The following is a 72089-nucleotide window of genomic DNA, read 5'->3' on the forward strand; positions in this document are numbered from 1 at the left end:
GGAGGGAAAATGACAAGCAGTGCTCAATTTGGACATTTAGGGGTGTAGTCTCTTAGGGGTGTACTCACTTTTGTTGCCGGTGGTTTAGACATTAATGGCTGTATATTGAGTTATTTTGAGGGAAGAATAAATTTACACTGTTATATAAGCTGCACACAGACTACTTTTCATTGTGTCAAAGTGTCATTTTGTCAGTGTTGTTCCATGAAAAGATATACTTAAATATCTGCAGAAATGTGAGGGGTGTACTCACTTTTGTGATACACTGTATGTAATTTGTATTTGATGTTTAGTTATTGCAATTGCTCAACTAAGGAAAAACAGCAGCTCAACTCTCCCTTACAAATATGTTCTTAATAACAAAATAAAAGAGCTGAATTATAACATTTTACACAAATGCTACCCGGTAAATGCAATTTTGAGTACATTTTATGATGTGAGTGATGCATGTGTTTTCTGTAAAGGGGCTACAGAATCCATTGAACACTTATTTTTTGATTGTGTATTTTCCTATTCTTTCTGGGGTAGGGAAATTCCTCGGAAAGGCCAATATGTTTTATTTATTTTCAATGACCCTTTATTTAACCCCGAAGAGCACTTTGTAATGAACCTGTTCATAATTTTAGCCAAATTTTATATACATAAAATGAAATTTGCCAGAGAAACACCTACATACTGTATATGACCTTTGTTAGAACGGACCTGTGTAACTATATAGATACATTGGTGAATTTCCGACAGAAGCAAAATAAGAAGTGTTGTAGATCTATTTCATTGTTAAAGCTTTTCAATTTTATCTGAACCCCAAATGGTATTATTTTTTGTTTATTGTCTTTTGGGTTTTTTTTATTTCTCTGTTGAATAAATATTGAACATATATCTTACTTTTTACTGTTTGACTATGTTTGATTGTTATTTACATTTAATAAAAAAAAAATTGCAATTCAAGTTATGAGGCATGTTTGATGTGCGCATGCGTGAAGTGTTTTAGTTCCAGTCTGTCGCGTATTTTGAACGTCATCTAGCAGCGCGCGATACCTTGTGGCTGACAGTCAGCAGTAAGCCACACGGTTAGTTCATGCTTTATAGACAATCTGTAGCTTTTCTCATTTACTTACTGAATAAACATGTCTTCACTTCTAAAGGTGGACAATGAAATTAAATCAAAGGTAAGACTGGTTTAAAATCTGTTTTATTAGGATTCATGAGACTTTATTTCTAGGCCCGGCGTTAGCGACCGTTAGCTGCCATCATGTGAAGCCGGTGTGTGTGGAAAAACATACACAGCCAGGCTAAAGCTAACGTGCTAACTTTCCCGCGCTCATTCGCTTTACAAATCTCTCATTACAGTGTGTTTTTATCCATCCAGGGGTCTGTTCGTATTTACTCAGTCATATGTGTTGTGTTAGCTCACATGTGAGGTCATGTATGATCTTTATTACTGTTATGTAACAGCCATGTGGTGTTCATGTTTGCTCATCAGCTGCTAGCCGCTTTGTGTACTCTGTTCACTTGATCTTTTTAATTTGACTGTCACCGGGCCTACAGTGATGTTTTGTAATAACCCGCTTAGACCTGACGGGACGATTTGATATTATATAGGTAGTTGGACAACATGATCCATTCTCTCGGTATTATGGCTATACTCGAGCGTCAGTGATTTTAACATCGCTAGTACTTACTGTACTAACGTGTAAAAAGAAAGTGTTTAGTGAAATATTAACATCCAAAGTATTTTCTAAGCTATCCAATTATATAACGTTATGGAGATTAATGAAAAACACACGTCAGCTACACCCTGCCTTCCCAAGACTGCTTAAAACCAGCATCATTGTCAGAAAACGAAGACACTGAGAGGTCAGCCACCACTCCACTTTTTAATACCTTTAAATACACCGCTCAGTGGTAAAAACACACGCTGTTCACCAAAGCTGGGATCTCGAATACATTGTATCAAATCTCGACTGCCTGCCGGCTGAGCAACCACGTGAACAACGATTGGCCTGTTGTTCAGATAGGGGTGGGATTAAGCCAGATGGGTACTCTCTCTCAGACTAGTTCAATTACGACCTCTGCTGGCTGGTTGTGGCGCCTACACGGAGATGGGAAAGGAGTGCGGTAGAGGGTGTGGCTCTCCGTACACAGCGCTGAACTGCACTGCACTCGTCAAGTGTAGGAGATAAGATGTTCGATTGCTGTGCACGTGTCGGAGGGGACGTGGAGCAGCCTCGTCCTCCCCAATCAGGAGCAGGGACCGGCACTAGTGAGAGGATGATTGACGGGCAGAAATTGGATTCGCTAAAGTGGAAGAAAATGAGAAAAAAAAAAAAAGTTGAAATCCATCACTTAATTCCATCTTGTGCCTTGAATCTTTATCTCCATCAATTATCTGTTTGTGTGAGGACTGTCGGGCTCTTCTCTCCTATATGGTCTTGTCTGATATATGGATTTGATCTGGGGTCAGCTCTTACTTCTCAATTCCTGTACCTGAGAAATTTTGGAACGGACTTATTATTAGGGCTGGCACCGATCCGATACTCTATATCGGTATAGGTCTGATATTGGCCCAAATCACTGGATCGGATATCGGAAGAAAAAAACGTGTAATCCAATACTGTTGCTTAATGTAAATAACATTTGATGTAAATAAAGCCATTCAGAAATTAAAACACACTGATCTACTTAAACTTTTAGCATTTTAAAAAATCATCTACTACTGCCATATCTAAAAACACTTTTACGGCATGTCGAATAAAGTGTCTACAATTGGAAGATGTGGATGTCAATCAAACACGATGGACCAATTAGAATTGATGCAGTGTTTGGTTGAGATTTTCCTTTAAAGATCTCCAAGCCGGGACAAGATGGATACATTTGTTTGTTTTTTATTATTTAATTGTTTAATTTTTATTGTTTATAAATAATATTATTTTATTATTTGTTTTATATTTTTTTCGCTGCCTCTTCAAGGTGTAGACTTGAGAGTTGACAGATCTAGAATTTTATATTGAAATTATAATTTATTTGTTAAATACAGATAAATTTGCACTTTAAATTTTATTTTAAATGTTGCACGGTGCTGTTAAACAAGCCAAAAATGATGCTAAATGTTCTGTGTGTAAAAGTTAAAATTAAAACAGCATTTGTGCATAAGTGCAATGTTGTAGGTTCTGTATTTATTCCTTTAGAATATTTGTTTCACAGTCTGAGCATCGTTATTTAGATAGCTAGTTTAACCATGGTGCATTGAGACATCTATTACTGCTTTGGTGTTTGAGCGGTATCGGACATAAAAAAGTGGTATCGAGCCTGCCCTACTAATTATATTGATTCATGAATTGTATTTAAGAGCATGAACTACACAGGGGTAGTCTCATAAACAAATTAATTAATATTAATAAACATTATAATATGAATAAATAATAATTATTATTAAACACATGAGAAACCACATCAGAACTCAGGTTGACATGTTTATGTGCAAAATGTTTTTACTGCTTGTGCTTCAAAGGTTTAAACATTGGCATAATGACAAGAATAGGAGGCCAAGTGTAACGACATCAGTTTTGCGTGGTGGTAAGCACTGAAGTATACGGTTTGACCCAAAGGCTTTATCAACACATGACTGCTTTGCCTGTGTCCCAGATGTAGAAGTTTAAAGTGTTTGCCTATTACTACACGCATGCCTGATGCAATTATTACATAATAACCTAAACACAATTTTGTAAACTACTTTTAATGAAATGAAGATGCCAGATTTGCAGGTGCGTTATTAATTATGAAAAGTAATTTTATACGTTATTGTTCAAGCTTAATGTTGGTTCCTCCACAGCCACCACAATCATACATAACAATAATGTTGATATATATTTTACATTGAAGGTACATTGTTAATTGCAGTTATTTGTATGACAACCATCAACCAACTCCTATTCTTTGCATGTCTAGTGATATGTTAGAAAAACCTTAAAACTAAATATTTTGCTACATGCTATGTAAGGAAAGTTGTATTTTACCCCTTCTCAGTGTTTACAGCAAATAGCAGCACTATAATGTGAGCCATTCAGTTTATAGCCAAACAGCCCTTGTAACTAGGTTTATTGCATATTTTTTAAAAATGAATAATAAACATGCTTATTCATTATGTCATTATTAAATTAATGCTTTATCTTTTTCTGTACAGGTCGATGTTTTCAGGGAACGAATCACAGCAGAGGTAAGTTACACAACTTTATAACTAACATGGTAACATTTCTGTGGTTGCCTGTAATGTCCCTTTTTTACTTTTAGGCAGAAGATCTGGTTGCAAATTTTTTCCCGAAGAAATTATTAGAATTGGACCAGTTTCTAAAGGTAAAAGCTTTTCTTTACAAATATATGTACAGAATCCAAAGGCACACAAAACTGTTGCATAAATAATATCTATGGGTGTGGCTTTACACAAATTTCTACATGCGCTACAATAATCGGAGCAGATTCAGACTATGGAAACCAGCAGACATGAAACAAACGTGCAGACATGAGACATGTTTACATCTGAAAACTGTTTTGTGTTTCAAATCTGCCATCATGTTATGCACGTCATAGGGTCTTCCTAGCTGTATTCAGTTCACATCATGTATTGTCCCATTAAAAACCCTGAATATTAACATTCATATTTACAGTCCTAATAATACTAACAATTAAAGAGATATAATGACATAAACAGTTATTTATCTTGTTTAAACTTGATTTTATTCATGCTCTTACTAAAATTAATTTATTGTTTTCAGGATCCTGTAATAAATATCCGTGAACTGAAAGAAATCCATTCTGAAATTAACCTGGCAGTACCAGACCCAATTCTGCTTTCAGATATCCATGATGGGCTTGATGGGGTAAGTATTTCTGTTTTCCTAGTGTCTCTGTAAAGTATTTACACTTTACCAAGATTAATCTTACTCACTGTAGGTTTACACCTAATTAGGTGCGTCCTAAACCCATTGTGTTCACCAATTAACCATAAGTCATTCTATCAGCAGCAAAATTCTAAAAAGAGAAAAATTGAAGATGGTACTGGAGATGACAAAGGTGAGTTGTACAGCATGCAGGCCTTATGACCTTGTTGGAATATGTGGGTTTTTTTTGTTTTTTTTTGTCATACCGCTTTCTTTCTTGTTTGCAGTTAGCGGGACCAAGGTATACATCATGCCTGGTGGAATGATGAAAAGCAATGGCAAGCTGGTGGATCTGATCGAGAAAGTAAAGCCAGAGATCAGAACTCTTATAGAGAAATGCAATACTGTAGGTTTACGTTTCCTTTATCAGCAGATATGCCCACCATACCCTCCTACAATTCATATTTTCATTGACTGTATTTCTGTTTGCTTTTAGGTCAAGATGTGGGTTCAGTTGTTAATTCCCAGAATAGAAGATGGCAACAATTTTGGTGTTTCAATCCAGGTACAATAGTTCTAAACAAGCCTAAAGATATAGGTCATATTGAGAGTAGTTTTGTCACTGCTCACACTTTTTGATCAGTGTTGACTGTTGAAATTTAATGCCTGCAGGTCATTATGTCATTTGCTAAGTTAAATACACTAATATAGGCTAGATGTTCTTTAACTGATTGATTGTTGGCATTATTACTGATTACCCGACTTGCTTCACCACCTATAGGAGGAGACTGTGGCAGAGCTCAGAACAGTGGAAGGCGAGGCAGCTTCTTATCTGGACCAAATATCCAGGTACTGCCTTGTCTTCTATTTATAATGAAATTCTAAAATGCTATTGTTTATCATTATTTTAGTATTATAAAGTTAAATTAGATTCACTGTAACCTGGTACAAGCGCTAAAGTTCACTACATTACATTTACATAGTAAAACAACTAAGGGACATGGTACCGTACCTGGGGTGCACAAGGCTTTGTTGCTCTGAAGTGCTCTGTCAAAATACTGGCACATGTTCAATCAAATTAAAATAACTTACTCCCTACATAAACAAGCTGTATATCTAATTATTTAAGTAGCTAAGTTATTTTTGTTAAAAAAGAGTAGGCATGCCTCTGTGACCTGTGCTCTTACCTGTGACATCCTTATTTTTCCTGAATCACTATAAAGCATATCTAAGAAACATAAAAGGGATAAAGACTTATCTGTATCAAAAAAGTATGGCTATATCTTAATGCAGAATACACGTTCAGTAAGCAGAACTGTACCTGGTAATAAAAAAAAACATGCTTTTGCTTTTACTTAGCTTAAAGTTGAAATGCAGAAAAATGGCCCAGAAGCTACAGTACATGACTCATGTAAATATAATATAAATGTTTATTAAAGTGTAGCTGTTTAATTGGCAGCCAATATTACGCAATTATTTGTGCTGTAATCTACCTTTCCTGCATTTAAGTTGAATTAATTGTATTACTGAAAGCAGACGAGAGTTTAAGACTGTAACCAGAGTAATACCACCTTATATACAAGTGCAGTTTAACAGCCTGTCACTTTCTCCCTTCAATACATGCAGATACTATATCACAAGAGCAAAGCTGGTTTCCAAAATAGCAAAATACCCACATGTGGTAAGTAGATCTTTTAATCATTTATTTTTTATGTATGTTTAACAATCTGTGTAACTTATCTTACTTAGTGTAGTAACAACCCACATTTTTAAAATTTGTTCAGATAGTTTGAATGGTTAATTTATATGCACCATGGGTTGGGGTCGAAGTGGGATCCAGGAGCTTTTTAGCCCTCATACAATAGACTACCAAATTCTTAAGATGCATTTATATATTTGTTAAAGTATGCTATTTACAATTCATTCAGTTAGTGAGCTCCTAATTAATAATTGTAATGTTTACTCTAAAATGAACATAATTCCATTAAGGAATTTATTTATTTGGTGCTTAAAATCAATTAACTCGAATGTGTGAAATGTGTGGATTTTGTGACTCAAATGTGCACTATAAAATGACTAAAATACTTTTTCATAGGTTTAATAATGTAACAAATGGTTAAAGTTGCCTGCCTTCATTCATGAGCAAATCACATTACTGCATTTTTAAAAAGAACTTTGTTGCCTTTAAATGTGTCATTTAAACCCTGTTCTGATCTTAGATTGTCAGCTACATATCTGAGTAAATCATGTATTACTGGGCATGAAATTACTCATTAATGTCTAAATCCTTTTTGTTCTGCCTTGTACAGGAGGACTATCGGCGCACAGTAACAGAGATCGATGAAAAAGAGTACATCAGTCTCAAGATCATAGTGTCAGAACTGAGAAATCAATATGTAAGTGTTAATGATTCCACTTTATATGTTTCTAAAGAGATAGTTCCACCATACACTTTGTTACTTTCATTGTATCTTACACATCTGAAGTGCCACTAAGCTTTTGAAACTTTGTTTTACAGGTAACTTTGCACGACATGATTCTGAAGAACATTGAGAAGATAAAGCGGCCACGAAGCAGCAATACAGATGCACTCTACTAAGAACCTTCTTGTCTTGTCCCATCCTCTTTTTTTCATGGCACTAGCTAAAATCTTGGACTGGTTCTGCTGCAGTTAAGAAACACTTCAAATCAACTCAGACTGGTCTGGTACAAAATGCTGAAAATTATAGGATTGTGATATGATCACTATTTTAAAACCTTTAAAAATCCCTGTTGATTGGAGTGGACAGTGTTAGTGGATGAAGGCAGAGTCTGAGTGTACATCCTGATCAGGTGGCCTCAGTTATTTGTCTTATTTAATTAAAGAAAGATCTTAAAATTGGGGTTTCATTTATTATATATTTTTCACAGAACAGTATGCAGCGTGTTGCTGTTTTTAGGAGGTTCTAATGCATTTTACATGTTTTAGACTCAGATTGGTAACTGGTGTGAATGTAAAATACAAAAATGAAAATTAATTGAATCTAATTCTTAGTTTCTCTATTTGAGAGGCTATGAAGTTCTAAGCCATGCTGTATTTAACTTTATCGATTGACTGTGTCCATCTAATTTGAATGTAGTGCAAGATGAAATGCTGTACTTGTGAATCATTTTATGTTCATTCAGTAAGTTATTTCATATGAATGGAATTCAATATTTTAAGCTCTTATTTTTGTCATTGAGTCATCAAATTCCCTAAGCCTATGACTTATTTTTTTGTCAAGTTTCAAGAGTGATATGTTTTGCTGAATAAAAAGGTTTTTTTTTTCCAAAGTGTTGAAGTAATAAATTCACAGTAACCTGCTGTTCTGCAGTACTTAAAACACTTTTAGAAGTAAACTTAATACAATATGTTTTTCTATGTAGACAATTGTATGTAGCAGATTGATTTAATTTGAAGTGTTTTTACATAAGAGATTGTAGGAAACTAAAGGCAAAATTCAAAGTACTGAACTATACTATTACCATCATGGACATTGAGTGGGACCTTATAAAGAGCTAAATTGCAATTACAGTGGAACCTCGATTTAACAGACCTCCATTTAACGGATTTCGGATTTGGAAAACCAAATGTCCAGTCTGGTTGTTTCAAATTCCTGCGCAAAGCATACCAAGATGCACGTCTCTCTGTTTATATGAGTGATGGGTCTTATTTTGTTCTTTTTTTATGCTATGTTCTAGTGCTTAGTTATGCACCAGCACTGCTCCAGTAGCCACCAGCAGTGCTTTAGTCCCCACTTCTATCACAATTTCTGTCATGGCAAAAAAAAAAAAACCTCCTAGCATTACTATAAAATGTCCCTTTGTCCTAGTCCATACATTTCAAGATTTTTGTGGTCTGAACCACTCGTTACAGATATTCCCTCAGCATTTTAAGTGTTTAATTAGCATAGTATTTCTGTTTATTTTTCAAGTTTAAGGACAAATCATTGTTAACTTTTATATAAGTTTTTTAATTGTTTTAATTCAAAGTAATTTTAAGTCCTATTAAAGCAAAGCATGGTTAACTATTGGCATGATGTTTTTACTGTGAAGTATTTGCTTCTTGCCAGGCATTTGACTCTTTTGATTATAATGTTATCTCCATATATGTTCTTGCCAAAAGGCCTGAAGATTAGTTAGGTGTGTAATGTCAAACCAGCACTAATAATTCTATTGGTTAGCCTTTATTATCTATCTATTCTATTTTGCTTAGTCTTCTTCACATTGTTGAGTCATAAACAGTTCTTCATGGAGGATTTGTTGCTAATCCATTTGAGGAATTTGACCAACCTGGTCATTCTTAGAAAGATTGACCACTTCACAGTTTTTCCCATTGTAGAGTTTTAGACATTTAACTAAACCCTTACCAGGCAACTTTTTTCTCATCATGGTACATTGTTTTTGTAGAAAACGAGAAAAAAAAAGATAATTGACTGGGGTATAAAACACACTTACCATTTAGCAAGGGTGGCACTGAAATACAAAATGTGAAGAGCTTTTTGCATAAATTTACCTGGCTCCTGAAGACATCCTACAACATCAAAAGGCTCAGCAATGCCTGTACTTCCTCACGAGGCTGAGGGGAGCCAGGGTGAGTGCAAACTGTCCTTTCTTCCTACAGATGTGCAGTGGAAAACATCTTGAACTGCTGCATAGTGTGGATTTCCAGCTGTGGTGGTGCAGACAAGTAAGCTCTAAAATGGGTAGTGTTCTCTGTAATTAAATATACACACTGTTAATGGAATACACTAACTGTTCTCTGCTCAGGAATCTTTAAAGAAATGTTGTGCACAGTTTATTGCCACATTTCTAGTAAATTGTGTAAAAGCATCTCGTGTCTATATTTGCTTATCATTAAAATTACCATGTTCATATTTTATATACAGTCCCTCCCACACAATTATTGGCACATCCAATATGGTTAGAAAATAAGACCTTTAGTGTATGGCTATAAAAAACAATTGAGGAGAGATAAAATTAAATAGCTGGATTGGAAGAAAAAGGAAAAAATGCAGAAATAAAAAATTTTAAAATAAAGATTTCTACACTGAAAAGAACATGATGCTCACTGTTAAGTATGGTTGACTTTACCAGACATAGGGTCTTTGATATTGTGGGGCTAATTTTCTCCAAGGGCCATGTAAACCTTGTTAGGAGATACAGCATAGATTCAATGTGATACCAGAACATAAAAATCATAAATCGAATTAAATTACCCCTGCCTCTGCCAAGAAACTCAAAAATGGGTCATTGCTGGATCTTCCAGCAGGACAACGATCCAAAACATGCCCAGATGAACACAAAATCAAGCTTCTGCAATGTCCATCTCAGTTTCTGGAGGGTGTTCAGGAGAGTAATCTGGAGTGATTTTGAAAGGAGAAATAATCTCACATTTCCTACTCTGTATTCTCCAACACTATAAGATGTTACAGGAGAAGACCAAAATATATATATATATAATTGTCCAAATGCAAAGAACTTTACTAAACGAACCCTAAACAACACATACAAATGTAAAACCCATGCTGAATATGCAGTAGCCAAGTTGCTAAGGCAGCTTGCTAGTCCATTACGACAGAAAACTAATATTATACAGCAAAGCTAAAAACTTCTTAAAAACTACGTTGGTTAACACACTAGCTTTAAGAAGAGATGGTTCAATACAATAAGCAGTTTGGCTAATTAACAACAGTTCCTTTAAACGTGTCTGCCAGCATTTGAATACATTCGTCATATTTGTTTTTAAGTATTAATTAGAATAAATAACATTAAGAACTAAACTGTTTTCTTACTTTGGTTCTTTTACTACATCCAACATATCCGCTGTTTGACTGATTTAAGGTAGCATTCATGAACACTTCATACACAATAGTACTTTCACCACTGTTAATGCGCTTTACTGTTAATTAGTGACTACAATTAAGTGGACTAGTGTGAGATTTAGGACGCAGCCTCTTCCTAACATGCACAACAAGCAAAAACATTAGAATACTAAATAAGGTAGTAAGTAACGAATGTGTTTAGGGACATTTTTAATTTTCATTTTTTTTTATTAATTTTAGATCGATATTATGTAAAGGACTGTTGTCACTTTCTCACACTTGGTTCACTTTAAATGACTTTTATTTTTAATTATATTTAAGCTTTCTGTATTCTTTTACACTTTAGATTTTAAACATTTCTATTTTTTGTATAATATATAATTTTGTCTACTTTGTTTACTTTTTGTAACTACTGTGGCTGAGCAGTCACAAAAGCATTTCACTGCCAGTTGTACTGTGTATGACTATATATGTGACAAATAAACCTTGATTTAATTTGATTTTTAAAATTGTTTTAAACATGTAGTAAATTAAAAATCAATATGGCAGAAATTATTTTATTCTAGTATTATACAAACATTCCTACAATGTATCTAAATACAATAAACAAGTACTGCAAATTCTTAAAAGTGATTATGCACATCTGTTGGTCATTACAAGAACTCCGTCCTGTCATGGTAACAGTCGGCTAAAGTTGTATTAAGTTTCTCCAACTGCAGCACTTTTGCTTAAAACCAGTAGATGGCGCAAGTATCGCGGGACTGTTTAACAATACAGATAAACGTACTGGGCAATATGCTGCACACATTCTACATAGAAAATACACTATATATCATATTATAAATATAAGTGAAGTTATAGAGTGAACATTGCTGAAATGGGACACAAATATTGGCCTACATTTTTGTTAACATTTACCATTTCTCTTAATATATTCATCCACTTTTAGTTTACTCACATAGTCACTTGACTTTGTCCTTAGAAAAGTTAAAAATCTATGCAAAAACAAAAATATGATTTAAAAAATCAATAGTATAAAAAGTATCCGGAATAATAAATCTGCAAATGGAACGTTAATGGAACCACAAGTAAGCCTAATCGTCTTCAAAAAAGTGCATAGCACAGTATTTCACAACATGCTCCAAGACTAATGATAGAGAAGGCAGGCTAGAAGCCAGCAGTCACACAAGAAGATGTGCGTGATGGTCTAAAAGCAGCAGAAACAACAGCTATTAGCACAATAAATTCATAGAAACACAATGAATTCCCTGACTCTGTGCAAAACTTCTCTACCTAAGAGAAGCACCCAGATGCACATCCAAAAGGTAGTTGTTTGTTTGTTTATTAGGATTTTAACGTCATGTTTTACACTTTTTGGTTACATCAGTTCTCCAGGTTATATCGAACACAGTCTTGGACAGTTTCAATTTTGTGTCTCCAATTCACCTCACTTGCATGTCTTTGGACTGTGGGAGGAAACCGGAGCACCTGGAAGAAAACCCACGCGGACATGGGGAGAACATGCAGAAAGGACCCGGACCACCCCACCTTCTTGATCGAACCCTTCTTGCTGTGCCGTGTCCGAAGGGTGGACATAAGCATTTAGACAAAGCAGAGCACCTTGGAACAATGACAAAATAAACATATCTTGAGTGAAAAACAACATATCCAGATTCTTTTACTAACAGCTTCAAAAATTAAGTCAAAATACATACACAAAAAAAGAATGTAAAGTTTATTGCATGACGTAGATAATCTCCTGACCTAAATTACATTGACAATTTATGAAGGTTTTTGAAACTGTGAGTCAGAAGGACTTTGAATTGAATAAAATTAAAGAACATTGACTAGAATGGGTAACAATAAACTATGCTGGAAAAAGGTAATAATTATTTACAGCAGATTGATTGTCTTTATTTGTTATATATACGTGTACACATGTACAGTACAATGAAATGCTTTTTCTGTATACCCCAGCTTCTTTGGAAGGCCACCCCTGGCTGCCCTAAAACACACTGTTTTTTTATCTATTCGGATAAAATAAATATATGCACTAAAAGTATATTAAATAACAAATAAACGTGTTTGAATGAATACTGAATATATACATGAATAGTTTAACTGGAAATATTACGGACTGTAAAGCATTCATTCATTCTCTTGCAGTAAACTTATAAACCTCATACAGCCATCGGCAAAATACTAAGAATACAACTGTAAAACCTCCCTTACCTCATGTAATACATCTACAATTAAGTACTCCACTGTCATCATTTATGTGATTGTTCACATAAAAAATCCGTATCTACACATTTTTCCAATTTATTTACTTATTTATTTGCTCCTTTGTGTTACCACTTCATTCTAAAATTATACTTTAAGTATGAAATACCTAGTTTATTTGATCTAATTCAAATGTATCCAATGTATCATTTAGTCCAACCAAATAGGATGGGTCCTGCTGAGTCTGGTTCCTCTCGAGGTTTCCTCCTTGTAATGTTTGGGTAGTTTGCTGTGCCTCTGCTGCCCTCGGCTTGCTCAACAGGGTTTTTCTGTCCTGGAACCTCTAAAGATACTTTGAGACAATGTCCATTGTAAAAAAGGACTATACAACTTAACTTGTCTACAGTTGTACAAAAAATACTTTCAATACCTTAATTTTTTTTTCTGCTGCACTTTTACAACACACTTCCGTTTGTGTAAGATGATAAATATATAAATATAAAATGCTTAATATATTATTCTAAAAAAGATTTACAGATTTTAATTCAGTTTAACACAGTGTAATCAGTCTATGTGGGATTAACTGAAACTAGTTTGTTACAGACATTCATTAACCACAACAGTGATTTTTATTTATTTATTTTAAATGAACAGTTTTACATTATAATTATACACAAATAATTGACGACCATTTGTTTTTAGGAATGAAATTTAGCTGTTGTCAGTACAATTGCAGACGGTTTGATCCAAAACCAGCGTGAATTCTGTTCATCTCGGCCAGCAGATGTCAGTGTTGAGAGGCTGTAGGCTCCCTCTCCCTCTCTCCCTCTCTCCCTCTCTCTCCTTCTCTCTCTCTCTCTCACACACACACACACACACACACACACACACACACACACACACGCACGCACGCACGCACGCACGCACGCACGCACGCACGCACGCACGCACGCACATTATGATAATTTAAATGTTTTTTATTGTTATCTAGAATGTTGTCTGTAACTAATTTTAGATGTACAAAATCAAATATATGAATGTTGGTGACATGCATCAACAGCAATGAGTTTATCTGTTGACTTTGATGAGACTTGACTATTATCCAGAGACTGTCTATCAAAGCTGTATCTTTAAATACTTTACCAGATTAAATAATGTATGCAGGGTGCAAAAACTCTTTGGGAACAATGCCAATAGCACCATCCAGCTCTCCAACCCACCAGCCATGGATGTTGTACTCCTAGGATGAGAAACAACAAGATTCAGAACTATGAAGGACCATGTTTTACAAAGTATATGTCCTTCATGTTTCAGTCAATTATGAACGTCATTTGTTAACTGTGTTAATTACTGTAATATTTATAATGATTATTATAACAATTGCAATATATAGTGCAACATGGGTCAAAGTGAAAAAAAGCTAAAGTTATATAAAGCAGAAAGTTATAATTAAGCTTTAAGCTAAATTAGAGATTTTATAAAGTTATATATATATATATATATATATATATATATATATATATATATATATATATATATATATATATACAGTGTATCACAAAAGTGAGTACACCCCTCACATTTCTGCAAATATTTCATTATATCTTTTCATGGGACAACACTATAGACATGAAACTTGGATATAACTTAGAGTAGTCAGTGTACAGCTTGTATAGCAGTGTAGATTTACTGTCTTCTGAAAATAACTCAACACACAGCCATTAATGTCTAAATAGCTGGCAACATAAGTGAGTACACCCCACAGTGAACATGTCCAAATTGTGCCCAAATGTGTCGTTGTCCTTCCCTGGTGTCATGTGTCAAGGTCCCAGGTGTAAATGGGGAGCAGGGCTGTTAAATTTGGTGTTTTGGGTACAATTCTCTCATACTGGCCACTGGATATTCAACATGGCACCTCATGGCAAAGAACTCTCTGAGGATGTGAGAAATAGAATTGTTGCTCTCCACAAAGATGGCCTGGGCTATAAGAAGATTGCTAACACCCTGAAACTGAGCTACAGCATGGTGGCCAAGGTCATACAGCGGTTTTCCAGGACAGGTTCCACTCGGAACAGGCTTCGCCAGGGTCGACCAAAGAAGTTGAGTCCACGTGTTCGGCGTCATATCCAGAGGTTGGCTTTAAAAAATAGACACATGAGTGCTGCCAGCATTGCTGCAGAGGTTGAAGACGTGGGAGGTCAGCCTGTCAGTGCTCAGACCATACGCCGCACACTGCATCAACTCGGTCTGCATGGTCGTCATCCCAGAAGGAAGCTGACGCACAAGAAAGCCCACAAACAGTTTGCTGAAGACAAGCAGTCCAAGAACATGGATTACTGGAATGCCCTGTGGTCTGACGAGACCAAGATAAACTTGTTTGGCTCAGATGGTGTCCAGCATGTGTGGCGGCGCCCTGGTGAGAAGTACCAAGACAACTGTATCTTGCCTACAGTCAAGCATGGTGGTGGTAGCATCATGGTCTTGGGCTGCATAAGTGTTGCTGGCACTGGGGAGCTGCAGTTCATTGAGGGAAACATGAATTCCAACATGTACTGTGACATTCTGAAACAGAGCATGATCCCCTCCCTTCGAAAACTGGCAGTTTTCCAACAGGATAACGACCCCAAACACAACCTCCAAGATGACAACTGCCTTGCTGAGGCAGCTGAAGGTAAAGGTGATGGACTAAACCCAATTGAGCACCTGTGGCACATCCTCAAGTGGAAGGTGGAGGAGTTCAAGGTGTCTAACATCCACCAGCTCCGTGATGTCATCATGGAGGAGTGGAAGAGGATTCCAGTAGCAACCTGTGCAGCTCTGGTGAATTCCATGCCCAGGAGGGTTAAGGCAGTGCTGGATAATAATGGTGGTCACACAAAATATTGACACTTTGGGCACAATTTGGACATGTTCACTGTGGGGTGTACTCACTTATGTTGCCAGCCATTTAGACATTAATGGCTGTGTGTTGAGTTATTTTCAGAAGACAGTTAATCTACACTGCTATACAAGTTGTACACTGACTACTCTAAGTTATATCCAAGTTTTATTTCTATAGTGTTGTCCCATTAAAAGATATAATAAAATATTTGCAGAAATGTGAGTGGTGTACTCACTTTTGTGATACACTGTATATATACAGTATATACACACAATAATATGTCAACATATACTGGGCAGTGGTAGCTCAGTAATGAAAGTGCTGGACTAGTAATTAGAAAGCTACTTTGGGATTGGCATGCTTAATTTTAATCACTGCCCTGCGAAAACACCCAGTTGGGTCCTAGATGCACTCTATGTCTATAAACCCACACTGCTGTATGCAGAATAAGGTCTGGCATTGTCTTGCTAAAATGACCATGGACTTTCCAGAAACAGACCTCAAATTAGTGTTAGCATATCACTTTTTACAATCTAAGTTTATGCCTTCATGTCAATAAAAGTCATGAAAACAATTTACTAAGGTGCTCCCGAGTCCATTTTGTTATATTTATCACAGAAGCATGACAGTTTCATGCCATCTGAGGGCTTGAAGGTCACACTTAACAGTGCTTTTGCCCATGTCCCAACTTTTCCCAAGTGTGTCGCAGAGGTCAAATTTTAAATTAGTTTAGATTTACAAAACACAATCAAATTGTTTATCCTAAATCATTTCTTTGTACTTTTGTCAGCTAAATAAAGGTTCAAGAGGATGATCAAATCATAGATTCATGTTTTTATTGCATTTTACAAATGTCCCAGCTTTTCTGGAAGTAATGATTGTAACCCACACAAATCACAAACTAATTTGAATTTGTTAAATTTGTTGTGATTTGTGTGTTCCAATCGTTCAGTCAGTTGCAAAAACAGCTTCCTTACAAGTGTGAAAAAACACCTTAACGTGGTTAAAACGGTATATGGACTTTATATCAGCCACCGATCAGGAATAACATTATGACCACCTTTTTTCTACACTCACTGTCCATTTTATCAGCTCCACTTACCATATAGAAGCACTTTGTAGTTCTACAATTACTGATTGTAGTCCATTTATTTCTCTACATACTTTTTTAGCCTGCTTTCACCCTGTTCAGAGTAGGTATTATTTGGGTGGTGGATCATTCTCAGCACTGCAGTAACACTGACATGGTGGTGGTGTGTTAGTGTGTGTTGTGCTGGCAGGAGTGGATCAGACACAGCAGCGCTGCTGGAGTTTTTAAACACCTCACTGTCCCTGCTGGACTGAGAATAGTCCACCAACCAAAACTATATCCAGCCAACAGCGCCCCGTGGGCAGCGTCCTGTGACCACTGATGAAGGTCTAGAAGATGACCAACTCAAACAGCAGCAATAGGTGAGCGGTCATCTCTGACTTTACATCTACAAGGTGGACCAACTAGGTAGGAGTGTCTAATAGAGTGGACAGTGAGTGGACACGGTATTTAAAAACTCCAGCAGCCCTGCTGTGCCTGATCCACTCATACTAGCACAACACACACTAACACACCCCCACCATGTCAGTTTCACTGCAGTGCTGAGAATGATCCACCACCTAAATAATACCTTCTCTGGTGGTCCTGTGGGGGTCCTGACCATTGAAGAACAGAGTGAAAGCAGGCTATAAAAGTATGTAGAGAAACAGATGGACTACAGTCAGTAATTGTAGAACTTCAAATTGCTTCTATAAGGTAAGTGGAGCTGATAAAATGGACAATGTGTGTACAAACAAGGAGGTGATCATAATGTTATGCCTGATCAGTGTATATCAGCTTTATGTTAGCTGGTAATAATTTAGCAGAATATTAGTAAATATGAACCTCCTTAAAACATCTTGGTCAGCTGGAATATCACATTATTACGGTCACCCTAGCTGTTCTGTGCTGGTTATTATTTCGATGGTTAGGTGGTCTATGTTGATGGACCAGCATAATCAGCTTGACTGAGCTGTCAGTCCAGCATGACCGGCTTCACCCTGGAGGCCAACCAGTATAACCCGCTAATTCTTCTAAAACCCCTGACAAAACAAGGTAATATTTATTTCTAGCCCAATTTGAACAAAATCTTAATACTGATAAAGAAATACATCCATGACCTCTCTGACAACTAACTGAATGTATCACTTTCAGTGCATTAATGCAAAAATACATTTGTAAGCAGGTGTTTTAAGATAGGGTTATAAGCTTTTCAGTTTAGTGGCCTAAACATCTTTTGTGGTCAACATCTGAACAAAGCAGTCCTATCACCTAATTAGTTATTGGCTTAAATCTTCTCATTAGTCCAGCTGGGTAATTTGTTTTCTCTGGTTATTAATCAGACACCAGCAAAGCAATGGCTTTGGCACTTTTGAGCAACTAGTGGACAGAGTCCCAATTCCGGGTTTTGATAAATGGACACAGGGCAGGGTGGCATTATCAATGAGATGAAGTGATTGTAGCAGACTGAGACTGTGTACAGAGTGCTTTAGTATTCCACAAGCACACACAGTACATTTAGATGTGATGAGCCTGTCATCCATCCAGCGCTTGCAGAAGAGAGTGGGAACTAATTACCATCTCCTCGCACACAGCGCTGTAAGCCTAATGTAGTCTTCAGCCCATGCAGACGAGCTGCTCTAATGATGTCAGGAGAAATGAATTCCAAGCAGGGGAATAATCAAATGGCGCTACCAGCATCCACATTGTCATCACATATGAGAGTTGTGTGAAACCGAGAATTTGGTTCCAGAGTCTCTAGCCAAAGTAGATTGCCTGCGAGTGAAAAAGAGGGACAGACGGAGTCGAAAACTCAGCCTCTCCCTGAGGACCGCTGCAGGGCCGTTCTGCTTCAACACATGAATCAAAGTTAATTTCACCTCGTCTTAAATTTTTGATTATCGACTTAATGCAGGTCTAAATTACATTGAATGTTAATGAGTGTTGCTCAAGCTACACCAGCCACCCATTATGGAGGAACTACAGATTTAAAAAGCACATGAGAGGATAAGGCGAGGACTGACTGCATTCCCCTGAAAGGTGTCCCTTCTCAATCACTACACCTTTCTTTTCTGGCTCATTTTAGACTCTTCAAAACAAACAGGCACATACATCTGAGAAATAGTTTATTTGAGCAGATTATGGAGACTCATTTGAATGTGAATTTAGTAGCGCTAGCGGTGATATTGCTATGAGATTCTGGCTATCAGAGACTATGGATATTTCCTCCACAGTCTTTTCAATCAGAGCAAGGAGATTGTTAGGTGGAGGTGCGCACCACTTCGGGTCAGACCTCATCGAGGCTGTAAAATGCCAGTATGTGCCACTCAGGGTGGCTTACGTGAACTGAACGGTGTAGCACTGCCGCTGACCTCTGTGTGACTGCTATTTTGGAGACGGGTGGGGTTGGCACGAGTGTGCGTTGCCATAGCAACACCTGCAGTCTGCATCGTGCCGCTGATATCATTTATTTCTCACTCAGGGGGCTGGCGAACGCTGGTATTCAAATGGCTCCATCACTCTCAGGCAGCCGGGGAACAGACTGGCAGCTAATGATGCCTTCAAAAGCAGCGGCTTAACTGGAGAAATGTCATATGGCATATGACGGGTTGAGGAGTCGCCCATGTCTATAACACACCTCAGCAGTCAAGCAACCAAATACTGACATTGGCAGCTTTATGTTTGTACCCCCTATCTCTTGTCATTACTTCATTTTTATCGATACCTCTCTGTACCTGTTCCCAAATTTCCTTTTTTTTTTAGCCCCCTAAGTTTTAAACCTTTTTTCTCATGTTTTAATCATTCACCTTTTTGCCATCACCCTTATTTGCTCCTTGCTGATTTGTTTCCAAGTTGCTCTCAGCAGCAGCACACACACACACTTTCTGTGAAGCCAGGAGAGATGCTAATAAGAATGAGACATGAGGCCTGTGCCGCAGGCCACCAGCTGACTGAGGTACGCCTTGGGAGTGATGGAGCGCAGGAAGTCTCTCATTGCCCCGCCGCTGAACCCACCGCTCGGGCCTTGCTGCTCCCCCTCCCATCCTTCCAGCCCTCCCTCTCTTTTTTCTCTTGCTGTCATGCACTGGAGTGTATCAGCCGTACACACACCCAGTGCTGCTGAGCATCTCTAGCCGTCGCTACAAATGAGCAGGAACACGCTGGCCTGTTATTTGTCATTTAGAGCAAACAGGAACAAACAAAATATTAATGGCAGCATCCTGCTTTTCAGTCATTCAATACATCATTACTTCCTAATCAATCCATCAGAAATCAATGCATGTACTTCAGTTTTAATTGGGATTACTAGGCTATACCATTTTTACACATGTAGACACTTTAAAGCGTGTTTTAAGATAAATGCACACTTAATATAACCTCTATAATCTTGAAAATCCATCACACTGGTGGCTTTCCGGCTAAGAAGAGTGTGAGATGACGACCCAAAATGTGGACGAGCAAATAAACTAGCTGCCGTTGTAAAAGTACACTAGGGATTACTGATGGCTCCTTAACTTAATAGGCATTTAAAGTGGATTGTGTATGCTGCTGAGTGCCTGTAATGATGGCTGTTTACGTGGCCTCTCATTTATAATAATTAGCCAGAGCGGGAGGGGGCTGCCGCCATGCAGTTCTGGACTATTGGCTTAGGCTGAATAATGACCTACTGTAGTTGACCGGGAGATGACCGTTGCCTTCTTCATGACCCCAGAACCCCAGACTCACCCCCAGCTGATTCTGCTGGTAAATAGAAAGCCCAAAGTGTCTATATAGCGCCTTGGTGTCTATTGCAATAATGAAAGCAGGTTTTATTTGTGTGTGTGAAAGTTTGAAAGACCAAGTGAGGGGTGTGGATGCGTACAAAGCCATAATTCTATGTGTCTGCCTTTCTCTTTTTTAGCTTTTCCTTCCCTTTTATTGCACCCTTTTCCTTTTCTAAGGGCATTTTGTAGACGAGTAACCTGCTGTGTACTAGGGCAAAAGGAATTTTCATTTTTCTGCCACTTGTAAGGATGTGACCAACTTGGGAGTAGAAAATAGTAACACACATTGTCAATGTAAGCACTGTAACCACTCTCATGCATCATGCCGATGTTAGTCTATAACTGGAAATGACTTCTGCATTAAGGCTTAGGTGCTCAAACTGTCTGCTTCATACTTAACCACAAGTCTGAATATTATATCATGTCATAAATATAATAATGTAATGAGTAATAATATAATTAATAATATCTGCTACAAATTTTAAACTGGAACAGATGCAGTAAGCCTTATCTATTCAATCACATATTAGCTGCTACAAGTCACTGGGTGAAATTGAAGCTGGAAATTAATCCTACAGGTCTTGTAAAATAAATGTACAATGGGTAACCAGAAGGTGTCACTGGTGTACACTGGTCTGACCAACAGACATGGTGAGATTCGGGCAGCTAACACGGACGTTTGGTTTCTGTCTAGACTAACATCCAAGCCTAGTTTTATGACTCCTTTGGGTGAAGGGGTGGGGGTGTTGGTGTGAGAGTGCAGTGCATGCTCCAAAAGGCAAGAAGAACTGAAAGAAAGTGCTGTTGGTGGGCCTGCATGTTAAAAAGGTACTGGTGAAGTTTGGCCTACATCTTCGCAGTCGTAAATCTCTTCAACTCTCATTGCAGGATTTTTTTTTCGAACTGGGATTCCACTGGGAACTCAGGCATGTGTTGCGCCTGACCTCCAGAGTCTTGTACTTTGAGTCTGGGGGACATAAATTAGAATCCAGGAATGCAGGAAGATGGGATGGTTGAAGAAAGGATCTAGTCAGGAGGTAATGTCACTGAGGCCCCACTTATTCTAAGATTTGGATACCATGTTAAAAAATATTAAAAATTGCTTAAGGGTGTATCATTCTTAGTGTTAAACTAACTAAAAACGTAAATATTCTTAAATATTTTAAACTTCACATTTCAAAAGTTATGAGAAACTCCCGCATTAAGTCTGCTAAGATTTTATGAGCTCTACTCTCAATTTTTCAATTAATTAGACTTTTTTTTTTTTTTAGGAAAAAGGCATTTTTTTACAATTACATTTACAAAGTAGATTAAAATAAACGTATTTATAATGAATTTAATATTATTTTATATTTTAAAAAAGTATTTTACTAATACAAGATACAAATTGTATCAGTTTTAATGTCAAATATAAATGAATTCACACTCAGTTTTGAAAAAGGAATTTCTTTCCACTTTCTAAACAGAAATTTGTTTCAGCTCTTTCTGAGAATTTTTTAAATTAAATATATATAAGGATTATCTAAATTAAAAAAATTCAGCAAAACTGTATTTATCCTGGTATCAAAATACCACAAAATGAATGCATCACGCACTCAGTTGTTCTCCTCGGGTCAGTGTGGGTTTTTCCTTGGTTTTTCTAAACTCCCCTCAAATAAAAGTCAGTCAGTGTGACCGCAACCCTAACCAGGATATAGAGGTCAGTGAAACTATAGGAATAAATTAATAAATTTTAGCTGTACGATAATTTAATTTTCAAATGTCTCATTCAATTATAATCAGGTGATCAGGTAAGAATTGCCACCAGTAAGAAATTCTAAACAAGAAGCAAAATAGTTTAAATAACAGTTCTGGTTTAAAATGGCAAATCAATAAATTATGTTTGAACATACTTTGTATGCTGGTGTGTGTAATCTGGAGCTTTATTTTATTCTTTGTTAACAGTGTTAATACTCCACATTTTAGTACATGACATACAGTGAATTACATAAAAATAATACATGGATTTACTAAAAATACAGTTTATCTGCTATTTAAAGGGTAAAATGTATAGACACTAATTATAGAGGCTATACAATATTTTGGTATGTTTTATACATTATTAGCAAAGAGTATGCAATATTATCCATGCAATATACAACATTTGTTCAGGGAATTTTCTTAAATAAATTTTGCTTCCTGAAAAAGCAATATAAGCTACAACTTTCAAACCTTAGACTGAGTGGTAGTTTTTACGTATAGTTTGGCCCTGGCAACAGTATACATAAATTTTTTGTAATTGCTTATATAGCAATTCAGAAACCTACAGACAATTTCACCAGAGAATCCAGCCTGAATGCACCCTAACTAAAAATACATTTGGAAAATGTTTATAATGCTAGCAGTATATTCCTCACATTTAAAAAACTACTCATATTAAAAAAAAATTATAAAAAGTTTAAAAATTCAGACAAACTTAAATTTAGGCCGACAATAAGAAAAAAGTCTGGCACCAGGATGTGATGCAATTAGCAATATCTTTTTTATCAGCTATCAAGCTACCATTAAGCATAATTAACTGCAGCCACACAAGGACAAATAAAACTGTGTGTGGATTAGAACAGCGAGAGTGATGTGATTAGTGTGGGGAGAACAAAAGCTCTCACCATCCTGCTTTTTAGCCATCAGTGGCCATTCTCTCCAGCACTGAGGATCGGCAAGGCTGTGCTAACACTGCCAGATGAATGCTTCTTTCGGCCACTATTTCATGTGGTTCTGTAGCGAGGGAGCCGGTAAAGCCCCGGCTCAGGGGACTCTTACAGCCGAGCAGATCTGAGCAGAGTGCGGAGGCAGCGCAAAATTAACTTCGGCAAATTAATCAAAGCAAGATTGAAAACGGAACCCGGCTGCAGATGAGCGAACAGCTCGGCGTGTTTGTTTATTTTGCCACCACAGGATCCCCATGCTCGTATTCTTTATGACGCCGGAGGGCTAAACATACAGAGCCCCAATTTCAAACACATGCACACATATGCACACATACAGTACTTACATCCTTCTGATTATCACATTATGACAACACAAGTCACATGTGTTTTTGGTGCATGAGTTTCCTGTGAAAATATTGCATGCTTTTTGGTAAAACGGGTTGACTGGCACAGTTAAAACTCAACATCATAATTCACAATTACACATTACAATAACCATGTAAAATATTTCATTGAAGGGTTTATTTCTTACAATAGAAATAGGTTATTAATTAGTTAATGGTTATTATAATATAAAAGTTTATTTATGGTTATAAACATGGGGCTGTTAGCCACATGGTGTTAGTACTAATGGTGAACATCATTAGAAGTAAAAACAGAGATTTTAATTTAACCTGAGTTTATTTACAGCCATAAGCCTTTCTTTAAAACCTTTAGAATTTAAAAAAATACTAAATCTTACAAATAAATATGCTCACAATGCTTTAATTAATGTGTTGTTTCAGTAAACCAGAAATCCCCTGTCGTATAATGTTTAATATGACAAAACACCTTTAAATACTGCAGCTTTTTTAACTGAGCTCTCAATCAGAAAAATAATTCGGCATTTTATACACATAAAAATGAAACTGTTCACACAACCCAGAGAACTTTACGCTCATGTATCAACAACCTGACTCCAAACTGCTAATCTCTGCTAAGAGTTTACTCTCACTCTCAGTTAAAATCATAGTTTTGCACATTTCTGAACACCAACTACATCACTTAGCACACTGTGGTCACCTAGAAACGCCGGCCTTAATGCAACAACCTGATTACCAGTTAGTCTCACTCATACAGGTGTTAGGCAGGAAGATGCAGCAAGTACATAGAGGAAAGATCACATTTTGCATTTTTTTCCATTTCAGCTGAATACGTTGTATTGCAGTAACAAATAAATGTCTCTTTTGTTACCCTTTTGTATCTGTGCACTGATTTTCTTTGGAATTTGCTTAATTTTGCGACATACTTTTTGTGTTGCATATACATGTGGCTCTGTTTTGGGACAAAAACTTTTATGCATTTGAATATGTAACATGGACTCATGAAGCCAAAGCATACATGAACACTTTTAATGATGGTGTTTGGAATTCATCACGTTAGTGTTTATTTGATGCTCTGTAAGATATGATAGTATAATAGCTGTATTGTTTTGGTGGAAGGAATCAGTTTTGAGTGTTCAGTTTCATTTGTGGAGTTTTGACAAAGCGGTTAACTCTTTTTAGTTGGTGTTTAGAGTTTTGAAAAATTCAATTTTATTAATGTTCAGTTTAATTGCAATTTTATGTATCATTAAAAATTTATCTGCAATCTACTTGGTATATGGGTGTGCATAAGCTAAGCTGTATTTTGGGCTAAGTTTAATTTTTGGATTGACTAAATTAATACCAATTAATGTGTGTGTGTGTGTGTTTAAATGTATAATCTCTGGGTTTTCAGCCATAAAATTTATGTTAATAGTTTTAATAATTAAAAAAATAAGTATAAAATCAGCATATCAGCACATGTGGCAGCTTATCTAAGACATCTAAAACATATTAAGAGGATGTTCTATTTAATAATTTAACAATTTTACATACACATACACAATTATGGCAACATTTTTTAAAGAGCTGCAATTCATTCCTTAGTGTTTAATTTTATCCAATATATATTGTTCCAATGCTTTTCTCTTTCCAAAGGTTTAGGGACATATTTAAAAAATACTCATATACATATCTAATATTTAACTTTAGTTTGTTTTAAATGTGCTACATCACAAATGTTACAAATATATAATATAATATACTCGTACATACACGTCTAATCACGTAACCTAAACTGCCACAGAATATAACATAGCATGTCTTACTGACAATAGGCAGACTGACACATGTACCAATCTCCACCATTTACATCAAAATAAAAACCTATGAGTACTTCATGTAAGGCAGCTAGCTAGCTTTAAAGATGATTTCTGTTAGTTTAACAGAATATTTTTCTTTAAGATACTGACTAAGTAATTAGTTTAGGACAGAAAAACCTTAACAAAAATACAAAACCCATGAACTTGGATCAAGTATTCATGTATCAAGTATTGTAACATTACATTTTTGGGACTTTAAAAGAGTCAGAAAATAACTTTGTTTCATATATATATATATATGTAATTTTATTGCATTTATATTTGCAGGCTATGTGTCTATTCTAAATGTAACTAAATAATTTATTTTTTACTGTATTTTTTTCTGAATAAGGACTGATAATTTCTAATCTAACAAAAACTCATAATTACTTGTGGTTCCCTTTTGGACTTTAAATGTAAAGGAGATCTCCTATGCTGACATACAGCATGTATGACATTTACTGTGGAAATGCATTTATGTACGCTACTGTATGTGGTGGATCAATAATAGCTGATTAGAAGGCATGTATAATCCACTTGCTCTGTTAAACTGCAAGCCAAACTCAACTGTGGTCCTGCCTGCCTCTTTGATTTTCTGCTTCTTGGCATTCAGTCATAGCGCTGCTTTAAACCCCTTTTGGTTAGCGCAATTGATTTAGCACTTTCCACTGTCTTTACTACCTTGTAATTACACTCACCGTTGACACAAATACACCCAGCCTCCCTCTCTACACCTCTGGCCAACAAAATTTACGTGCTCTTATTTTATATGCTTTGTTTTATGAGTGTGACTGTTAGGGGTAGGCCTCAGTTCTAGCCAGTGGTCCATATTTCATCTGTTGAGGTCAATGGTGCAAGGAAACACTCGTAAAACAAAAACACCAGTAACCCTGCATGGTTTAAAACAATCCAGAGGAGCACTCGCATGATTAGGGTATTATAGCTCAGTCGTTTGGATCTTTTACCCTTTTACTGTCAATAAAAATTGCTGTAAACATGAAGAAGTGACTGTTGTTAAAAGTAGGCTGTAATAAATCTGTCTACTTGAATAAATGTACTTACAGACTCAACAAATGCAGGCATAATTTAACCATCTTGTGTTATAGTTACAGTCTAAACTAAACAGAAAATAAATTATTTTTGTATGGGCTGGCTATTAAATCAGTTGAATAAAGGGAGGAACCTGGCTTACCATTTACCCATGTTCTATTAAAAATACAGTTTTTATTTTTAGAAATATTTGTGACGTTTTAAGACACATTGTGCTTATGTGGCCATGTGGTTTATTTAGCTTTTATTAAATGAAGCATTTACTTGTAAGTAAATGTAGGTATATAAAATCCAAAAATGGAATGATTGAAGGAGGCTGGATATTTCACAGTCATGTTTTGTTAAAAATGATTCACTAAAAGTGATTAAAAAGAATAAAATGTTCTTATTGCAAAATGTTTTACTTCTGGTTCACATAACACAAAAAACTCTAGTTCTTTCAGCTCTTTCTAGGCACTACATGAGAGTCAAAGACAAAATTAAATCCCATTGATTTTCAGTTGACTGACAGCTAGTCTATGTGCATGCTGCTGAGACATTCTGCTTGTAAAACATGTGAGCTATAGATTTAAAGAAGGGACGAGATGCTGAATGCACTTGCTGCAGGAGGAACTAAATAAAGCGTTGTGCATGGCTGGACACTCGATTCTGTGTGATACAACCCAAGTAATGAATTAACAGCCCATTATAGAAGACCCAGCCATCAAGCATTGTACTCCAGTGGCAAAAAAAAGTGTTATCTCCTCATTACGTCAATATGGGCCAAGAGGTGAAATAAGCTGAATGTACAGTCTAGAGAGATCTACTTTCTGCTTCTTGAGTCTAATCTTGTAAAGTATTATTCTAGTTTTTTTTTTACCCTGTTGGTAAATTATTTTGTATTTTCAGGAAATTGTTGTGGGAATTTTCCTCATTTTGTTTATATTAAACTTTGTTCATTCCTTTTTGTAGGTTCATTTCCTTTTTGTAAAATCCTATTTAAACAGTAATGAAATCAATGAAATAATGAAATTAATTTTGCTTATTATCAATTAATTAAAAAAAGTAATTTAAAAAATGTTTACAAGAAAACTATTTAATGTTACATATTGGTCTTTATTTCATTTCATTTTCAGGGTCGCGGTGGGTCCAGCTTTCCTAGAATTACTGGGCACACACCCTGTACAAGATGCTAAGCCATCACGGGGCCTTAACCAACCACCCTCCCTCCCTTCCGATAGCCAATCATGTCTGTATATACCTCCTGGATTAAAGCCGTAGTGGGTTAGTGTAATTTACAGCTGCGCCCATGAGCACTGGCCTTTATACAAATTAATATCCTGTTTATTGCATTATAAAACAGTTTATTCTGGGTTTTTCATTGTAATCTAATCTAATAACCTGCATTGCATGTTTCAATGTTTCAATGAAATGCTTATGAGGTACATTTCATTTACATTTCATTTACTGTGAGTAATGAAATGTATATTAAACATCTATATGTGCTTAATAAATTATGTATAAATGTATAAATTATGTATAATGTGTGTGTGTGTGTGTGTGTGTATATATATATATATATATATATATATATATATACAGTATATAGATATAGATACACTGATCAGCCATAACATTACAACCACCTCCTTGTTTGTACACACATTGTTCATTTTATCAGCTCCACTTACCATATAGGAGCACTTTATAGTTCTACCATTACTGACTGTAGTTCCTGTTTCTCTGCATGCTTTGTTAGCCCCCTTTCATGCTGTTCTTCAATGGTCAGGACTCTCCCAGGGCCACCACAGAGCAGGTATTATTTGGGGGTGGTGTGTTAGTGTGTGTTGTGCTGGTATGAGTGGGTAAGACACAGCAGCGCTGCTGGAGTTTTTAAATACTGTGTCCACTCACTGTCCACTCTATTAGACACTCCTACCTAGTTGGTCCACCCTGTAGATTTAAAGTCAGAGACGATCGCTCATCTATTGCTGCTGTTTGAGTTGGTCTTCTTCTAGACCTTCATCAGTGGTCACAGGAAGCTGCCCACGGGGTGCTGTTGGCTGGATGTTTTTGGTTGGTGGACTGTTCTCAGTCCAGCAGGGACAGTGAGGTGTTTAAAAACTCCATCAGTGCTGCTGTGTCTGATCCACTCATACCAGCACAACACACACTAACACACCACCACCATGTCAGTGTCACTACAGTGCTGAGAATCATCCACCACCCAAATAATACCTACTTTGTAGTGGTCCTGAGAGAGTCCTGACCATTGAAGAACAGCATGAAAAGGGGGTAACAAAGCATGCAGAGAAACAGATGGACTACAGTCAGTAATTGTAGAACTACGAAGTGCTCCTATATGGTAAGTGAAGTCGATAAAATGGACTATGTGTGTAGAAACAAGGAGGTGGTTTTAATGTTATGGCTGATCGGTGTATATACATTTTAATTTCTAGAATTTTAGCATAACATAAGATATTCTCGTTAAACAAAACAGTAGGTGTGTGAAAACCACATTTCCTGGCTAAATTGATTGTTTGATATGGAAATATATGGAAAGAAAGCAAAAGTGAGGCAGAAAGAATGTTAGAATGTACATGCCTGAGTGCAGGTTTGTATGCTTCAATTCACTGACCTTGCTTAGAATGTAGATGAGGTCTCCTCTTTGAAACGAGAGCTCATCTGGCTTGTCTGCCTCACAGTCCCACAGGCTTTGATAGTAATTGGCATAATCTGTTGATGGATCTGACAAGGAAACACCCACAGACAATGTTTTTAATGTAAATAAAAATTAAAAATATCCTTTTTTAAACTAAAGAGACTCCACATCCAGTCAGACACAAAAAGCAGAATGACTGAAACTTTGCTTCTTACCTGCTTTTTGGCTTCTCGTGTTGCTTTGCTCAGAGCTGTCTGAGAACTCATCCTCTAAAAAGTGGAAAAATAAATAAGAAATGATGACTTTAACCTTACTTATAAAATAAGTCTCTTGACACTGTTTAAATGTAATGATCAAGGTTTTTTTTAGCATTTAGTCAAAAAGTCAGTTAATAATAAAAAAATTTACAAAATCACAAAGTCCACAGTAGACTTAAATCAACTGCTAAAGGCCACTGGTATCATATAACAGGTTAAATTATCAGCATAGTTAATTTGATGTATACAGGGAGGTGCCATTTTGGATTTGGCAGTTAGCGTGTCAGTGCAGTTAAGGCATTGATTTAGGGCGTGGCACCTCTTGGTCTGTGAAGTGACAATGATAGCCTCACTGTCCGTCTCCCACATCCATCTTCACCCTGTCAGCCTGCCGATAAAACCACCACATAGCAACCCTATACTTCCCACAGCACAAGCTGACCCTTCACTTCCAGTTATTGAGAAAAAAATAACATAAAAATCTACTGTAAACCTTTGGTTCTTTAACTAGGAGCCCACTTATGAAAGAGTTTAACAGTTTAACACCAAATCTATTTAGGTTAACATATTTGGTATGTACATTTATTGATTATTTTGCACCAACCATACAGATAAATGTTAAAGGTATACAATTACAATTACTATCTATAACCCATCTGTTGCTCTGTACACTCTGACACTCCCTATACCACATTTATCAATTGAAGGGGGAACCACTGAAGACCCTCAGAGCAGATGTTGATTGGGTGGTGGACCATTTCAGCAGTGCCATGATGCTAACGAGGTAAAGACATGGCAGTGTGTGAAGTATAAGTGTAGGAGACCAATGCTGCACAATAGCTGATGCAGTAGAAAGTACAAATCTGCAGCAATTAAGTGATGCAATTACTTTGTAAACATACACTTAAAGCAATGTTTTCAACACCTTGTGGAATCTGTGCCACAAAGAACCGTCAGTTACAACATCAAAACAACTGACAGTTAAAGTAAATGACACTGATTTTCTTTTTACAGTGTTACCTGTCAAAAGGTGAGATATATCAGGCAGCAAGTGATCGGTTAGTGTTTGTTGTGTTGGTTGTTTATTTATTAGGATTTTAACGTCATGTTTTACACTTTGGTTACATTCATGACAGAAATGGTAGTTATTCGTTACACAAGGTTCATCAGTTCACAAGGTTATATCAAACACAGTCATGGACAATTTAGTATCTTCAATTCACCTCCCTTGCATGTCTTTGGACTGTGGGAGGAAACCAGAGCACCCAGAGTAAACCCACGCAGACATGGGGAGAACATGCAAACTCCACACAGAAAAAACCCAGACTGCCCCACCTGGGGATCGAACACAGAACCTTCTTGCTGTGAGGCGACAGTGCTGCCCACTTAGCAACCATGCCAAATGTAACCAAAGTGTGTAAAACATGACGTTAAAATTCTAATAAATAAATAATTGTGATGGATAAACAGTTCAGTCATTAGAATCTCTAAAACGCCAGGTCATCTTGAGTGTTCTGGGTGTGCAGTGGTTAGTTCCTTACAAAATTGGTCCAGAGAAGGACAAACAATGAACTGGCAACAGGGTCATCACCACCCAAGGCTCACTGATGTGCATGGAGCCCATCTGGTTTCATACAGAAGAGCTACTTTAGCAAAAACCGAGTGAAGAAATGGCATCAGGATACAACATCGGAAAAAGGCATGCCAGTGGAGGCAGTGTAGGGTTTTTGTTTTTTTGGTTTTTTTTGGAAACTACAGTATAATTGTAATTACTGGAATTAAATTTACATTTGGAAATAACAATATGTTGCATTATTTATTTATAACTGCATTATTTTAAAACATTTTAGGCCTATTAAAGCAAATATGTTTAACTCTGAAAAAAACTTGGAAATGAACAGAGAGATGGATTAAGGGTCAGATTGAGAGAGATGGTCATCTGATCCACCATCTGTGGCCAGCTCAGTTCTTGAACACACATGGCCAAGAAAGGTAAAAATGACAGAATAAAGAACGGATGGGTTTCTTCTCTGGGTTTTTGTTAAGGACTCTTGGGAAGCTGCTCTCATCTTGGGGCACCAAATCTTGATAAATCTGTTTTGCATTACCTTGACTCTGAGAATGTCACTAATCTTAACTATTTACCTGTTTTTACTTGACATACCTTGTCAGTGTTTCTAGTGTGTTAACAGCATTACATTGTTAAGGAAACATCAAGAGCACCTAAAACCTAGGGAACCTATTAGCAGAATTTCTTCTTCTTCTTCTTCTTCTACAAAACAATGGACTACAAAAGTTAATCCATATGACTGCTTATTTAGGAGTGATGTTTTGGATTCGGGTTTGAATTGGATTTTGCAGATCTCCAGGAAATAGGTGAATGATCACTACTGCAAAGCATAAAATAAGGATGGCCAAAGAGCCCTGAGTAATAAACCATAGAAACTTAAACATGCTTCCGATGAGTAGATTAACAGCATGTGTGCTTCAAGGAAAAGGGAAAGATTTGTGATTTTGGTCTTTAACATAGTACTAATAAATCTGAACAAATTATGTTGTGTGGCATATATTTATACACTAAAGTGTGTTTAACAAACTAAATACAACTGTTAACATTTTTACAACTGTTAATAACCTTTCTTTAATTATTGTGGCTTTATAGTTGGGCTTGTTGTCTTGATAAAAGTACTGCTTTAGTTTCTTGGCCCATAAAATTAAATTCTCCCGCTAAAAGTTCCGATAGATGGGGCACCCAGGTGGCACAGCATGATATTTCAGTAGTGTACCAGTGCTCGGATTCTGATCTCTCCGAGTTCGGATCTTATCTGTGCTACCAGTCATCTGTGCGGCCCCTAGCAGGCACAATTAGCAGTGCCTGTAGTGTACAAAATTGCCCACTAGTCTGCTGAGTGGGAAAAGGCCGTACAAAAAAGGGGGCGGGGTCTTCTGCACTGTGTACAGAAGTGTAGGAACGCAGAAATCAACACTTGACTCTCCATGCGACGAGACTGGCCTGACTCACGAATCCACCAAAGTATAAGAATAAGAAGTGGGTTGGTGAACGGCACACGAAGGAGAGTGTGTGTCAGGCAAATACACCCTTCTCAAATGCCATTGGGGTCCCCAACAGCGGAAGACTGATTGACTATGCTAAAGTGGAAGAAAAAGGGAGAAAGTGCGGAAACAAGAGTACAAAAAAAAAAGTCCCAGTAGATAACTCTATTCATGTTCCCTTTCATGTTGTGTAATGCCCTCGTATTGTTCCAAGACAAGCATTCCCATATCATGATGCTCCCACTTGCATACTTCATAGTATTTATGGTATTTTTGGAATTATATGCACATTTATTTTCCTAACATGACAAGCTAAACCCTATTGTCTGACAAGAGTACACTGTTTTAAAAGTGTTCTATTTATTTTTTGCAGAGAAATGTTTGGGGTGTAGAAACAGAGTTGACTGAGGTGCAGTATTTGCTTATTGTTCTCTGTGTAGTTGATGTCCCATTGATTTTCAAAAAATTACTTTAAAAATCTCCAAATGATTTCTTATCTGATCCTGCAAGGTCTGTAAGAAATTGGCGGTTGAGGGTCTGTAGAGTGTAATTTTTTTTTTTTACCTGGCAGCACTTCATAAATGTCCTCCTCCTCCTCCTCCTCGTCTCTTGAAGCCCCCTTCTCTTCCTGACCAATGGGTGGCAGTGCTGGAGCTGGAGTAGCTGCAGAGACCTTACTGGGCCTTGGTAGTGGAGTGGCTGCCCCCTCAATATCATCATATGTCTCTTCTTGTACTTCCTCCTCCTCTTCCTCTTCTTCCTCATCATCATCAAATGGGATGAAGCTTGAGCTAAGGTCTGCATTTGGAAAAAGAAGCCAGGCACATTTATATCTTATAGAAAATTTTGTAGGATTTTGTAACAACAGCTAGTATAGAAATATTAAAATTGTAGGATTTTAACGTCATGTTTTACACACTTTGGTTACATTAATGACAGGACAGGTATTTACTGCTTACACAAGATTCATTAGTTCAAGTTTTATGTCAAACACAGTAATGGACAATTTTGTATCTCCAGTTCACCTCACTTGCACATCTTTGAACTGTGGAAGGAAACCGGAGCTCCCAGAGGAAACCCATGCAGACATGGGGAAAACATGCAAAATCCACAAAGAAAGGACCTGGACTGCTCCACCTGGGAATCGAACCCAGGACCTTCTTGCTGTGAGGTGACAGTGCTACAAAAGGAGCCACCGTGCCGCCCATGTTAAAAGCATGATGCATGATTAAGAAAATAATTTTAATATTTAAAAAAATACTGATGGAAAAATAGATGTTTATGTTTAAATGATTTCTAGAATTTATTCTAGTACTTATATTGTATACAACCACAGATTGGAGAAGTGGAAGGAGTGTAAACAATCTCAGGGCGCATTCATTACTTCCCGCAAGTCACAGCCTTACAGAGAGCCCATTTTAGAGCAGTGGCTGTGATCCAGATCTGTTTTAGATGAAGATGGGGCCTGATTGCAGGTGACTGGACTCTGTAACACAGGCTATCGCATCCTCACTGCCTAGATGCCAAGCAAGGCCAGATCAATGCCCATGAAGAATGACCATAGTGCAGCACAATCAATTTCCCGTAAGGAGCACTGCACTACGCGGAAAAGGAGGCAGTCTGAGACACGTGGGAGTCAGTAGCCCTGTGACATACTTTATGAGGAGGTCTACAGAGGGCCTGATTGGCTAAGACAAAAAAAATTTTATATATAAGAATCAGCAGTGAGCACCAAATATCCTTTTTTAGCTACTGACTTTGTAGAATTATATAGATCGGAAGTATACCTGCCATTGTGCCCAGCTAAACCTACAGTATATCCTTGTATGTAAAACAAAACAAAACAAAAAAAACAAAAAACAAAGAACCTACCTTTTAATACAAAATTTATTTGGTCCACCCATTCCCTAGCCTCCCGAGGACTGCTGGCCGTGAACTGGAAAAAAGGCATTTTAAGTTGGAAGCTATTCTCACTGCAATTTCTGCAAACACTTTTCACTGCACTGATGCAAGCAGACATGACTTTAAATAACTACAGCAATAAATTAAAAAGCATGGGTAAGGGTGTGTGAACCTGGTACGAACGCCTTCCAGGAGCACTCAGCTCAAAACAGGAGTTTTTCTTGGAGTCTTTGCGCAAGTTGGATGCCAACTCTGCACTATAGCCATTAATATAAAAAGAGCCTTTCTGCAGTTTGTCTGAAATTGAAATCACAGTAATCATCAGTATTAATAAATGTACTGTAAGCAACAACACACTAAAACTAAATTACATAAAATGAAATAAAATAAATCAAAATAAATTGAGGACAGTTTTACTCTAGAGTTGTACTCTATCAAACAACAGCTGGAAAGGTGAGGGCGAACACGTTTCCTTCGAGACCCTATAATTTACCATTAACTTTGGTCAGTGAATGTTTTTGTTGCACTTCTGTGGTAAATATTAAAATATATTATAGAAAAGTAGTAAGTAAAAGGAATATGACTAAACTTTTATACTTAAGCATGCTTGTAAACAAGTGTGAATAAAAAGATAGCCTAAGCTTATGTTAACTCTGATTTATTAGTCTCGTCAAACTAAACAAGCAAACTTAGTCATGCTGTAATAATTAGTTGTGCCGAGTCTAAAGCTACTCTCTGTAAAACTGACATTTTACTCTTAACAATTTCACATTGTAACTACACCTTCTGTTGTTTTACCCCGAGGTGGTTCTGACGGAAATCTGTTTACCCTCTCGAGGTTAAAGACTGCAAGTCGAGACTGCAGTGCCAACAATGCTGCTCCTACTAGATGGGATGGAAACCTGGCATGTTTGCATCAAAATGTCCAGAACTTACAACCAACTTTATCACAGACTGGACTGAACAATGAAGAACTCCAATTATTTTTTGCTAGTTACAACTTTCAGTTCAATTTAATTTTGTGTTTGTATGATTTGTGTAAGTCCTATTTATTTAAAGTCTCCTCCAGACAACCCAAAGAGGATGGGGGTCCCTGCTGAGTCTGGTTCCTCTCAAGGTTTCTTCCTGTAATTTTAAGGGAGCTTTTCTTTGCCACTGTCGCCCTCGGTTTACTCAATAGGGTTTTTTTTCTGTAGGTCCTGGATTCTGTAAAGTTGCTTTGGGACAATGTCCATTGTAAAAAGCACTATATAAATAAATTTGACTTCACTTGACTTGACAACAGCTGGAAAGGTGAGGACAAACACGTTATCTTTAAGACCCTATAACTTACCATAAACTTTGGTCAGTGAATGTTTTTTCACTTTTGTGGTAAATATACAGTAAATTATAATATAAAAAATAGCCTAAGCTAATGCTAACTCTGATCTATTTGTTTGCCAGCTAGCAATCAATCAAACCGTTTGCATTTTTAAATACAACATAAAGTAAAAACACAAAATAATTTTTTTTTGTATGTCAGCACCAATTTTAAATCTGTATATCCAGCAGCTGGATCAGAAACATTAATAGATGTACACCAATCAGCCATAACATTAAAACCACCTCCTTGTTTCTACACTCACTCCATTTTATCAGCTTCACTTACCATAAAGAAGCACTTTGTAGTTCTACAATTACTGACTGTAGTCCATCTGTTTCTCTGCATGCTTTGTTAGCCCCCTTTCATGATGTTCAATGGTCAGGACCACCACAGAGCAGGTATTATTTGGGTGGTGGATCATTCTCAGCACTGCAGTGACACTAACATGGTGGAGGTGTGTTAGTGTGTGTTGTGCTGGTATGAGTGGATAAGACACAGCAATGCTGATGGAGTTTTTAAACACCTCACTGTCCCTGCTGGATTGAGAACAGTCCACCAACCAAAAATATCCAGCCAACAGTGCACCGTGGGCAGTGTCCTGTGACCACTGATGAAGGTCTAGAAGATGAGCAACTCAAACAGCAGCAATAGATGAGTGATCGGCTCTGACTTTACATCTACAAGGTGGACCAACTAGGTAGGCGTGTCTAATAATAGTGTGTCTGATAAAATGAAGTGAGTATAGAAACAAGGAGGTGGTTTTAATGTTATGACTGATCAGTGTATATTTGCATTGTTTTTGTACAGTGTATAACTAACTAGCTGTTCAAATTTACTGTGATTTGTGACTTTTTTAATGTTTGTTATTGATCAAATTGGTGAATAAATAAATCACTGAACTACTTTAATAATAGTTTGGTTAAGGTAAAAGTGATATCTTTAAACTTAACATTTATGGTTAAAAAAGGTTTATTGTCAAAATATAAGCAACTTCTGACTGTTTCAAATATAATTGTAAAACGACTGTAAAACTAACAACTATAGCTTTTTAAATACTGTAACCACTGTGCTGCCTACCTCTATCATATTATTTACTATTAATTACATGTAAGTACTATATTGTAATTTATTATAGAGTATAAATCACTGAACTAGTGTATTTCAATTCATTATGCAGTATGTGAAACCTTTTACATTATAATTATAAAATACATGGAAACAAACCTTTTTCACTCCCAAAGTAGTAGAATATGGTATTGTTCAGGACACACCATCTTTTCTGCCATTCCATGCTAAAGAAACTATGATCTTTTAAAAAGGAAAGCAACAAAGTAAAATAAGGTACATTTGGCACAAATTTCTATAATTTTCTTTATGATTATGTGAATTTACCACGTCGCTTTTTCTCCAGATAACCCTGCTTCAGGATATTACTCAGATCTTGTGCTGATACTTTGGGAATCTCTCCAAAATCTAAATGTGGACAAACAAATAACAAAATTTAATAAACTTTATATTTAAAATTCACACTGTATTAATTACACTGTGTGTAAAAGAATGCATGAGAAGGTGTTGTGTCACATATTAAATACATTTACTCTGGTTAAAGGCCAGCAGAGGGCTGTGAAGCTGATCTCTGACAATATAAACTCAGGAAGGTAGCTATAGATTTTATTGTGGCTTTGGGAAGAACCATGAATCAATGTATTTGGCACAGTGCAGATTAGGCAGGCAATGCAACTATGTAAGAAATAAGGTTAGGTATTCATGAGGGGTCTTTAGAAATCCATTCCACATCAATCATTGGGTGACAGGTACAGTCTACAAGTGAATTGCTTTAAAAAAGATGATAGAGACAAAAACATATATTTGATGATAGTATTTAGAGTGTCCAAGCATCCAAAATTACAATAAATAATAAACTCTTCTTATAAGCTAATAAACTCTTGTTAAGGCATGCCAAAAAGGTATATTGCTACATCTAATCACAATCACAAACAGGCAACAAGCAGTGCTTCTGGTGTAAAAACAATGACTCCATCGACTCCAAAGTACGACTCCATTGAGTGAAATAAAAATATGGCTGCCGTATCAAAACGTAAATCTACTTGGATCTTACTAGACAATAATAATGCAAAACATACAGTACATCAATTTATACAAAAAAAATTTGATGACCAGAGTTTAATGACATTTTCTATTTTTATTTTTGCTATTGCTATTATTATTTTTAATATATCTGTAGGTTAAACCTTGATTTGAAAGGACATGCATGGTAGTGCAGCAGCTAGTCCATAACAGCTCCAGGGTCCAGCAGGTCTACTTTAAATTTGACCTAGGTGTAGGTGTGAATAAACACGTTTGTAAATGTGTTCCCTGTATAGACTTTAAATTCACTATGACAATTACCCTGCTGAGCAGTAATAAATGTAATAAAATAACAACATTAATGCTTTCCACCTTATACACCGATCAGCCATAACATTAAAACCACCTCCTTGTTTCTACACTCAATGTCCATTTTATCAGCTCCACTTACCATATAGAAGCACTTTGTAGTTCTACAATTACTGACTGTAGTCCATCTGTTTCTCTGCATACTTTTTTTTAGCCTTTCACCCTGTTCTTATTAGGTATTATTTAGGTGGTGTATCATTCTCAGCACTGCAGTGACACTGACATGGCAGTGGTGTGTTAGTGTGTGTTGTGCTGGTATGAGTGGATCAGACACAGCAGCGCTGCTGGAGTTTTTAAATACCATGTCCACTCACTGTCCATTCTATTAGACACACCTACCTAGTTGGTCCACCTTGTAGACATAAAGTCAGAGATGCGACATAAAGTCGCTCATCTATTGCTGCTGTTTGAGTTGGTCATCTTCCAGACCTTCATCAGTGGTCACAGGATGCTGCCCATGGGGTGCTGTTGGCTGGAAATCTTTGGTTGGTGAACTATTCTCAGTCCAGCAGGGACAGTGAGGTGTTTAAAACTCCATCAGCATTGCTGTGTCTTATCCACTCAAACCAGCACAACACACACTAACACACCACCACCATGTCAGTGTCACTGCAGTGCTGAGAATGATACACCACCCAAATAATACCTGCTCTGTAGTGGTCCTGGGAGAGTCCTGACCATTATAGAACAGCATGAAAGGGGGCTAACAAAGTATGTAGAGAAACAGATGGACTACAGCCAGTAATTGTAGAACTACAAAGTGCTTCTATATGGTAAGTGGAGCTGATAAAATGGACAGTGAGTGTAGAAACAAGGAGGTGGTTTTAATGTTATGGCTTATTGGTGTATATTAGATATTCATTTATAGTCCAAGTGATATTTTCTAAGACAGGCACAGCAGGAACACCTCTCCGTCAACAAGAGGAACACTAAACTGAAAGGCTGAAATTCCCCTTTTCTTTTGCTTTTATTAGCAGTAAGCCCCACCGGGCAAAGTTTTTGGAGACAAATGGACCTCTGAGTTGAGCACTAGAGTGATTTAAAACTCATTTATAAATGTTCAGGTGTCTTTTAGTGCCCCAGTGACAATGGATACTACTCTTTGAACTGAGGTTGTTATCTGACACCATGCTGAATGGCATCTTGAATGAAGCACTAAACTCCATAACGTAGGCAGTCTAAAAAGATTGCGCTTTTAAAGCTATCTGTAAGTGGTAACGTGAACTTTGTAACATCACCATAATAAATCCTTGTCATTGTGAAGATTACGTCAACCTAATAAGCTTTTGGTGATGGCAGGGTGCCAAGTGATATTCATTGCATCCTTTAACTCAAATAAATACTAAAGCAACAACTCTGCTTCTTTGAATGTTGCGTCGTCTGACCTTACCATATAGTTACATGACAAATGTCCTTACAGGCCCTGGTTTTAACACACAACAAATCCCTGACACTCAAACACACACGGACATGCACAGCAGTGTATAAGTCATCATAAATACAACTGCACTACATGTTGTTTGTCACAGAGAGCTTGATATATCAACACCAAAAAGAGCCCTTAGTCCACCAAATAATCCATTCACCACTCTGTTCATTTCTTTCCTCTTACTCATTCCTTCTGACACCTTTTAATCCCCTCATCCATCTACACCTCGCTCTCTTCATTTATCTAAGGGGTCAAGCCCTGTTAATAGTTCAGCGGAAATAGAATAAACAGAGGAAAGGTGAGAACGTCTAAAAATGAGCTGACAACGAGAACTCATCTTCACACACCCACCAACATGACAGCCAGAGTGATCTGCGCCTACAGTAGCACACTGCTTCCTAAGCAAGGAAGGAGAGGAATACAGTGCTCATATATCAGCTAAATCTGTTTAGTAGATACAAGCATGTGGTGATACTGGAGGCTACTATGTTCCATTTTTCTTCCACAGGGTAGCAGTGTAACCTAAAATTTCACTTTCAGACAAAAAGAAAGACACACTTGCATTCTTGAGCCCACCCTCCATGAAAGATTCTGATAGGTTAAATACAGTACCCAGTATCCCTCCATCTCATCTGCACAAACCAATCAGAACTGACACTTCTGTAAGTATCCTTCAACAAAGAACAACCAAAGACCACCATACAAGTCCTACTGAAGTTTTTTTTATTAGCATCATTATCAGATATACTACCACCGCCTAGTTCTTGGGACATACATTTAAAAATTACAAAAATGGCAGGTTTCCAAAAATGCTATTTAAAATACACATAAACCCTGGAGATTTAAGTAATAATCCCTTATAAAATATGCAAATGAAATTCATTATGGTGTCTCATGTATTCATTTTTAACTATAAATTGCTTTTTTAATCATTTAAAACAGTGTGGTTGTGTAATTTTCCCATTTTTTGTTAGCATCATGCAAATCATTTCTTCTAAAATGTACTAAGGGTGGCTATTAATATTTCAGCACTCCACATCACCATTGATCTTAGCAGCACTTTCCAGAGGCAGAGCCTGAACATTTCCCAATTCTATTATTTGAAACAATATCCATATTACAACTCATTAATGGAATTTTGAAAAAGACAATCAGTAGTAAATTTAAGCTGCAAATAGAAGCATTAAAACAAAATCCACACTGGATAACACATACCTACAGAGTGAGATTTTCAGTTGACCTTAAGGCAAATAAAAAAGGAAGGGTTTATCTAAGAACACAGTATCTCTCGACCAGATCAAGAGTAAGCTTGGTGGTTAAATTGACCCTTTTTGTTTGTTTGTCCATTGCATTATAAACAAAGCTCCACAGCAAGGAGAGAAGAGAGGTGAGAAAGGGAGCAAGACAAAGCTAATGACTTTCCCGCGGGCGCTCTCTGTTGCTGCCAGAGATGGCGGCATGATGCATGGCACCGCTGCTGCTTTGTGGCAGGGGAAGATTGGTGAGGGTGAGGCATCGAGTGGGCCATGCAGGGCCACGTTTATCAGTGCCACGGCGGCAGCAAAGGAGGTGCGCTGCTAGCTATCCAGGCTCTACCCTGCGGCTTGGCATTTCAGCTGCAGCACAGCTCTGGGTCACATTGTCCCTACCAAGCCATTTCATATCACCTGGCATTCACATCTGCATTGTGATGATTGCTATTTGAGAATTTATTCTGCAAGTCTTAACAGTGATTAATACAACACTGTTAGATGTTTTACTGCATTTTACTTAAAATGACAATATATTTGAAATGACCATTTAAAACTATTTCATTTCATTTTCATCATCCGCTTAATCCTGATCAGGGTGCAACGCAGGAATATCCAGGAGGGGGCACCAATCCACCTCTCCCCCCTCAGACATAGCCAGTCATGTCTGTGTATAGATGCCTGGCTAGCCGATAGAACCACTAAGAACTGAACACGGATTCAAGAAGTGGTGAGCTAGCAGAATAGACCACCTAAGCACCCAAAATATATAATAAATAACCATTTTAAAAGGTAAAACATTATAAAAGATTACATTTAACAGGCATTTTGCATAATAAATATTTGTAGTTGTAACTAAGGACCCTTATAGAATGATGTACTGCAATTTCAATTCAGTAGAAATGTAAGTAAACTCAATACAAATACGACTTTTATATAAATCTAGTAGATATTATAAGTCTAAAATATATTTACTTTTGGTATCATGTAACAAACGCTGGATTATACCACATTAAACAAAGTAGTACATAATGTTATAGTTACCAAATGGGTAACATAACATGTGGAGAATACTACAGCACATCTGTAGAGCTGAAGTTTAAAAATTAATGAATAAGTAGGGCAGAGGACTAGGTATCATTGTAAATATTTAGCCAACAGCAACAAGCTTTATACTAAAAACTTTGTCTATTTATTAAACATGATTTATGACTATTAAGTAAACAAGCAAATCAAAAATATGCTTCTTAAAGGCTTAGAAGGCTATCTTGATAATGCCAGGTGATTTACCAGACAGGCAGACAGACTGTTTTTCACAGAACAGTCAGTAGTGGCATTGCTAAATGTAACGTTTTTCTTATTTTTATGTTCTGGTAGTGGCAGGGGATGATATGTGTCTGTGCATCTTTTGTCATTATACTCATCAGGAAACAATACTTTACTTTACTCTGATTAATAGAGACAGCACTTAAAATTTCCATGAGATTTTACTATACAAAGATATTAGAGAATTTATTTATAGAGTTTATTTAAAGAGTTCTCTCCTTTACACAGTAAGATAATACACAAATTACTGTAAAGATGAGATGAGTAAAAAAGAAATGCATTCATTTTTATGATACTTAATTATTTAGTGTAGCAATGGTAAGCTCTAAAGAGCATTCATTCACTGGATTTAAGCTGTAAAATTGACAGTGTTCCCTCACCTAATTATTATGCTCTCAGCATGGTGTTACGAGCTGAGCTGTTAATTCTGCTATAAAAATATGATTGATGTTATTGAGGGACATAATATACTCTGCTATTATTTTTCACTTTTGTTTGGCTACAAGTCAGTCAGGAGTCAGGACCCTGCATAGAATCGAAAACAGGAAGATCCAAATTGTATTTTTGCATAAACTTGACAAAATCGACTAACAAACACCAACCAAACACATGCCACTAAGACCATTTAAAAAATGAGTCACTAGAAAATGGGAAAATATTGAGTTGACAGGGAGCTTATGGTACAGTGACAAAACACACAAGTTTGAATCTCAACTCTGCTATCAGCCGGTCGGGCACCTATACCGAAAATAAGTGACTTGTCTGAGGGAGGGAGGACCAGAGGGATTGCTCATAACTGCTGCAATTACAGCCTCTGCTGGCAGGTCAATGGCACCTGCACAAAGACGGGATAAATGAGATCAGCTTGGGACTTTCCATGTGTAATACGGATCTTCATATGAAACTGTCTGGTGTAGGTAAAAAGAGGCGGTAGGCTAGTGCACATGTGTTAGTTACAGCCGTCTTTGGTCAAAAGTAGAGGTCTAAAGCAGTAGAGGCGAAACACGATCAATTAGCAAGTATTATATTGACATACTGATATTCTTGACAGTACGGTTTGTGTTATATGAAACAAAAATAAATTAAACAACAAAAACAAAATAATTGTTTGAGTGCTCTTATGCTCTTTAAATGCATAGAATTAAAGAAGTTATTTTACAATGTTCTTTTTATATGTTTTTAATAATATGTTTACTTTATATAATAAGATAAGATAATACTTTATTGATCCCCTTGGGGAAATTAACTTGTTACAGCTGTACGAAAGAAAGAAAAAACCCCAGAAAAAATACAACTAAGTGAAAAAATTACACACATAGTGTGTAGTTATTTACACTAAAAATATTCCCTTTAAAAACAAGTGATGTACATATATTATTGTGAGAAAAGTATAATATATAAATGATAAAATATGAATAATATATTACATATAATATGCAATAATTGTGAACCTATCTGCTAAAAAAAAGAAAAAACAAACAAAAATAATAATAATTGTACAGTCATATAATAAAACACTAAGCACTATAACGCTATAAAAATAACTCAAAATTAACCAAGACATATTTGAGAAATAATTTAACAAAGTCAAAAAAATGACTCTACAGTATTCTCTACAGTTTTCACTCTATAGCTGTTCTCTGAAGCATTAAAGAGTGTTAATTAATTCCCAAAGTTTAGGCAAAATCATTTACAAAACTGGAAACTCAAATAAAAGTACAGTGAAAAAGACAGGCATTTGCACTGTAGCCACCAAACCGAAGTGATATTATATAAAATAATCCTCAGTGATAAACTGGACACATTTGAGAAACAAGTCAACAAAGCCATAAAAGCCACAATTCTCTGTGGGTTTGGCCTTATAGTTGTTTTTAAATCCTTTGAGGTTTTGTTATTGTCACAATTTTACAGGCTGTAATATATTTCTATTTGTGTCAGAAGCTTAACAGGGCTCTACTCAATAATGACAGCAAGAAAACCCAGTACAAACATCTGATCAAAGAACAGGCTAACGACTAAGGTCTTACTGTGTGTTCTAATATGTTATATTTTTGCTCATTTTTTCAGTTCTGGCAAACAGCTTGGAAAACATTTAACTGGTATTTCTAAATACTGCCAAAACAAGCAAGCATTTTATTAGATCTAGCTGGCAAAATTTTACCAGGTATTTGAAAGTGGTAAGTTTGCTATATCAGCCTTGTATCTTTTGCTGTGTGTTAGTCAAGCAAGGTCCCAGTGGCTGACCTCAGGTTGAACCCTGGTGATGAGGTGAAACAGAAGGCACTGGGGTCCCTGGGGACTTTAACAGAGGCTGGGTAGGAATGCTGATCAGAGAGAGAGTGAAGGGAATTGCCTGACTCTCCTGAACTGCACTTGATTAGGAAAAACGATCCACTCATGGCATCCTTACACCCCCCCCCCCCCCCCCACACACACACAACATACACACCCAAACACACCAATGCTCAAGCTGCATATAGCAAAGAGCAAACTGACACATTTTTTCTCATTAAAAGCAAGGCAGTAGCCCCTGTGCACTGGCAGCCCATAGCAAACATCAGCACTGACAGAAGATAAATGATATAGTACAGTGAGACAAAGGTATGCTTGAATGAAATCAAAAATAGAAACAATATTTTTCCTTAATTTTACACATTCAGTTAGTCACACAAGGAGATTATATGCTGCACGAACAATACAGTGTAAACTCACGCACAGAAGTGTGGAGTGCACCAAGAGTCGGATGAACTATAAAGACTAAAGGCTGTAGTGGTTTAATGTGAGCCTCATGTATAATATGAGCAAAGCACTTAAGAGTTTTAAGATGGTTTCCCTCCAGTGACTGTAGTCACATAAGTTTATGACTTTAGGACACTGGAAAGACTAAAAAGAAGAGTAAAAGAGGCATTTACACATTTTTTACATTCTTACATTGTTTCATTACATTAATAACACAAATGTGTACATAATGTAAGGCTGATTACATATGTTACATTACACACAACTGTGTGTTCTTATGTTAAATATTTTACCTGTGAAAATTGTGTATGGATTTGAATCAGGTATATTCAGTGTGCTCTATAATAGGAGAGAAAGTAGATCCAGGACCATTTACTACAAGGAAAAATGCCTCTCACATTCTGTAAATATATTAAGACTGTATTAATTAATGATAAAAGGTTAACTGCAATTCATATATTTTTAATAAACCAAATACCTACTTTTTATACATTTAAAGCTTCCAATATATTACTGATTAAATGTTAAATTGATCTAAGTAAAAGATGAAAATATTATATAACTTTTTTTATATATAGGATACTATATAATATGGTAAATCTTAAATAAAGATTATCACTAGTTTTTGTTCAATAATTCATTCAAATTAATATCTACAGCATGATAGGATGAAGTTTGATCCTTTGTATTTTTATAATGCCCGAAGTTTATTTGTATTATTTATAAATACTTGCTTTTGCAGAACTCTTATTAGTAAAAAAATTTTGAAATGCGACACAATCCAGTAAAATGTTAACTGGGAACAACACATTAAGACAACAAAATTAAATTAAATTAAATTAAATGCATTATATCTATTTTTGAATTATTATCCAAAATAGGCCAGATAATTTAGCCCATTTTAAAGTGCATGAGCTCTAGATCACAGGAGGGTAAGAATTCTGCAGACGGGGCTGGTTGTAAGATTTGTGAGTATGACCAGGCTTCGGGCATTTTCTCTAACAGAGCGTAAAACCTACAGACGCGTGTCGCTTGTCTAAAGAAGGTAAATAAAGACGCGTGATAATAGCCATTAATCTAGAGGGGAATGTGTGCAGGGGTCAGAGTGCCTGACGTGTCCCTTACCATCCCGCATTTCAGTGCGCCAAACTGGCATTCAGTCCCACTGAGAAAAAGCAGAAAGACTCTGCGGCCTAGACTCATTTAGCCGCTGATGACACAGTACGTGTGCCAAGAATTTTTATTTATTCGTTCATTTAATCATTTATTTATTCATTCATTGTCTGTTTTACCACCGCTTTAGCCTGATCAGGGTCACCGTAAGACTGGTTCATTGGGCGATAATATAATAATAATAATAATAATAATTATTATTATTATTATTATTATTATTATTATTATTATTGTTATTATTATTATTATTTGAACTATTTAAATTAAAGATTGTCACACAATTACTAATAGGTACGTAAACAATATAGAATTTCTCTTTTCTTCCAGTGTTTCTGGTTTATTCAGTTTTTAAAAACTCTAATTTACCTGAAATTTTCTGTCATTAAGTTTATATGGCAGTTATAATCAAGATAATGAGCCCATTGTCGTACAGAAAGTACACTGTACTGCAGTGTCTAATTTACTACAGTTTTATATCATTTTATTTAGCTCCGATAAAGATTTTAAAATAATAAATGTATTATATTTTAGTTATATTTTAGAAAACAACCGGTTTCTTAGAATATATTATTCATTTAATTGGCCACTGTATTTCTGCATCAATATACAAATTAGTCTGTATTTATTAGTCCATAATTAATGGATGTAACTACGAAATGTTTTGGTATTATTTTTATCTAGTCTATTGGGCCTATTGTATACTTTTTATTATAATTGTACTGAATTTACCTAATTCGAATGTGTACAACAATTACTAAACTACATCAGCTTTTGGTGTATGTATATATATACAGTATATATATATATATATATATATATACATACCAAAAGCTGATGTAGTTTAGTGTATGTGTATGTATATATATACAGTATATATATGTATATATATATATATATATATATATATATATATATATATATATATATATATATATATATATACATACCAAAAGCTGATGTAGTTTAGATATTGTTGTACACATTCGAATTAGGTAAATTCAGTACAATTATAATAAAAAGTATACAATAGGCCCAATAGACTAGATAAAAATAATACCAAAACATTTCGTAGTTACATCCATTAATTATGGACTAATAAATACAGACTAATTACAATTATAATAAAAAGTATACTAAACTACATCAGCTTTTGGTATTTATTATATATAGGTAATAAAATGCCCCTTTTTATTACTTTATCATTTAAACATAATTGTAGGACACTGAAACTCTGTAGCACTACTAGTCTAAATCCCTATGCTTATTCACGAACTGTGATTGAGCATCCATGCTTTCATTTCAGCTCGCCATGCTTACAGAACTCAGCACACAGCTAACTAGCTGGCTGATTTAGTCTTGTCAACACATATGTTATAATTAAACACACTATTTTTAAGACTGGTCGGATGAAAAAGCTGAATGATTTCTAATCTTCCACTAACGAGAATGCATTAGTTATATCTACACGTCTCATTGTGGTCAAATACACGTTAAGGGTTGCAGTTTGGTGAAGTTTTTTATACTTGCACCTATCTGTGAAATTGAAGGAAGATGGGGAAGTTCCAGTGTAGTATTTGTGTTGGCTATAGGCCTGGCTAATGGCCAGCAGCCAGCAGCTTTCTCAGCTTGAAGGATTGCTCCTTTGTAAAGTCTAAGACCAGATACCGCCATCACTTTTTCAACTTGGCCTCTCGCAGTTGTCTCGGTCTTCCTTTTCACATTAGTCCAAATCCGCAAAGGCATGGTAAAATAGTACCTTGCACTGTGTACCCAGTATAGGATAAATGTTGTGTTCCAAACAGTACTAAATACAGCTCTAAATTAACCCTTTAAGCTCCTGGCATCATTTAAACATTTTAAGATGTTTTCATAAACGCTTAATAGTAAATCTTAATGGGTTGTGATTATACAGTGAATGGTGTATAAGCAATTCCCCAGTAGTAACTGGTAACCGACAGAACTGCGAGAAAAAAATATAAGGAATGTTATTTGCACTTACAGACATCTACATTACAGTAAATGTGACCTGCTGAATTTGGTCTTTGCATTAGAAACGTGTGATGTCGGAAGTTTACTATCACTAAATCTAAAGTTAATTCCTCATAGTAATCTTAAACTACCTGGCAAATGACTATTCCCCTTCAAAAAAATATCACTGTGGAAAAAACAGTCAAAAAAATATTTGTTTATCAAAGAATATTTATGTACCATTTTCTTCATAAAATACGCTTTAAATTTCTGACATAAAAAGTTTAAACTAATGTTTAAATGTAAAAAAAGTTCTAAACTAAAGCTGCTTAAAGTCTGTTTACAGTTTTCACCTCGTTTAAATGTGACATTTTTGTACATTTGTTTGGCTTCACGACTTCATTGACATATTTTATAAACTTGAAGCACAATCTTGCCCGTTTCATCAAAATAGATAAATAAATAAATTGACCAATTTTAATTAACTGTAAATTACCTACAAAACTGTTACACTTCATACAAAACTAAAAATTAATGAAGAATAAAGAAATGTAAAGAAATGTTGTTGGGTAAGAATACAGCATGAGTTAAGCAGCAGTATGAAGATATAGTGCAAGAGTTCAGTGCTGTCACTGATCTGGTGGCATCTAAATATAAAATGTTGTTTGGGGCAGAATTAAAATATTTACTGCTTTTAGTTGTAATTGTAGTTATTTTATACTTTTTATTATAATTGTACTGAATTTACCTAATTCGAATGTGTACAACATTTACTAAACTACATTAGCTTTTGGTATATATAATTTTTATTTTTAATACTTTATCATTTAAACATAATTGTAACTCTGTAGCACTACTATAGTCTAAATGTCTAAATCCGTATGCTTAGTCTGTTATATGTTTATCTTAAGCAAAATACTGCTTAGGAATTTACATAAACACAGTTTTTAATACAATTAAAATATATAATGTGATTAAAATAAAGCACAAAATTGCTGATATGGTCAAAAGATATACGTTTACCTTTTTAAAACAGTAAATCTATATGTTAATTCCCCTATTTTATTTTTTTATTCTTTTTTTAACCGACCGTCGGGTATGTGCAGTTAAAACTTAAAATAACACAGTACAACGTAATTAGCACTGTGTAATAAATATATTATACAGCAAAATACAGCTCTAAATTATTTGTTGTCTATTTTACATGTGGTACAGCACTTATCTTTAGCCAACGTTTCATCTCGGATGAATTTCATCCTAAAAACAGGCACATCTCTGCAGTCTGCAATAAATCAAAAGCCACCACTATGTATTTTAACGAACCACCAAAATGTCTTACTTATTTTTTTCATTGTTTTAATCAATGTTTTAATTCACCCTGTATACTTTTAAACAGAAGTTAATTACACACATGCTACAATTTGAGAAAATACTGCCATAAATTAATAAACCACTGTAAATTACTTTAAAATGCATATTTAGATTCTTAAAAATGGATGTGAACGACTTCAGTTAATTTATTTATTCAAGAACCAGAACACTAAATTAGTCTGCACAGCAGAACCTAATGTAACTAGATTAACAACGAATAATCATAGACAAAACTATTGAACAGAAAGTTAAATTAGACAGAGGTCATTGGAAAAAAATGCCTTTTAGGTAGGTATATATGCTTACACACCCTCACCGTCCTTAGTTATTTCCCCCAAAAAGCATTAGACAACCTGGGCTTGCATGGATCATGGGCTTGCAATTCCCCAGTCTAAAAAAAAAATTAAATCCAGTGGAAAAAATAATCTAATTCTCATTTGCAAAATGTGGTAAGGGACACAGATGCTGATGGAACAAGGGGCAGTTTACAGTCTGTTTGCATTTTGAATGTTTAGACCTTAAATGATAAAAAAAAAGAAAAGAAAAAAAAAGAAAATGGATTTGAATTACTACAAAATACCATATTTGTACAAGGTGTCTTAAATACAACAACCTGGTATGCAATCAAAAAAGTCCTCCAGAAAGAGTACTAAGGTTGTTGGTAGATGTGTGAAGGGGAGAGGGAGAGAGATAGAAATGAGGGGGGAAGTAAAAGAGAAATTTCCACTTTCTTGTAGAGGGTTGAACTTTTGAACCTATGTGGCAGTGGCGATAATGTACATTAGATATTTGAGTCTACAAATGTCTTTCAATTTCAAATTCATTAACGTGTAGGGAAAAGAAATATATTCTGCCAATACAAAGCATTCAGCTCTTTGTACAGCCAACATGAAAATAGGAACAACAGAACACCACTTTTTACTAAGTACAAGTAAATAAACAAATAGCAAATAAATATGTGATTAATGGCAGAAATTAAAATTATATTGTCTTGTAAATTCCTCTTTATCAAATTCCAGGAAACTTTATTTGACCTTTGCTGTTGCTATAGAAGTGCAGGTCAATAATGCAGCCACAGACAGAGTTCAGACAGGTCATGAAGTGACCTGCAGAAGAACCAGGGTTCAAAAGTTCACAGGAGGAAGGAAACCCAACTCAAAGTCTAGGTACTCAAATGGTGGCTTAAATGATATGGCTTTAAGGTAGATATAGGGGGCTAAATGCCTGAGCACCATCAGACCAAATCTCCCAGCCAACTTGTACAGTTCCTAAGTACATGCTGAGGTCATTTGAAATGCTTAATGTCTTTTGATCGATTTTCACCTTCCCAAATTTGTGCAGCTGGATCAGAGAGACAGAAAATGTTTCTCGTTTTATTGGTGGGGTTAAAGCCTAATTGATAAAGCTTATTGTCAACTCTCCAGGGATTAAGCACAATAATAAATTTACCAAGCAATACCTGCATTAATTTAGGTCCTGTAATCTTCTGACAAAATCAAATTTACATCTTGATCTAATTCATGATATTCAACAAAACTGAGATTCCTTTTTTTACATCCTGATTGGTTTCTCCCACGTTGCTGTTGGGCCACTGTGGGCAGAGATAACAGCAAAGGCAGGAGCTTTTGTTTCAAAACATAAATCAGTCAGAGCACACAATGGGCCCTGGCCATGTGCAGTGTCTGATACCACCCAGCCGCTTCTACACAGCGGCAGCAACCTGCCTTACTGTACCCACTTATACTGTCATATATATGCTATTAAAAGGAGCACACCAAACAAAATCAGATTTTAAGAGAGTACCAATATGAAAAAAACCTGATTCATCTCAGATGATTATTATAATTGCAACAATTGTTTTTTTATTGGACTAAAAAAGCATCTTAAAAATGTCCCTTTTTTTTACACCTGGCCTGACTAAAATCACACTGTATTTCAGAGCTCCTAAATGCCTGCAGGACTGCTGACATCCAGACAGTGGCTGCAGAGAGGCTGCAGGCATGGCCGGGTCAACCATGCGGTCTGCGGGTGAAACTTAGTTCACATTACCATACAGACAGGCGCTCCGACAATGGAGTGCCCATCTGTTCCTGTCAGCCATAACAAATCTGGTGTCAGGATTCTCTCTGGAGATGAGGAGGCAGTCCTTGCTAAATGAAATAACACGGACTCCTCTTGCTAGCCAATCAAGTGCCTTCCTTCTTCCTTCTTCCCTCTGCATGATTCACTCTGCTTCCTCTTTATACAAATGGTACAGTGACATTACAGTGGCAGGAGCAAACTATATTTCCCCTTATTTATGATTGAATACTCTACTTGCAAGACATTTGATTCTTTATGTTAGCCAAGTAGTTTATAAATGCAATTTACTCTTCTATTTTGCATGAGAAATGTTTTTTTTTACCTTTTAATTAGGGGACTTTGGTATTTTTGTCATGATAGCAAATAGGAAAGAAAATTCATTTGAATATTTAAAAGTCACAGAAGGCCCATATTAAAGCGATTTAGTCATTCATAAATGTTTCCTCAAAGGTCTAAATGTGAGAGTCCCTGTTGGTGAACTAAACATGAACCCTGAACTGCACTTGCCCCCTTTGGTCATTATCTTTATTAAGTGACATGATGTGAATCCCCTCAGAAGCTACTCCCCTTTGACTTACACTTCTCTTTTTATTGCAGTTATATCAAAAGCGCACACATCGTATTCACCCTTTTGTTCCAAAATTATAAAAGTAGCAAATAAATGTGCTTGTTAAAATAAAAGGATTCTACATGTGACTAGTCTCATGCTAGTTCACGGAGCAATATATTTATGTACAGATTAGCATGACACTGATTTCTTTTAGTTGACATCAAGCCAGCGATTATATTTCCTCATGTTGCTTTTCTTCTGAATTCAAATTGTTTGAATGTGGTTAACAATAGTTGACAATTTTGAAAGAGCTTAAACAGTCAAATAATAACCTAATAAGAGGCACATAATCAAATGTTTTATGAAACGTATCATTGAAAATGGGGCAGTAGCAGGTGAGTGATAAGGAGAAAAAGAAAAAAAAGCACAGCCCCTCAGGTACAGGGTTGTGTTTCAGGCCCAGCTGGTAAGAGAGAAACTAGGGATGACTATCAGTCATGGCTCTGGCCTGAAGGAACAGCTAGTGCAGCCTCTGTATAAACTGGTTTCTGGTGAAATAAAGCAGCCAGTGCACAAATCAGTAGGCAAATGAAACAACCTGGCCATTTACACACTTGTTTGTATCATGTATCTTACCTTGCTAACTGGTGCCTTTTCCTTTTTCACTTTGGATTTTGTATTTATAGGTTTATTACTACCATGTACCATGCATTAGAGCCAGCAAGATGGTAAATAATCATTTAAAAACACGCTATCCAAACACTATAGCTAAGTTTAGCCTGTAGCCAAACGCTAGCCATTCCATAACATTCAGAGAGACAAGCAGATTCAGGTTGAGTGACAGTTCTGTTATTCTATCACTAGAGGGCGCATCTCATCCCTTTTCGATAATAGTAAGCCCAACCAACAGTGACAGCTAGCCTCTTCCCCACCCCCCATGTCTTCTTTTTTTGCTAAACTGGAACATGGTAAAGGCGTGATAATCCGCTAGAGGGTGATCTGTTACCAAACACACCTCCACCACAATGTAATTTATCATCCCATACCCAATAAAACATGACATCTTTTAAAAAATATTGTTCCCTAAAGTTCTGAAAGACACCAGTTAAATATCGCATACTATTGTAAGCTCATAGGTCCATATAAAAAACTTAACATTTTAGCCCATGAACTATACAGGTTTTAGGTAACATATAAGGTCAATATAAGGTCAATATAAGGGCAAGCCATAGCCTAGTGGTTAGGGCACTGGACTAGTAATCAAAAGGTTGCTGGTTCAAGCCTCACCACTGTCAGGTTGCAGCTGGTGGGCCCTTGAGCAAGGCCCTTAACCCTCAATTGCTCAGATTGTATACTGTAACTGTAATGTAAATAGCTTTGGATAAAAGCGTCTGCTAAATGCTGAAAATGTAAATATAACAAAACCCCACTTTAAAAAAGAAGCTTGTATTTAAAGTTACAACTACACAGACAACAAAGCTGCAAGCTGAGTATTATTAGAGTTGGTTGTAAATTAACAGCACATTTCCAAAGCAACATTTAAAACAGGGTTCCACAGAACACAAATTTTGAGCTCCCATGTTGCTGGTGCATCAATCAGCAGTATAAAATTGTAAACATGGCACTGTTTCTCAAACTGCATCTACAAACTGGTCGCAAATTAAAGCTCACTAACAAAGATGGACTGACACTTAATGGCATTGCTGTTAAATGCCTGGTCAGAGTCTGGCACCATTCAAAAACACTTAATGCCAATCCATATCACAAAGTCAAACACGAACTGCATTACTTACGTCCAGGGACAAGTTAGACCAGCTAATCTAACTGCTGCATGCTTTAGAGAGGTTGGAGGAAATGTACAAAAAGTACCCAAAGAAAACCCGTGCAGATAACACTGGCAAACACTTCTCAACAATGACCAGAGACAACAAACCAGGTCATCATGACCATTGTTGGTGTAAAAGCATTTACTCCAACAGTTTTGCTACCATGACACCATTCTCCAGTGTTGTAACTAGGAGCTCATGGGCCCCAGTGCAAAATCAACAAATTTCATATATACATATATATATATATATATATATATATATATATATATATATATATATATATACACTGCCTGGCCTAAAAAAAGGTCAGGTCGCACACTAATATTTTGTTGGACCGCCTTTAGCTTTGATTACGGCATTCGCTGTGGCATCATTTCCACAAGCTTCTGCAATGTCACAACTTTTATTTCTGTCCAGAGTTGCATTAATTTTTCCCCAAGATCTTGTATTGATGATGGGAGATTTGGACCACTGCGCAAAGTCTTTTCCAGCACATCCAAAAGATTCTCAATGGGGTTCAGGTCTGGACTCTGTGTGTTCAGTATATTCAGGTAGTCAGCTGACCTCATTCTTTGGGCACATAACGTTGCTGAACCTAGACCTGACCAACTGCAGCAACCCCAGATCATAGCACTGCCCCCACAGGCTTGTACGGTAGGCACTAGGCATGATGGGTGCATCACTTCAGCCGCCTCTCTTCTTACCCTGATGTGCTCATCACTCTGGAACAGGGTAAATCTGGACTCATCAGACCACATGACCTTCTTCCATTGCTCCAGAGTCCAATCTTTATGCTCCCGAGCAAATTGAATCCATTTTTGGGTAACTCAGTGACCTCACAGTAAGGAGGGCTGTTTGCCCAGCCTGGTGACCAGGGTCCTTTCTGTGTGGAGTTTGTATGTTCTCCATTTGGGTTTCCTCCAGGTGCTCCAGTTTCCTCACACAAGTCCAAAGACATGCAGTCAGACCAACTGGAGCTACTACAAATTGCCCTAATTGTATGTGTGTCTGTGTCTGTGTGTGTCTGCCTTCTAATGGACTGGTGACCTGTTTATGATGTTCTCTGATTTGTTACTAATAATTCAGCACTTCCATCACATCTAAAAGAAAAAAGCATGAACTTACATTCAGGCGCAGTGTCCTCCTGGTAATCAGAGGCCATAGACAGATTATCAGAAGGAGCAGAGCGTCCCAGACTGGAACTGCGATTATCATCTGACTCATCCTCAGCTGGAAGATAGATAAACAAATAATATGTATCTATTTAAAAGCTTAGATTAACAAGTACAATTTTATAAATGAAATTAATAAAACTACAGATGTGGAATATGTTGTAAAGATGCTGTGGGTGCTTTTTTAAACTATACTGCTTGATTCTATGAACAACATTGTTGTCGGGTTTAACTTGTTTGATCAGGTAGCTGGACTGGTCTAATAACCAGTAACCAGAACATTGGTAACTACTCTAGTAACTAAAATTACTAGATTTTAGTTTTACACAATTGTACAAGAGCATCATGATATGGGGCCTAGCTCTAAAAATGATGTTCTGACTTGATTTAAATTAATCAGACAAATCCTTATAGCCATGGGGAATTGAAGATGGTTTACTAAAAATGGCCTAAATTATAACATAATGCAACATTAAAAACAGGGTTCCACAGAACATCAATATTGAGCTTTCATGTTGCAAAATGCCCCAAATTATATAAATTAACAAACGAAATTGGTTAAATAAAAAGTTACTACTGACCTTCTCTGTAGGGGAATATCTCAGGATTTCTGCAGGACAAATAGAATAAAACAGAAATGAGACTACACAATATGTTATGAGGGGCTATTTATGGTAAGCAGAATAGGCAATTGCACCACCTGGCCAATAGTATAAGGACATTTGACTTTCTATTTGTTTGAGGTACAACATCTGTTCAAAAAGATGTGGACACCCCTTTGAAATACTGAGCACCCCAATTGCTAACAGATGTATAAAAATCAATAACATAAACTATATGATTTTAACTTTGTGTCAACAGTACATGATCCTAAATAAATATGCACCTGTGCAAGTCCATAAAGACATTATTTGATATGGTTGCTGTGCTAAAACTCCAGCAGCTTGCCAAACATGTGACCTCTTTCTATTAAAAATAGAATAGAATTGTTTTAGTGTGGTGCATCTTGCATTTAAATCAAACCTGGAAAAATTTAATTAATACACATTTTTATTACACAATGTTACTGTAGATTAGATTTATTAAAACAACAAAAGATTTAATGTAATGCAATATGAGCGTAGTTTTTGCATGGACCTTTTGGCAAATGTGGCACAATTTCTCTACATTCATTCTTTTAAAAATGTAGTTAAACAGCAGCAATACTGCAGTAAAAATGACTCTTTTTTTACTTTAAATGCTGCAATGTACGTATAACTTTTTTCAAACTGCCTCTGTACTGTGTATGCCACTATAGAGATTTTGGAAGTAAGTTAGTTATTTCCCTGTTTTAAACAGACACTGTGACATCACTGGTCTCTTTTGTTTTATTAATGAAAATGGCTTTAAAACAATTTATTTTACAAGATGTAATATTATACTACATTTCTGCTATTGCTTTCTTACACGTTACTTGACTGTAACAATGTCCACTTGCACTTAACAAATTTGATCGTTTTTATTCTAAAAGTTACATTTGTAATGTTTGCAGTGACACTGATGTGGTAATGTGGTAATAGTGTGTATGGTTATGGTATAACAGGTGCAGCACACTTTTTTCCCTTCCTATAGTCTCATGGGCCCTTCCTGATCACAGAGAGCTAGCTGTTGGCTTTATATTTTTTGATTGGCGCAATATAGTGCTCCCAGCATTGACCCAGCATTGACACTGAGATTTAAAAAACAACACTGCTGCACCAAGTACACACACTTTCATGTAATTACCACAGTAGTGTCATTGTAGTTCTGACAATGATACACCACAAAAAAAACATCTGGTCAGTGAGGGTTCCTTGGGGGTTTCTTTTCAATCAATAAACGGTGTATGGGGGTGACAATGTGTACAGAACAGTAGATGGGCTAAAGTCAGTGACTAAATACCCACAAAGTTAATCTGTATGGTAGGTTATAAAATAATAAATGAATTTATGTACCAGGTAAGCATACAGTGGACTCAGTGAAATAAAAATAGTCAAATATTACTGCTTACTTTAATTATTTTATTTTTTGATGTAGCCCTATTAATAACATGAACTTTTAGAAATAACACTAAAAGGACAGTTACAAATATTTGTAATTTAAAGCTATAATCGTTTTTGCTAAATTATCAATGTTTAATTTGTTGTAATATTGTAAGTATTTCATGTATTTCCTTTAAATTAGCCATGTGTGTATCAGTCACTCTCGAATCTTCAGTTGTATTGATTTTTGTCTTTTTCCATTGTTGTAAACTTCTCTTTTACAGCATGTTGTATGTTACTAAACTGCCAGAACAATGCAGAAGTGCTGCATGAAATGCTTAACAATTCATACCACAAACCACAAGGGAAGCTGAAGCAAGTGCAAGTGCACTCATAACATTAAAGGTGAGCATGAAAACATTTACTTCCTGTCTCATTGTTTAACACGTGTTATTTTTCATCACTGGAAAACTTAAACATAGTTACAGAAATTACTTTAAACACTAGATATAACATAGAGTTAAAGTATGTCCAAGTAATTAATTTATTATTTTTACAATAAATACACAGCTGATGGTTTATTTTAATGTAATTAATCTTTTTAACAAATTAAAAAAATATCCACCACCAACTGGACCTGTTTGAAAACATTATTGTTCTCTTTTTTTAAATCAAACAATTAATAAAATTTAACTGATTTTTGCCAACCAAAAACACAAAGATTTGTCCAATTTGCCAAAAATGTAAATACTCCCAAAAATGTTGGGATAATATTCTATAGACTGAGGGGTTAAAGGTGATTTGAATCCCATTGAGATGCTGTGGGTAGGTCATGCTTGAAAACCCTTTAATGTAGCCTAATGAAAACAATTTAGCAAATAAGAGTAGGTATAAACAGTGTACAGTGATGTAAAAGGCCCATCAGAAGTTATAAAAAAAAATTTCATTGCAGTTATTACAGCAGTTATCTACTGTGGGTAGGTCATGCTCGAAAACCCTTTAATGTACCCGAATGAAAACAATTTAGCAAATAAGAGTAGGTAAAAACAGTGTACAGTGATATAAAAGGCCTATCAGAAGTTATCAAATTTTTTTAATTGCAGTTATTACTGCCAAGGGTGGTGAGCACCAGTTAACCACCAGTTATTAGGTTTAGAGTGCAATTACTTTTTTACATGGGTGCTGTAGGTTTTGAATACATTTTATCTTCAAATAATGGAAATATCATTTGGAAGCTCCATTTGCTTTTATTCATGTTGTCTTTATGCAAAAATAAATAAAATACTACATTATATCAGAATCATATTAACACATATAATATTGCTTTATAATAATGTTGATGTGCTTTTTAGTAGTTTTGCCAGTTTTGACAAAGCCAGAACAGAGGGTGTTCAAGTATTTTTGTCATGCTGGATGATAGTCAGCATTATAGAATTAGAATAGAATAGAATTTAGCCAGAACTGCCTTTAAATAAATAATTGTGGGGGGAAACATGTATACATCAGTTTCTATCTCTTACAAATCTAATAAACTATCAATTTGCTAACCAATGCTAATATGCCATACAAGGAGGATATATGACATTGAATTGCATATTTATGCATATCTGCAGTATTCTGGGGGTGTTTCAGATCATTTTATACTACAAAATTTTTTTTTTAAATATTGGGAAAAAAAACTTACTTGTTGTGGACGACTCGAAAGTTGTTTAGTAATATTTCTCTGGTTTCTTGGGCATGCCTACTAAGGTTTTCATCCTGCAAAATGCTTGAGACAAACAACTCACAATCTAAAACACACGTGCACACACACACACCCACACACACACACACACACACACTGAACTAGTTTTGGCACTAAAAAGTAAATTCATGTTGTTACTGATTTCTATGAACAAATATTGTCTTCTGTAAATATGCAAAACTCATGTTGCAAATGCAGCTTAATGCAAATAATGTAGCGTTTATCAGCCACAGGCCAATATGTGTGAGTGACAATGGCCTACTGTTGCAGGACAGCCGGTAGGTGGTCGAAAAACTGATTCAGGACAAGGAAACTGTCATGCTGGGATGGTGTTTTATTTTATTCTTAAATACCACTGAGGCAGAATGTCAGTCACCTCAGTGCATCTGCTTAAGTCTCAGTATATATTTCATAGTTCTTTAAAAGTATTTCCTTAACCTTCCTCAACATCAAAGTGTCAACACCACACATAGGCCATGCCAGGATATTATATGGCTTGATGTAAACAGGCCATGGATTTTAAATAGGGATGTCCAAAACTTTACATGAAGTGTGCAATATTTAAAAAGAATTTAACATTCAAACAAAATAAACAATTGAAGATAAAAGAACAACAATTTAATTTTCATCTATAGCCAGCCTCCCTCAAAATGACTGAAAAGCTCTTAATACATGATCAAGATTCAAATAGTTTATGACTAAACAGTGTAAAGGTAAATTCATGGTGCAACACTTTAGCAATCAATGTACTCTGCAACACATTGTCAGTGGATGACATAAGCATATGTAAAGGAGCTATCAGTTATCCCACTCAACATTAGTTTTGTTAAAACTAAATAAAATTGACTGCCAACATGCTAGATGAGACATGTAAGTACAATCCACACAACACCCTTTTCCAGGTTATTACAGTTTAAATGACTCAATGACAATGTTAAACAATGACTTTTTAAATTTGGCCAATGGTGGAACAATTAGGCAGTTTGAATTTGTTTTTAAAGGTCATGGAGCAGCAGTGTTTGCAGCAGTTAGAAGTCGCTACGGGGGTACTGGAGTTGTAATAAAAACTTTTTAAAACCATGACAATGTCCCTGATCATCATTTTAAAAGGTTTGTAGCCTGGAACGGATGTAAGCGCCATTACACTTCCTTTTTGTTTGGTTGAATGAGATGTTAACCTAGAGGTGGGATCCCTCATGAAAGATCACCAGAATTTGTAGTTAGTGCTACTCAAACTAAAGTACTTGATTTTTTTGTTTATGTTTAATAAGTTTTACCATTAATTTAACGCAAGAGGTGATGGACTTAAATAAAACAGTCAAACTGTCAAAAAACTCAAAAAGTAGTTACAGTAATTACTTTTTAGATTACATTAAAAAATTTAATTATCTTATGTTTTGTAATTAATGCCAAAAACTGTCAATGTCAAACGTATATGTTAATAAAAAGGCAATATATGGTCATTGATTAGCAGTAATTTAGAGGAAATTTTTTTCCTGTTAAAGTGACAAAAGCACATAATGAAACACTGATATTAGCTGAACCCGTACCTTCAAGCAGTCTTCTGATGTCACCAGAAATAGTCCCCATTGGTCTTCTAAATGTAAGCCTGCAGTGTAAACTTTAGCTGCTTCTGTCCTCCAATATTTCTTTATGTAATTTAATAGCTGTACAAAATCTTATGATGAATATGCTGTCTCCACAGTGTACCAACAGACTCTACCAGTAAGGTGACATCGACATCTGTTTAAGAGGAAGAGTGCAGCGATTCATCTGTGTTGTGAAACTGATACTAGTTTGTTTAAACAAATGTGGAGGGCTGGTTGAAGGTGCGTGAACAGAACTAAGGTCTATTATAAAAAGAGTTATTTACAGGGACTTAAAATGTGATTTATTATTTACTGCTATGCCATTATACTATACCCTACATAATGGTTATTATCTAATTGGTTATCTAAAAAACAAGTTTGGGTTACTGTATTTGTGTTTATTTTCAGTGAAGTAGAATTATTTTTATGTTTTAGGAAAGCACAAGTTGAGAAATATTGGGGTAAAGCAAAACTAAATAGTGGTAGCATTCCAAGAAAAGGACATGACCGTTTGACCCCTTCCTCTCTGTCCCTGTAGCTACAGCCTCTGGTGAAGGTAAAAAGAGGAATGAGCAAGGCCTCCCAGCCCTCCATGAGCACTGCCTCCTGCCTGCTGGGCATGGCCATATGAAAGGAAGAAGCCATTGTAATCCACCCAGGATTACACCGCCCAACAATACACAGCTGAAAGGGCTACAAAGACCCAGTATCAAACACAGTGCTTGGCTGATGAGAGGAACCTGCTATGATCTCCCACCACCAACACTGCCATCAGCACCTCTCATCTCCCCAAGAGAGCTCTTTTGCCATTCGCTGGCTCCTTTCTTCTCCTTCCTTATCTGGAGACGTGAGCTTTTTCATCTTGGCATTCCTTTTCATTTGCGTTTTACTTGGGGGAGGGGCACAGTTCTCTCATCTGAGAAAATCACCCTCCTCCACAAAAATCACACTGTAATACAGCAATGCACCCCTCTGGAGAGCTGAGGTCAGTTTCGAGCCACTGGAACTGTTGCAGATTTTAGTAGTGCTTGTCAATAAAAAGGTTCAGTTTTTATCATAAAAAACATTTAAAATGTATTTTTTTTCTTTAACAGACCTAAATAGTAGATACACCCCACAGTAGTCAATGCATCCAAAGCTCTGGGCTCATTCTTGCTTCTAGCTTGACCTTCTGAACCTTAAAATGTTGTTTGCTGCTAATTAACCTCCTCTACCACACTTTAAGATAAATCTACAGACACCACTAAGAATGTTTGAGGTACGCTTTAAGAAGCTTTGTGGTAAATATTCCCTAAAGGAGAGAAAGCATGACAGTTTGTTCAAGGGATTTAGAAGGTATTAGTACATCACCACCTAAATCTTAAATGGGGAAAACTAAGGAAAAGGTGAAATGTGATATGTAATGAAATATGATAAAAACAATGATTAACATGTAAAATAAATTTTTATCACGTGTTTTGTGTTTTATTTGAATATAAACATAAAATAGTGTAAAAAAAAGTATTCAGCCCTAAAATATGAGTAAAATATGTAAAATACACTGACTCGTGTTCTATCTTTTCAAGTGATTTTTACAAGCATGTGTATTTTATAAAATATCATATTCATTTAAAAAAAATGTAAAATTCAAAATGTTCCACCAAACAAGTCTTTTAGAAGAGCTGCAACCAAGAAGCCTTAACCAAAATCATTTTCCAGGCATCACTTAAAAGACTCACCAACAATTGAACTAAGAGCTTTGTTGTTTGACTGAAGCATAACATTTCTGGGCATTGTGTCTAAGAAGGCAAATATTTCAGGCTACATAATTCCTGCTACAAAAATGGTGTTCGTGTCAGCCAGGCTACTGAAAACCCCATTAAACATCTAGGGCAAAAACACAAAATTGCTGTGCGCCATCACTGCCTAGGGAAACAGAAACATTTTCTAAGAACAAATTGACCAAAATTGCTTTATAACATTGTTTATGTCTAAAAAGGTTTTGTACAACCCCAAATCAGAAAAAGTTGGGACAGAATGAAAGATGCAAATAATAAAAAAACACTTTTATTTGATTGCAGACAGGATGAATCTGAGATATTTCATTTGTCTGGTCAACTTCATTTCATTTATTAATAAACATCCATTCCTGCATTTGAGGTCTGCAACACATTCCAAAAAAGTTGGGAAAGTAAAGCATTTACCACTTTGTAATGTTGCCATTCCTTTTTACCACACTTAAAAGACATTTTGGCACAGAGGATACCAAGGGATTTCGTGTTTCAGCTTTCATTTAGTCCCATTCTTCCCTCAAACACGTCTTAAGATGTGCAACAGTACGGGGTTGTCGTATTTTTTATTTTAAAATTCTCCACACATTCTCTATTAGGGACAGGTCAGGACTGTAGGCAGGCCAGTCCAGTAGCCCTACCCTCGTCTTCCGCAGCCATGCCTTTGTATGTGTGCAGCATGTGGTGTTGCATTGTCTTGTTGAAAAATGCATGGACGTTTCTGGAAAAGATGACGTCTTGAAGGCAGCACATGTTGCTCTAAGATCTCAATGTACTTTTCTGCATTAATGCTGCCATCACAAAAGTGTAAATGACCTTTGCCAAGGACACTGACACAGACCCATACCATGACAGACCCTGGCTTTTGGACTTGTTGCAGTCTGGATGGTCCTTTTTGTTTTTGGTCCGGAGCAAATTTTAAGATGAAAGATTTAGGATTTTATTTTTAGTTAAACACACTTGATGTAACTTGTTAAGTACCAGGATTAGTCTTATCAGGAAAATAACCAAACTCTGAACAATGTCACTTAGGACTAAAATTGTGATCCCTTGTCATTAAACATGACACTAAAATATAATATACACACAGTTCCCTTTACACATATTGTGGAAAAACATAACAGTAAAGTCTTTTGCTATAATGCTTAAAAAGATTGTAGAATACATGGCGATAGATGTGAGACCATTCCTCCAAACATAATCTCTTCAGATTCTTCACATTCCCAGGTCTACATGGACTGGACCTTAGCCTTACCTTTAGCTCTTCCCACAGATCTTTATAGTGTTTAAGTCAGGGCACAGAGACAGTCAAAACCTTGGGAAAAAAACAACATCATTCATTTACAATAAATCACATTGGTGATGTGTCTCTGCCAAATCTGGCAAACTGTAGATGCCCAAATTTGTTGTTTTTTTTATTTAAAAAAAACTTGATCATGTAGGTGGCATCTGATTATAGTTAGTTAGGGAGACATTCTGCCCATAAGACCTATCTTATATTCCCAGCTGTAAATGTTGGAGTTTTTGGCCACTGGAATCATCCTCCTAGCTGTGCATGCATGCAGGCAATATAAAGATGTCCTTCTCCAGGCACACTATTACCATCTCCAGCTGCTTTAAAATTCTTTATTATTGTCCTGATGGTGAGAATGGGCATATCTAACTTTTTAGCTATATTTCTGATGCCACTCCCTGAGTGCAGCTCAATAACCTTTTATTGTGATTACTAAGTATAGAGAACTGCACCTGTGTGTCTCCTCATATTTATATCCTAGTGAAATAGGAATTTGTTAAAAATCATATAGGTGTTTTAATTACTAAGGGGAATCTAACTTTAACTTTGCTATCAGGTAGCATAGATGAGACAATGAATGGCTTAGCCAGTCAAATATCTGATTTACTGTTGTCTTTTATTTGCCACCCCACACCACACAGAAAGCCTTTTATACACAATTTTACTAATACGGTAGTGGTTGTACAACGTTGTTATCATATTCTTTTAATAATTAAATGTACCAGTACCTACATTTATATCTGGATCACATTTAGTAACTGATTAATGTAATTTAAGTCTTTAGAAGCATTCCCAGTAATATAGTAAATCCAAGTTTAAAGTTAGTCTTACTTCAAAGTCTACATGAAAAGCTAGTGCATTAACTGAAGTACAAAATAACATGGGTCTGAATAATCAGCAGGGGAAGGTGAACAATGTACAGGAGGAAGTCTTCCTGTTATGCCTGTCTCCACCAGGAGATGAGTGCTATTTGCATGTATTTGCTCTGTCCTTACTTAGCAGTGTGTCTGTCAAAAGCAAGTAGACATACAGTACAAAATGTCCCTTTGACCCCCTCTTTCAAGTCAGTGAATACTGTATACTGTGGTCTTTTTATCCTTTTGAGGTCAGGTACCCCTGTGGAGTGACAAGCTTCAGAAGGACTTGAACAAGACTCAGGAAGCCAAGCCAGGCATTTGATTTGTAAACGCCCTTCTGACAACCTTACCCAGCATGAGGAAAAGAGGTCACACACGAGATATTCAACCTTTCACAATGTCATACATGATGCACCTGTCCAGACTGTAACACCCAAAAAACAGAGGTTATACTTTCTATATTCTGCCTCTCTAGCATGACCCTTGACCTCATCTCAGCTCAGAAAGCTAGAAAGTGGAGTGCCTGTGATGGTGATGAGTGATGACTCAATGGACACTCAAGACTGTAATTAACTTCCGAGGTCAAACATCAGGGAAAGAATAGCAAGTTTTTTTTTCTGTAAATCTATAATCACAGCTTTATGCAGCCCTATATGTTCTGTACTCAAAACCAACAATTATCAAAATGATTTTACTCCACTAGTCCTAAAGGTCTTATGTTATTTTTAACCGTGTCCTTATTTCTCTTTGTGCCTCCCCACTGTCCTTCTTTTTTCCCCTTTCACCCCACACACTGCAGTGTGAGGTTTCCATGCATGCTGACAAGCTGGTGAAAAACATCCTCCTCCTGCAGGAGAGCTGAACATCTGTCCCCATAGGGCTGTGGCTCTGGCTCTGATGCCTGCAGATGGGGACCCAGTGGGAGCTATGAGCTAAGCCACCCAAAAGGCCAGTTAAAAATACAGTAATGACAGAATCTACTAAAATACACAACGACTGCTGACCTGTAGTAAATAAAATAAACACAAACTGAGCATGATTTTACAGTTTTTAAACAGTAAATTAACATATTTAAACTGTATTTCATTACCCAGCAAACAGTATAACTCCATATATATTGGAACAATGTTCTAATCTGGTCTTTTCAATAATCAAGAGTTGTCATCATTGTTATACTTGTACAGTTGTGTTAAAATTTAAACACTAACACTAAACATGAGGGATTAATAGTGTGGAGTGATAAAATCTCTGGTCAGACACCCTTCTCCTTTAGCGCTGGACAGGCCATGGCTTTTCTGAATTGAATTGGGTCTGAACTCTAAATGAACCTGGTCAGTGAAGAGGGGTGCTGACAATACAGTGCTGCTGGGGCAAGAACTGTGCAAACCCAACACCCTAAGTAAATATTGGACCTGTCCATCAGATGATCAGAGGCATGAAACAATCATCAAGTCGAAACATTTAAATGAGCAAAAAAACAATTAAATAGAGAAAAGATTTTTTAAATAAAAAATGTTCATATAATTTACCTCCAAAAATGTAAATATTCAGTTTTTATAGAAATAATAATAGTAATTCTGAAATGTTTGATACTGTGCAATGTGAGCATTGATTCTGATATGATAATATTGTCTAAAAAAAGCACTCAAAAAAATCACAGTTTTTTCATTTAAAAATCATTCAGCATACGCTTAGAAGAATAAATGTTGAGAATGTAAGTCATTGGGAAATTTTTGCTTTGCAGATAATTAAATATTCAAGATCAATACATTTATATACATCTATTAGTTAAAGAATAAAGAAACTGACTTGTTGGAGTTCCAGTAGCAACTGGTAAACCAAACTGATAAATGCTTCCTATTACTCCTCTACAGTTATTTGTTAATGTTATCCTATTCTAAACTATTTCTGTGTATGTATGTATGTTTGTATAAACATACAGAATTTCATAACTTAAAAGCTCTGCAGTGTGTAAGTGAGCAGGCAGGAGTGTTTACATGTTTCGAAGTCCTGAAGGCACTGGGAGGTGAAAAGGTCATAGGAAGCCACCCGGGGTGTACTGCAACATTCCTCTTGTCACACTATACATACTAGAGTAGCCCTGATTTAAATTTGCTCTATTGTATTGTAATGTCCTTTAACAATGGACACAACCTTACATCATAGAGGCATAAACACCATAGTTTTTAATATAAAAAGGACTCAACTCTTGGAAGAAGGTATGTCTCAATGTGATAAATGAATACACTCGTTTCAGAAAATAAACCACTTTTATTCAGTTATTACTATTTAATCTGACAAACAATTAATATGGGCCAATATATGACCCTATGAACACATTGAAAAGTACATTCATAGTGCAAATTAGAACATCTCAAAATTCAAGAGTTGCAACATTTACAGATTTTTACACCAAACACATCCTGTAATCACAGTTTTTGCGACCTTGCAAAGCAGTAACATGCCAGCAGTAATGTCCTGACAAAGATAAAAGTGAGGAACACAGAAAATCTTTTACAACTGGCCTATACAAAAAATAAGTTACGTAGATTTTATCAGCTTTAAAAGGTTGGAACATGAACGTTTGTTGCAATGCAGGCGAAAAGCTGTATTCAGCTGGCTCCATTCCTCACTGCCCAACTATAAAGTTGGAACCTGTGGAACACTCTCATTCATGGCTTACTATACAGACTTGTAATATATATAATAATAAAGGCAGATAAATGTTATTAAATGGCATTTGAAGCGTCTGAGGACGGAGATGCAGCTGGAGATGAGTTGGTGGAGCTGTTTGTGCTTTGTACAGGAGCGGAGTCTGCTGATCTGTTCACAACTGGCACTGTTCCTTCTTTCTCGCGTTTTTTCTGTTTCATTCGACGATTCTGAAACCAGATTTTCACCTGGGTCTCGTTCAGTTCCAGCGTGGCGGCCACCTCGACCCTCCGCGCCCTGGTGAGGTATTTGTTAAAGTGGAACTCTTTCTCCAGCTCGGTGAGCTGCTTGGTCGTGAAGTTCGTGCGAATGATGCTTTGTTGTCCATGGATTCCGTATTCAGTTATCTTAACTGAAGAGAGACAGAAAAGTAAAGATGAGCTCATAAAAAAATCTACATTATTAAATCAACATGGTAAAATGTATGGCATTGGATAATCTACTAGGTTATAAAGGGAAAACGTTGTTTCACAAACCTGTTTTAGGTGGGTTCCTTTTAACTTTCATCCAGTCGAAAGTTTGCGCCTGTGTGGGACTTTTCTTTGATTCACAGTCATTATGAATGAATCCGGAATATTTGTTGTATGTGCCGTAATGATGCTGTTGCTCTTTCTCTCCGTAGCTATACGATGGATATTGACTGACTGGGATTTCTCCTGGCCTGCAGTTAGACTCTGTCACTGTCCCATTGCCGTTCCCGATGTTCAACACAGAAAAGCTAGGGGATTGCAAATACATGTGCTGTTCTCCCTGATTAAGAATGGCCTGATGACCGTAGTCCAAGTGAGAGCGGTTTGGCTTGCCGTAGTTTGCTTGACCTGCTGTAACTAAATCCAAATTGATGTGACATGGTTGGGACTGCTGGTGCGCATAATTCATGCCTTGACTGTCGTGCAGCGCCGTTGTAAACGAGCTCCCTCCAACTGACCGCCCATCAGCAAGGCAATTATTAGTGCCCCCACAAGCACTTTGCATGTACTCTTGATCCAAGCCAAAACATCCGACTTTTGAATTTAATGAGTTAGGTCCACGGTTATAAACAGAGTAATCTAGATACGAATTCATTTTAGACTTTCCACCCGGGGTTAATATGCGACGACGTGATGTCCCAAGTGCCCTACAACCTCTAAGCAGTATGTCAAACCTCAAAAGTTCTGTCCAGCTACATATCAACTGAGTGACATATCACGTGATCAAAATGCACCAATGGTGTGTGGCCCAAAGAGGCAACTTGGGCGTTGCGAGTGTCCATCAAACGAACGTATTTACATGACAAACACATGAATGGCACCTACTCATCAGTCAGATAAACGCACAAGCAAACATGCCTGAGGAGAATTTCATTACAGCAATAAGAACAATTTTATGAATTTACGATGTTTTTTTAGAGAGAATCCGCTATAGTATGTCCACTCTGGTTTTGAATGCATAGTTACTCCTACTTGAGATTAACTAATTTATGTAATTCTCTCTTTACTGGCAACCGTCAATCAAGCCTCTTTAAACACAATTATTTACAGATGCATTTATATTTAAAAGTAATAAAAGTATTAATGATTAAAAAACCAGCCCAAGTTTAAGTTTAAAGGTGCACAAATTTGAACAATATTCACAATGGATTAATTTTTAAGGTTACTTGCCATAAGTTCCTCCCTGACAAAACTCTTTGCTTTAAATACAAGAAATCCTTAATTATTTATTTTTTTTAAGTAGGTTTTACATTGACTAAACGATTATTTTTCTTTTACAATATTTCAGTCAGGCGTAATAATCTGTTTTAAAAAGAATGGGGTTTTTTTAACTGAAATTCATGTAAAATTGTAGATACTAAAATTGCACTGTGTGTGTGTGTGTGTGTGGGGGGGGGGGGGTTCCAGTATATATATGTCTGGGTTTGTGTGTGTATCTGCTCTGCGATGGATTCTCCGGGGTCTTTCCTGCATTTCGCCCAAAGAATTAGACCAACCTACAGAAAATAACTAAACCTGAGCGGTCTGAAAGGAGCGGTTTGGGTATGAAAGGATGGCATGAAATCCTCAAAACAATTGGAACGCGTTTACTCTCAACATAATATGAATTTCTTTGGGTCGCTCATTGTGAGACCATCATAATCAAGAAATTGAGAATGTGGGTCATTTGTAGGTCCATGTTTCTGCTCGTAAACACAATGGCCCACTAGGTTTCTAAAACCCTGGCTCAAACGGTATGCATCATTTCGAGAATTGATAACGGACTGAGTTTTCATGGAATTTTCTGTGGGTAATTTAGGTGGAGCACTAACGTTTGTTTGCAAGGACAGTGACGTGATTGTGTTTGTAGTTGGGAACAACACCTTTCCTTGAATTTTTTTCATTTTCATCCTGCGGTTTTGAAACCATATCTTGATCTGTTTCTCGCTGAGATTCAGTAGGTTGGCCATCTCACGGCGTCGTGGTTTGCCCAGGTAATGGTTAAAGTGAAATTCTTTCTCTAACTCCAGTAACTGAGCGCTGGTGTATGCTGTGCGCGTCCTTTTCCAGCCATCTGCCACAAAGAAAATGCAATGACTGTCATCGAAGGGAAACTTTAATTAAGTGCACAATCATACTTCAAATGTCAATCATTTATGTAAATCTTGAGAAAACTATATCACATAGCAATTCATTGTCTTAGTAGTTAAGATCATTTGTGCAGTCTTTAAATTTTATACCGTACATTCTATACAAAACTTTTATGTACTTAAAAAGAATATACCCACCATCAATGAGTGTATTGCAGAAGCTGTGATTTTTCTGTTTGGCTTTCTTTATAGAATCTGTCATCCAAGGAAAGACGAACATGTGGTCAGCAGCAAGGCCCTGGATGTTGGTTTGTAAACCAGTGTCTGTTTTGTCGCTGCGCAGACATGATCTGGGAGGTACTGCTGGAGAGAATTTAAAAAAGTATAATGTAATAAAGGTTGATAAAGGTCACCAGGAGAACTAAGCAAAGTACATTTCATCTTGGTCTTCTGCACTGACCAAACATTACTTTCTTGGACATTTTCTCCGATTGCCGCAGTGTGTCCAGTATCTGTGTTTAAACTGGTCGTCATACAGCCTCAGACAAGTCACTGCCTGATAATGAGCTGTTGATGTCTTGTTATGCGTTGTCTAGAGCTTCTAGCAAAACGCAGGCATCTCGATCACGTGACAGATTGGTTACCGAGGCCTCTTGGTGGGAGATCTAAAAGGTCACAGCAAAGCACGATATCAGTGAAGCTACACGAATTCAGCTTTACAACTAAAAAAGCACATGGGTCGGAGCTTACTGCAAAATAGTGTTAGACAGTAGACTATCTTTTTAACAGGGCTGTGATAGCTCAGTGGTTAAGGTACTGGACTAGTAATCAAAAGGTTGCCGGTTCAAGCCCCACCACCACCAAGTTGCCACTGCTGGGCCCCTGAGCAAGGGCCTTAACCCTCAATAGCTCAAAATTGTGTTCAGTCATACTTGTAAGTCGCTTTGGATAAAAGCGTCTGCTAAATGCCGAAAATTTAAATGTAAATGTCTTTTACAACCAAAATAAAGGTTCCATGTTTGTTTGTTTGGATTTAACCTTATCACATGTCTATACCATATACATATATAACCTACTCACACATTAAATATTAGCACTTGTTTGTGATGAATGGATTAATTTAAAATGGGACTAGCCCTTTTAACAAGAACAACATTTTGCGCATTTAATAATAATCACGTTTGTATTAAAGTGGCTGCGGAATAAATCAAGTGAAATATAATCTAAAACCACCAGGTCGTTAGTAGCCTACTGAAATCACTTTTAATTCAACAACAAAAGGAAACCAAACAAATGAATTAAAAATACAAAAACATATAAAAAAAGATTACTTGTTATAATGAATTAAAATCCTAACGCCCTACTTTAACCTAAAAGTAATGACGAATATATATATATCTAATAAAGATTTTAACGACATGCGTTTCAATGAGTAAACAGCATAATTCAAATAACATGAGCTACTCAACACCAACATAATAATGGATATACTGTTGGTCAGATTTTCCCTTTTCAACAGAAATATCTTGAAAAGATTTTAATGTATATTTGCCTTCATGTTAGAAGGAGAGTGCAGAAGTGCAGAAGAGAAAAATGGAAAACGAAACGAAAGATCGACCACGCTGAGGGAGAAACAAAGGCTGCTGAACTCGTCGTGAACCCGGACTGAAGTAATACGGTGATAAATCACTCCGACATATCCGCCATTCACAAACTGACTGTCTCAGTATAGCTCGCATAACGTCCAGTGCTCCGTGGGGTTTGACTGGAATTTACAGAATCACGTTTATGTTTATGTATATTTCTAATCAGACAAAAAACTATTTTTTCTACTTTAGTAGCCTATTACAAGGGCTACATGTGGCGACAAAACAACGAGACGTTAGAGGATAAATGAGCAGATTCACTGTGCTTCATACATCCACACAATAACTACATACACTTACAGAGCTGAATTATTATCAGATTATAAACATTTAGGTTTTCTCTTTAAAGGCCTTTGAAGGATTTACTAGTTAGATTACATTGTATTGTGAGGTTTAATTCAAAATTTATCACACAGTTAAATGATGCAACGTTTAATTTGACACATTTAATTCCACCATATTTTCTCTCACCTCTGGGAAAATTACTTACAGAAATTATTATTACAAAATACATTGCTTAACCGAGTTAAATAATTCAATATAGTAGTACATGAATACTTACCAGCAAACTGGTCCGTTGGAAAATTACACCAAGAGAGTCTCAGCTAAAGCAACTGATGCCTGTTGGAAAATAAAACCAGTGATCAAGGCCAAATCTAAATATATCAGCATCAAAGTGTAACACCGAATCACACATATAGAATATAAAACAATAAAAAAAATTGTAGTAAACCTTAGTTTCAAGAATGAATGGCAATTTCCATTACATAGCCGAAATA

The 72089-nt window shown here is 36.3% G+C and overlaps 3 protein-coding genes across 4 annotated transcripts; 1 reads left to right on the forward strand and 2 right to left on the reverse strand.

Annotated features, from left to right (window-relative positions):
- The first annotated feature begins 1035 nt into the window (after positions 1 to 1035).
- Positions 1036 to 8189, forward strand: psme3 (proteasome activator subunit 3). Of its 2 annotated transcripts, none has more exons than XM_063003090.1 (11): positions 1036 to 1169; positions 4184 to 4216; positions 4291 to 4353; positions 4773 to 4877; positions 5019 to 5070; positions 5165 to 5283; positions 5374 to 5442; positions 5659 to 5726; positions 6504 to 6558; positions 7187 to 7273; positions 7396 to 8189. In XM_063003090.1, the coding sequence occupies exons 1-11, from the start codon at positions 1128 to 1130 to the stop codon at positions 7474 to 7476; spliced, it is 774 nt and encodes a 257-aa protein (XP_062859160.1). In that variant the 5' UTR covers positions 1036 to 1127; the 3' UTR covers positions 7477 to 8189. The 2 variants fall into 2 exon arrangements, with proteins under 2 accessions (XP_062859160.1, XP_062859161.1); XM_063003091.1 differs by having other exon boundaries at positions 5022 to 5070.
- A 5377-nt stretch (positions 8190 to 13566) lies between these two features.
- Positions 13567 to 60506, reverse strand: skap1 (src kinase associated phosphoprotein 1). The gene is made up of 12 exons (XM_063003777.1): positions 60455 to 60506; positions 58845 to 58950; positions 55742 to 55770; positions 55114 to 55218; positions 37207 to 37287; positions 37039 to 37122; positions 34624 to 34748; positions 34422 to 34485; positions 33114 to 33347; positions 29454 to 29507; positions 29215 to 29324; positions 13567 to 14183 (listed from the first exon to the last, which is right to left on the reverse strand). The coding sequence occupies exons 1-12, from the start codon at positions 60492 to 60494 to the stop codon at positions 14091 to 14093; spliced, it is 1125 nt and encodes a 374-aa protein (XP_062859847.1). The 5' UTR covers positions 60495 to 60506; the 3' UTR covers positions 13567 to 14090.
- A 6375-nt stretch (positions 60507 to 66881) lies between these two features.
- Positions 66882 to 68190, reverse strand: hoxb1b (homeobox B1b). The gene is made up of 2 exons (XM_063003778.1): positions 67602 to 68190; positions 66882 to 67477 (listed from the first exon to the last, which is right to left on the reverse strand). The coding sequence occupies exons 1-2, from the start codon at positions 68188 to 68190 to the stop codon at positions 67143 to 67145; spliced, it is 924 nt and encodes a 307-aa protein (XP_062859848.1). The 3' UTR covers positions 66882 to 67142.
- Between the last annotated feature and the right edge of the window lie 3899 nt (positions 68191 to 72089).

The sequence above is a fragment of the Trichomycterus rosablanca genome, chromosome 10 (assembly GCF_030014385.1).
Source record: "Trichomycterus rosablanca isolate fTriRos1 chromosome 10, fTriRos1.hap1, whole genome shotgun sequence".
NCBI classification, from domain to species: domain Eukaryota; kingdom Metazoa; phylum Chordata; class Actinopteri; order Siluriformes; family Trichomycteridae; genus Trichomycterus; species Trichomycterus rosablanca.

Coding starts and splice junctions, on each gene's coding strand:
- skap1 (XM_063003777.1), bottom strand. CDS start 60,494: ATGGGGACTATTTCTGGTGACATCAGAAGACTGCTTGAAG. Junction 37,123..37,206: donor TCTGGAGAAAAAGCGACGTG/GTAAATTCACAT, acceptor CCTTTTTAAAAG/ATCATAGTTTCTTTAGCATG. Junction 29,325..29,453: donor CACGAGAAGCCAAAAAGCAG/GTAAGAAGCAAA, acceptor TTTCCTTGTCAG/ATCCATCAACAGATTATGCC.
- hoxb1b (XM_063003778.1), bottom strand. CDS start 68,190: ATGAATTCGTATCTAGATTACTCTGTTTATAACCGTGGACCTAACTCA. Junction 67,478..67,601: donor AAGGAACCCACCTAAAACAG/GTTTGTGAAACA, acceptor GTCTCTCTTCAG/TTAAGATAACTGAATACGGA.
- psme3 (XM_063003090.1), top strand. CDS start 1,128: ATGTCTTCACTTCTAAAGGTGGACAATGAAATTAAATCAAAG. Junction 5,284..5,373: donor TTATAGAGAAATGCAATACT/GTAGGTTTACGT, acceptor GTTTGCTTTTAG/GTCAAGATGTGGGTTCAGTT. Junction 5,443..5,658: donor ATTTTGGTGTTTCAATCCAG/GTACAATAGTTC, acceptor CACCACCTATAG/GAGGAGACTGTGGCAGAGCT.